The 72,089-nt window shown below is 33.2% G+C and overlaps 1 protein-coding gene, 1 long non-coding RNA gene and 1 other non-coding gene across 3 annotated transcripts; 1 reads left to right on the forward strand and 2 right to left on the reverse strand.

Annotated features, from left to right (window-relative positions):
- The first annotated feature begins 21,003 nt into the window (after nucleotides 1-21,003).
- LOC148762553 (uncharacterized) lies at nucleotides 21,004-22,591 on the forward strand. Its single transcript, XR_016026539.1, has 3 exons — nucleotides 21,004-21,272; nucleotides 21,371-21,446; nucleotides 22,363-22,591. It is a non-coding gene; the product is annotated as an uncharacterized LOC148762553 (long non-coding RNA).
- Nucleotides 22,592-33,518: 10,927 nt separating this feature from the next.
- On the reverse strand, nucleotides 33,519-33,624 carry LOC148762554 (small nucleolar RNA R71). Its single transcript, XR_016026826.1, has one exon. It is a non-coding gene; the product is annotated as a small nucleolar RNA R71 (small nucleolar RNA).
- A 24,642-nt stretch (nucleotides 33,625-58,266) lies between these two features.
- Nucleotides 58,267-60,716, reverse strand: LOC18598718 (nascent polypeptide-associated complex subunit beta-like). Its single transcript, XM_007028370.3, has 6 exons — nucleotides 60,599-60,716; nucleotides 59,450-59,517; nucleotides 59,027-59,175; nucleotides 58,884-58,940; nucleotides 58,684-58,722; nucleotides 58,267-58,576 (listed from the first exon to the last, which is right to left on the reverse strand). The coding sequence occupies exons 2-6, from the start codon at nucleotides 59,515-59,517 to the stop codon at nucleotides 58,404-58,406; spliced, it is 486 nt and encodes a 161-aa protein (XP_007028432.1). The 5' UTR covers nucleotides 60,599-60,716; the 3' UTR covers nucleotides 58,267-58,403.
- Nucleotides 60,717-72,089: the final 11,373 nt, after the last annotated feature.

A 72,089-nucleotide genomic window follows, 5' to 3' on the forward strand; every position in this document is an offset into this window, starting at 1 on the left:
TTCCTTGGTATTATTAACTCAGTTGGAATTTTATATTTTCTCCAAAAGTTTTTTACACCATATATTGCTTGTAGTGTTTTCATTTTTGCTCCTTCTTTTTTTTCTTTTTTTTTTCTTTTTGGTATGGTTTTTTGGTGGATTGTATTTTGTTTTGATCATTTTGGATTTAGCGTTTTCCATTTTTTCACTAGTTTTAAATTATCTATTGGTTTTGTATTGGGGTTTTATTGTTTCATTTTCCTATTTGTTTTGGTTTTGAGTGCGTTATATTTTCTTTTGATTTATTTTGTATTAGGATTTTTAATTTTTTATTTGGTTTTGGGTTTAAGTTGGCTGTTTTGATTTTTCTCTTAGTTTAATTTATTTGTTCTAAATGTTTTGATTATAGACTTAGATTTGATTTTTTTTTTTACACTTCACTGTAATGCAAATTCCTTGTTGCTTTTTGAGTTTATTCTTTTTGTCTTATTGTGGCTTTTTATTTGGTTTTTGTGTTTTTCCCTTATTTTTTGCAATGTAGGCGAATTGTTGGATATTACTTACCCTTTTCGTTTTCATTTTGGGTTTGAATTAGGCTTTCAAAATAAGCAATTAGTAAATTTGTATAATTGTGTTTAAAGGTTTATTTATTAGGTTCAGATGGAGGAAGGTTTTAGGGTTTGTGTTGGTTTGGGTTCCTAAAGGATCCCATGTGATTGCTAACCCACAAAGACCCATCAAAGTGTGGGTATCTTTAAAGAAAAACTGAAAGTCTGTTTTGTAGATTGAGTAAGGAGAAAAGGGTCAATGTTTTAAAGCTCAACCAAAAAAGAGCCACCCTTGATTCTTAGATAATGGTTGCTCAAGACACATGACTGAAAACAAGTAGCTATTTTCAAAGCTTGATAATGGAAGAGTGGTAGTGTTTCCATTGGATATAACTTTAAAGGTATTATCCACAGAATTGGAACCATAGGTAACATCTTTCAAACTCAAATCAAGCATGTTTTATTTGTAAAAGGTCTAAAGCATAATCTGCTAAGCGTTAGTCAACTTAGTGATAAAGGTTTTAGAGTATGCTTTGATTCCCATGGATGTCAAGTGATTGATTTTGATAGTAACAAAGTTGCATGCATTAGCAAAAGAATTAAGAATATGTATGTCATCTTTCTGGATGAAATCGAGCCTAGTGAATCATGCCTTATTGCCAATGAAGTGTGTGATAGTTGGTTGTGGCATAAAAGGCTATGACATGCTAGCATGCACACCATATCAGAACTTTTAAGAAAAGACTTAGTCATTGGACTTCCAAAGTTGTCATTCGAAAATGACAAGGTTTGTGATGCATGCCAATTTGGGAAACAAGTTAAAAGTTCATTTAAATCTAAGAAAATCATATCAACCTCTAGGCCACTTGAATTATTGCATGTTTACTTGTTTGGACCAATCACTGTTACTAGTCTAGGAGGCAAGTCATATGGCTTTGTTATTGTTGATAATTACTCTAGATTTACATGGGTATATTTTCTTGTTCATAAAGTTGATGCATTCCCAATGTCTGTTAAATATAGTAGAAAAGTTCAAAATGAAAAAAACCTTACCATTGTTAGTGTTAGAAGTGACCATACTGGTGAATTTGAAAGTGACAACTTTGAAATCTTTTGCAATGAAAATGGTTTTGACCACAATTTTTCTGCTCCTAGAACTCCACGACAAAATGGAATTGTTGAAAGAAAAAATAGGACTTTGAAAGAAATGGCAAAGACAATGCTTGTGAAAACAACTTGTTAAAATATTTTTGGGCCAAAGTTATGAACATTGCAGCTTACATTCTAAATAGAGTTTCCATTAGAGCCATGATTTCTAAAACACCTTATGAGCTTGACAAAAGAAGAAAACCAAATATTTCTCTCTTAAGGAATTTTGGATGCAAATGCTTTATTTTAAATAATGGAAAACACACCTTGTGAAAGTTTGATGCTATGAGTGATGAGGCAATTTTCTTAAGCTATGCATTGAACTCTAAAGCACATAGACTATTTAACAAAAGAACTCTAGTTATAGAAGAGTCAATGCATATTGTTTTTGATGAGACTAATGCTGCGAAAAGAAAGATAGTGTTTGATGATGATGATGCAGATGACATTGAGAAGAAAATGGGAAAAATGAGCTTAGATGACAAAAAAGATAATGGAGAGAGCTCAAAGGAGAAATATGGTGAAGAGCCACCATTAGAAGACTTGTAAAGAATTTAAGAACAACATAACGATCTTCCTAGAAGTTGGAAATTTGTAAGAAATCATCCTCAAGAACTAATCATTGGTGATCATTCTAAAGGTGTCAAAACTAGAAGAGGATTAAGAGAAGCTTGTGAGTATCTTGCATTCATATCACAAGTGGAACCAAAGAACTTTGAGAAAGCTAAAAAAGAAGAGAGTTGGATGATAGCTATGCAAGAAGAGCTAGGCCAATTTAAAAGGAATAAGGTTTGGACCTTAGTTCTAAGGCCAACTAACCATCCAATTATTGGTACAAAATAGTTATTTAAGAACAAGATGAATGAGTTGGAAAATGTGGTGAGAAACAAGGAAAGGTTAGTTGCTTAAGGCTACAATCAAGAAGAAGGTATCGATTATGATGAAACCTTTGCCCCAATCGCTAGATTAGAAACCATTAGACTTTTACTTGCCTATGCATGCTTTATGAACTTTAAATTGTGTCAAATGGATGTTAAAAGCGCATTTCTTAATGACTTTATACAAAAAGAAGTATATGTTGAACAACCTTTTGGTTTTGAAGTGTTTAATAAAGTTGATCATGCACATCAATTGCATAAAGCTCTATATGGATTAAAATAAGCTCCTAGGGCTTGGTATTAAAGACTTTCTAAGTTTTTAATCGAAAAGGGATATTTCAAGGGGAATGTAGATAATACTCTGTTTATTAAGAAAAATGAAACGAATTTGATTGTAGTCCAAATTTATATTGATGATATAGTATTTGGTGATACTAATGAAAGGTTGTGTGAGAATTTTGCTAAGGAAATGCGAGGAAAATTTGAAATGAGCATGATAGGAGAACTAAAGTTTTTCCTTTGTCTTCCAATCAAACAATGTGAGGATGGAATATTCATCAACTAAAAAATGTATACCAAAGAAATGCTAAAGAAATTTGATGTGATGAATATGAAATCAATTGGAACTCCTATGAGCCCCTCCACAAAGCATGACAAAGATTATAGCGGGAAAAATGTGGATCAAAAGTTTTATAGAGGTACGATCGGTTCACTCCTTTATCTAACTGCAAGTAGACTTGATATCTTGTTTAGTGTTTGACTATGTGCAAGATTCCAATCATGTTCTAAGGAATCACATTTGACGGTAGTGAAAAGGATTTTTAGATATCTCTTGGATACTAAAGGCTTAGGCTTATGGTATCCAACAGGTTCATCTTTTAATCTTTTTGGCTATTCTGATTGTCAAACCCGACCCTATAAATACATGTCATGACATACATGCACTGAGTAACATGTTATTACGTTAGGAAAGTCCCTAAGAATAGATGAAACCCGATATTGTACCTAACGGTACACTTGAGTTGATTTAACCTCGAACTAGTTCAAATAGGAATCGTAGGATGAAATTTAATATTTTGCAGTCCAGGAATGACTAAAAATGATTGTTCGGAGTTCGAGGGTGCATTTGGGGTAAAATGGAAAATTTTGATGTTCAGGGGTAAAATCGTCATTTTGCCACCCAAGATAATAATTTGATCATGGAGTGAAATTTTTGACCAAGATTAACTATTTGGAGTATAATTTAATGATAGGAAGTGAAAAATTTCAATTCCGGTAATTTTTGAAATATAAGGGCAAAACGGTAAATTTATCGTTTCGGGGTAAAAATCGTAATTTTCACCACCCAAAACTTGTCAAAATCATAGGATTTATTTATTTTTGGTATGAATAACTATGGTATGTGAAGTGGTGAAAAATTGAAGTTTAAAGGATGAAATTTAAAAACGGACCAACGAGAAAGTGACACATGGCATTTTTTTATGAGTTAATATTTTTTTAATGAAAAGTCAGCCCATTTAAACCCCATATTAGGTGCTGGCCGGCCATAAGGAAAGAACAAGAGAGAAAATAGAGAGGAAAGGAAGAAAAGAGAAAAACAAAGGAAAACTAGAAAATTCAAAGGGGAAATCGCGTTTTTCGCCCGTTTACGCGTCTAATAATAATATTTGTCAACTTTAGCTTGATTTCTACCTTTCCTATGCCTTTGTTTCCATTTAGCATGCTTGAGGAGAGAGATCAAAAAGTGAATCCAAGGGCTGGCCGAAATTCATGGGGGAGGAATTTGAAATTTTTAGGTTTTGATTTTTAGTTAAATTGGTAGTTTTAGTTAGTTAAATGTGTATAGAAATTAAATTGGGCAAGAAAGCATGAAATTTTCACAATACCCACCCTTGGCTGAATATGCATTGATGTACAATGATGATGAACTGATTTTTATTCTAAGAGAAATGAAGAGAAAATGATGAAAAATGGTTAAATGTGATAGAAAAACAAAGTGAAAAATTTACCGAGTTAATGTCCCATTTTTGACCGAATTTTTCAAGAAGGAAAGTGAGCTGATTTTGGTGATTTTAGAAGGTTATTGGCTGATATTTAATGGTTAGAAATGTTGGAGAGAAAATGGGACAATTTAGAGCTAAAATGGAACGCGTTAGCAATTTATCGGGTAAAGTGCCAAAAATAGGTTAATACCGCGTTTAAGCCATTCTAGGCTATTGCATTTCATACCATGCATTAGTATAGGATTTAAGTCAATTATATAGTGATTTAGCATTAATATGGTGAATTGTGTAAATTTTGTAATGTGTTTAGGAGGAGAGCCTTTCGGTAAAGGCAAGGAAGCAATACCCGACGAACAGTGATCGGGGCACCTAAAAATCAGTTAATTTGTACAAACGATGAGTAAACTTATTATTATTGTAAATTATCTAGAGTTTATTTTTAAATGCTCTTTATGTATTTTATGAAATGAAAACGAGATTAAAACGGGATTTTTTATGTTTTAGAAATAAATGTGATAAATAAAAATATATTGTGTTGATTATGAAATTGAGTAATTGGAAGCTGACAATTATTTTGAAATATATATTTTCCTATGAATGGCTTATGAAATATGAGTATAGGTGGCTATATTTGATAAATTGCATTGGGAATTTATGTAAGCTGTTTTTATTATGCAGGCTGGGTAAATAAATAAAAGCCATGTTATACTGTCGAAATTTTATTAAAATTGGTGGGTTTAGTTACTGCAGTGGCGGGTTTTCGTGGACTGCCTATTAGAGGGGCATGGCAAACCCGGTTACATAATTACTCCGATTGTAGAGGCGAGGAGGATAACTCCCGGGGTAGTATTAGAGCTCACTTTACGTCGAACCCCCACGTGAATGTGTAACTCGGCCAACGCCAAGGAACGACTTGTTTTAAAAATAAAAATGTGTTTCACATATAAATATCATAACAACCTTAGCGGACACGGTTAGATACCTCGGTCAAGGTATCCCCGAGGATTAGTTTTGGCTTGAGCCTTGTTTTTTAATAAAAGATATAAGCCTTAACAACTGTTTTGGTAAATTACAAATATTTTATGGTTTAAGGAATAAATTGAAAACCTTATGAAATGGTTTGTGATTTGTTGTTTAAACTTGCCTCCATGTTACTCGCCTTTAGATATTTATGACAATGTCGTTTACTCATTGGGATTGCAAAATCTCACCCACCTCCTTTATAAACATTTCAAGTCTGTGGTAGCTTGTAGATACCTTATTTTGTCGAGGATTCCAGTTGACATCTCTATCTCACAGACAGTAAGTTACTATCACCAATACTTGGTGTATTTTGGACCACTTGCCATTGTAATTATTATTGTACATTATAACTTTGTAAATTATTGTATGTATGAAATTATTTTACTTCCAAGTTATAAAAGATTTCTTACACGTATTTCTATAAATATTGTTTTATATAAAAATCTTATATTTTAATCAATATTTTGAATAGTAAATTTGTCTATAAATCCTTTTAAAATTTTTTTGTCTTTTGATTTACTTGAGTCGAAAACTACTGAAAATTGTTTAAAATGGAATGTTTAAAAATGATTTCTCACAGAAAAGGCAAGAAACTGATATGTAAGCCTTGCGGGGTTCTGATTGGCATTTCGGGTAATAAGTGTCAATTGGGACGTCGCGACCGTTGTCATGGGTCCAAGGGAGGTTTCGGGTCGTGACACCGATGCTAATTCTGCTGGTAGCAAAACTGCTTGAGAAAGCACTAGTGGTACTTGTCAATTCCTTGGAGACATGCTTGTGCCTTAGTCTTGCAAGAAACAAAATTATGTTGCTCTATCAACTACTATGGATTAGGTAGCAACTAAATGATTTTGGAATGGCTATGCATAAAGTTCCCATTTATTGTGATAATATGAGTGCCATAAATATCTCCAAAATCCTGTTCAACACTTTAGAACAAAGCACATAGAAATTAGACATCATTTTATTAGAGATCATGTGCTTAAGGTAGATATTGAAATAGATTTTGTAGACACCTTGCATTAATTGGCTAACATTTTCACAAAACCATTGAGTGAAGAACAATTTTGTAGAATAAGGAGAGATCTAGGAATGATTGATGCTAATGAAGTCTAAAATGTATTGAAATAATCATGTTTTTGATGATATATGGCATAATGATTGTGTTCATTCCTTGATGTAATCAATTAGGAAGTGTAATGATTGTGTTCAAATAGGGATGCTAAAAGGGAAATAAGACTCACATTAATCAATTAAGACTTCCTTTAATCAATTAGAACATCTTTGTCTTAAGTTAGCTAAGCTAAGTCAGTGAACTTTTGATTAGTTAAAGGTGTCCTTAATCAGTTAATGAAAAGTTAGACACTTTGCAGAACTTTAAGTTAGAGATATAGTAATCGGTGAAGACTTAGGCTAATCGATTAGAACACCCTTGCTAGTAAAAGAACTATCAAGCAGGAAAATTTTAAATAAAAAAAATACTAGGCAAGTGGTACGGGAAATCATCCACTCAAAATGTGGGTAACCGGTTAATGACCCTTTCTTAAAAGACCTTCGAACTATTAAAAGAACCATTTCCTAAAAAATCAAGACCCAAGAACTTCTAGATTTTCCTTTCTCCATTTTCCTCCAAAACCCGATAAACCTTAAGTAAAGAAATCCCTTTTGGTGAAAACATCTCTTACACACAAGGTGGCTGAACAAGGAAAGGGAAAAGAGAACGTGATGATCCTTCATCTCTTCCTCTGAAGAAGAAAAGGAAAACCCAAGAATCCTCAATTAAGAAGAAGAAGAAGAAGAAGAAGATTTTAGAGAAAGGGAAAGGAACAGTTGATACAAGAATCCTCACAAGAAAAGGTACCTATTTTATTTTTCGATTTAGGAATAAGTTGCATGCTGATATACTAAAGAGAATAGAAAATACAACAATTTCATGTGGGAAGTTCTTTTATTGGCTTAGTTTTAATGAAGTATAGGTAGTGAAAGAGGATTTGGATGGATATTTTGAAACCTTGAAACTGAGGAATATGAGTATCTTTGGGGATATAATGTTTAGCCCCTCATTGGTAAAAGAATTTTATTCTAGTATTGCTGTGGACAAAACTAAACTATTTAATCAAGACAAATTTATAGAAGATGGTTTGAATGTTTTTCTAAATGGTAGCGAATTTCATATAAATGTTCGAGACTTAGGAGAATTTCTAAAAACAGAGTTTGAAGTGGGGGAATTCAAAATGCCTAAAAAATATGATCCCAATCATGTTTAGGAAATTGTAACTGGAAGGAAAGAGAAATTTCCCTCAAGAAGTTATGGCAATGACATTAAAAAAGCTCAACTCAGAATCTTACATTAAGTTATTACAACTACAGTCCATGGAAGGAGTAGTAACTTTAACTATGTTAGTGCCTAGGACTTGTGGCTGAAGGAAGCTGTGTTTAATGACATTCCACTGAATGTAGATAGATACATGGTTGAAAGACTCAAGGTAACTTTGCTAGGAGATAAGGCTAACTTGCCATATGGCAACATTATTTCAGCTTTGCTGAAAAAGAAAGGGATCTGGAGTATAAGATTTCAAGCAGACTTAACTAAAAATAAAGGTCAGGGAATCTTTTTAGGGAATATGTTGAAAATGGGCTACAAACTATAGAGGAATGAATGCATCAAAACCTTAAAAAGTACACGACTATGCCCCACTGTTGGAAATCCTTCCACACCTCTCACCAGAGTCAACTAACCTCCTCCTCAAGGTGAAATGATCTTTAATCTGCTCATGAGGATTGATGAGAAGTTAACTGAACAAGCTGTGAAGATAACAAAGATTGGAGAGAAACTTTAGCAGCTTGAAGTCCTTCTATATGAAGCCAAGACAACCAAATCCCCTACTTCTGAAGCTCCAGCCATTGCTGTAAGTATGTCCAGTGAAAGAACTATTGAGCAATTTAATCCACACACATCTAAACATGGAAAAGAATTTAAGAAAGAGCAAGTAGACAATGAAAAGGAGAAATATGCTATAATACCTTTCGAAATAGAAAAAGGCCAAGAAATTGGCCAAGAAAAAAAAGATGAAGAATTTGAAAAGGAAATTGAACAAGAAGGAGAAGCAGTGAAGGAAACTTAAGGTGATGAAGAACATTTAGCTGCAGGAAAAGATGATGAAAATCCCTCTAAAGAATCTGAAGGCATTGTAATCTTTAATTTTATTAGATACATTCTCAAGGAAGCGAAAGCTGACTAGGCAAAACAAAGTGCAGAGATGGAATAAGAGGTTCAGTCAGCTTAGAAAGAAAAGAACAAGTTTCAGGGGAAGTAGATCAAGATAATGGTAACGCAGATGATAGTGCTTCTATTGCTAAGAAAATTGTAAGAAGGGGCAGAAAAAACAATGGCCACTAAAACCAAAGTTTTTAGAAGAAGAAAATTTGCCAAAATAGCTGAGTCCATTATCAAACTAGTTCCTAAATCTGCATCACCCCAAGACATCTCCTCTATATCTTCCTCATCTTTTGAGCCCAAATCCCTTCATTCCATTCATGTTGAACCTTTTAATGTTCACTTAGGGACTGGTGAATCTTCCTTAAATGAGTCCTCTTTCGACTTTGATTAGATGTATTTCAGCTTTAGGCCTCGTTTTTGTATGATGACAAAAAGAGGGAGAAAAGTAGGAAAATAGGAATAAAGTAAGCTGGTAGGAAAGACAAATGTAGTCTTTAAGCTATGCCTTTATTTTGGTGTGTTTTATGATTAAACTAAGTTTTATGTTTTATGCGGAGTTATGAACAATGGTTGAAGCTTATGTTTTTATGACGAAATTGTGTTTATGCTTATGTGGTTTATGTTTTAATGATTGAACGCTTTTATTTTCCATACTTGTATATTGGATAGTTTTAATAGGGCACATATTTAGGGGGACCACATATTCAAGGGGAGCAATCCCTAAATTTGCACATAAATCCTTTGTTATAGACATTGCACGTTTAATTTATGGGTGTTTTGTCATCATTAAAAAAAAGGGAGAATGTTGACTTGATATATTTTTTATGATAACAAAACATTCCTCATTCATTAATGTCTAACTTCATTATTTAAGTGTGCAGGATAAAGTAAATTCCCTCATTGAAATGAATGATTAAAAGTAATATCATATAATAGATAGGCTAATCAGTTAATGTGGGAAATATGGAAAGAGTTAGTGAAGATAGGGCTTTTGTAACTTATTATCAAAAGGCCTTAATCAGTTAAGGAATGGCTGAGCTACAAGTTGAAGCAAAATAGGAAAATGTAAATCAGTTAGTACTAGGCTTAACTAATTAGGAAGCTGCTGGACAAAGGAAAACAAAGGTGTGCTAATCGGTTAAGGCAAAAAGTTAATTGGTTAGAGCACAAAATTTGAAGAATCTCCAAAGTGCCAAAATTTAAATTTAAAGTGAAGGTGACCATTGAATGGAGCCAAAATAATGAAGTGTAAATTCGAAAAAGTTTCAAATAATTAGAGCTTGTGTTAATCGGTTAAGGTTAAAGGAAGTAAAGTTCTAATCAGTTAAAGGGAGAGTTAACTAGTTAGAGGAAGTTTACTGAAGTAGAGAAGCTTGAAGATAGAGATATCTTAATTAGTTAAAGTCTCTTATAATTAGTTAACGTAGAGTACTCAGCATCAAGATAGTGCAAGGCAAAAAAGTTGTAATTGGTTATAGCTTTCTATAACTAGTTAGCCGAACTTTGTTTGTTGATTTGAATTTAAGCACTAGGGGAAAAAATAATGGTTAGAATGGCATTAGAGTTGTCTTTAACGGCTAAAAACTATCTCCAATAGAAAAATTTGGCTCCTCAAGTATAAAAGGAAGCTCCAACGGTCAAAAAAGGGTGAGTGAATGAGAATAAAGCCATTTTGAGCAAAAAGCCAAAGAACCTTCACGAAAAACACTTTTCCTTTATTCCTATTCCAGAAAAAGTGTTTGGGCTTGATTGTAATCTTTCCAATATTGTAAAGATACTTAGTTGTACTACTTTTTCTTCTCTTTCTCGAGAAATTAAAGTATGGGAAGCACTTTAAAGGTTGTTGTAAAGGTTTAGAGCTTGGGTTAGAAGCTCACCTTATAAAAGCTTGGTGGAAGTTGTTAATTCCACCAGTGTAGTAAAGTTGGGTTAAAAATCCTTGATTAGGAGATTAAGATAGTTGATGTAGGTCAAGGGGACCAAACCATTATAAATACTTTTACATTGTCCACTTCTCTTTACTCTTCCTTATGTCGTCAAGTTCGACTCTACAATATGTTTATTATGCCATTCTTACATAAGAATGCATGTTTGCTTACTTGGGTACTTCAAAAATCGTTAAAGGACGACAATGTACCAAATGATACAATTAAGTTGAATTAAGCCTCGAACTAGACCAAATAGAGATTTTAAGATGAAATTGAGAATTTTAAAACCCCAGAATGACTTAAAATGATGATTCGGAGTTCGAGGACCGATTTGGAGTTAAATTAGAATTTTCATGACCTAAGGGTAAAATGGTCATTTTGCCACCCGAGGTTAAGATGTGAGTGTTGGATGAAATTCTTGACTAAGATTGATCATTTGGAGTATAATTTGAGTTTGAGAAGTGAAGAATTTTAAATTCTGCATTTTTTCGAGCATAAAGGGCAAAATAGTCATTTTGTCACCTAGGGACAAAATTGTAATTTTACACCACCTAACACTTATCCAGCACATGAATTTTACCCAATATTATAATGGATAATTGAGAAAATTTAAGTGGTGGAGAGAGATTGCTTAATGGCTAAGTATGACACATGGACCAATGGAATGGTGACATGTGTCAAAATCTCATCCATTTGTTATTTTCCTTATAAATTAGCACAAAATCAGCCCATTTCTCTTCATTATGGCCGGCCAAAGCAAGAACAAAGGAAGAAAAAGGAAGAACAAACCCTAGGTGGAAAAATTCAAGGGAAAAGTGTGAAAATTCAAGGAAACAAGTGAAAAAGGTAAGATTTTTTTAATTAAGCTTGAGATCTATCTTTCTTAAGCATTTTTTCTTATTTTTCATGGTTGAATCACATGAAAGCATGATGAATCCCTTGCTGTCCGAACACTTAAAGAGAGATTTTGATGCTTGATTTGGTTAGATTTCAATGTATTTTAGTGTTTTTAGTTAGTTAGTGATGTGTAGCATGAAAATCAAGCAAGAAAAATTCATTTTCTCCCATCACCCATCATTGGCTGAATTTTCCATGTAGAGTGTGGATGATGATTTTGATTTTATTTCAAGTGAATTGTTTAGGAAATGATGAATTACGGTGAGAAAATCAAGTAGGAAAAATCATAGTATTGATGCACCCACTATGGCTGAAATCCCCAAGAGAAAATGTGAGAGTGATTTTTGCTGTATTTCAAGTTATTTAATTTGTGTTTGATGATTTGGAGTATTGGCAGAAAAATGGAATTACTTGGAGTTAAATTGGACATATTGACCAATTAATCGAGTGATAGATCGAATTAGGCCAATACCATTTTATTTAGGTACATGATTGAATTTGTGTAGAACATCGTGTTTAAACGATAATCCGAACAATTTGCATTCCATTTCATGCATTAGAAAAGAGCTTGAAATAGATTTATAATGGTATGACACAGTATATTGAATTATGTATCGTGTTTTGTATATAGGCAGTGAGCCCTCTAACAAGGGTAAAGACATTGTATCAGAGGACTGAGAATAGGAGTATTTCAAACTCCTGATACTGTGAGTAACCTTACTATCGTCTTAATTATCTAAAGTGGTTTTTATCCGATTTTGTGATTTTATGGAAAATGAGTTTAAATGGCAAATCTTTATGTTTTATGAGCAAAATGTGATTAAATGAAATGATTTTATAAAATTTTCTTGAAATTGAATGATGGTTTTGGAAAATGGAGTAATTGGAGACTAATTGCTGTGTTATAAATCATGGTTTGAATTGAATGGCTTATGATAATATTGGCATGAATGGTTGATTTGGTAAATGTGTTGAAAATGTATGAACTGTTAATTTACCTTGAGAGGCTGTAAAATAAAATAATTGCCATGTCATGCTATCGCAAATTTTATTAAATTGGTGGGTTATAAATTTGTCGCTGCAGTGAACGGGTTCCATGGACCAGCCTATTAGAGGGGCATGGTAACCATATTATATTCATACCTTAGTATGAGAGGTGCAGATGGGTAACTCTTGAGGTTAACACTTTAGAGTTCACTTCACGCCAAACCACCACGTGAGGGTGAACTCAGCCAACGCCAAGGAATGGTTATGTTTTCAAAATAAAAACATGATTTATGCGTACATAACTTTTTAACAGCCTTGGTGGACTCGGTTGGGATAGCCCTCAATCAAGGTATCCCTAATAACTGAGTATGAGAATGATTTTGGCACGAGCCAAAGTTTTAAGAAATTCATAAGCCATGTTGATTACTCAATTTATATGAATTGATTTTATTTGGTTGAAATGAGTTGAAAGGTGATGAATTACAATATGTTAAACTATTTTATTTGTTTCCATTTACTCAGCTTTAAATATTTTAGATGGTATTTGTTTACTTACTGAGATTATATAATCTCACCACCCTCATTTCCACCCATTTCAAGCTCAGGATAGTCGGTAGATAGCTCATTTCGTTGAGAGCTATAGTTGGATTTGCATCCTCCAAACTGTAGGTTCACAGTCTTCCTTACTTTTAGTTATTCGGGGGCCTACTAGTTATTGTAAATTAAATTAAATACTCTAGCTTACTGTGTTACAATATGTATGAATTTATTTTGCTTTTACGCTGCAAAAATTATTTACGTATAACTCTAAAAATATTGTTTTATAGGAAAATAGAATATTTTATTGAATATTTCTTTTATTTTTTTTATTTTTTTATTATATCCAAATAAACATAATTTCATTTTAAATGAAGGTTTTAGATGTTTAAACTTATCTTTGATTATGAATTATGTGTTTTGTACTCGCATACTACGTTTTTAGCAGATTTAGAGATTTTTGAGAAAAAATGACCAAAATGCCCCTGTGAGAAAAAAATTGTTTTTCTATTGTTTTGATTTGAAAATAGTTTATAATCTATCAAAACATAATTTTAGTGACTAATACTCACAGGGGAAGCGAGAAAAACTGATGTTAAGCCTTACGAGGTTTCGATTGACATTCTGTGAATGAATGTCTATAGGGACGTCGTGACGGTTGTCACGAGCTCGATGGGAGTTCTGGGTCATGACACCTTACTTGATTTCTTGTAATTCTAAGAAGTTCTAGTCTTTCCCTTCATTTAGTTGATTATGAGCTCTACAAGCTCTAAAAGGTTGAACAAAAAATTGTTTTAGTACTATTCACCCCTTTCTAGCACTCCAACGAGACCAATATATCATACATAATGTTATCCGTGTAAAATGCCAAACATAGGCTACATTAATATAACATTTTTGTTATCCATAAACATAATCAAATCCATAAATATAAACATATAACCGATTTGTTAGTGGAACGTGACTGGCCCTCTAGGCATCTAATGGCTGCTGAACACCTATGAAGGAATGAAGATTGGACACCGGTATCCGTGACATTAGCTTTTATCAATATGCTATCACTGATATGCAACAAAATAAATGGGAAAAATAATGTGTGAGTCACAAATTCTTCGTAAGTGGATACGGGAAAGGGACAAGCTAGGGGATAAGAGTGTTTTGTAAACATGCAGTTATAATCTCATGCCAATTATAATCAATTTAAACTTTAATCTCATGAAACATGGTGTTTAAACATGTTTGGAAATAGCATAATTGATGTAACCAACTGTGAATGACCACAAGAAAACCTTTTTACCTATGAAAAGCTTTCAAACAAGTCAATGCATTCGATTCTGGAACTCATTTATTGATATAATGAACATCTATTGATAGATTGGAAACACAATGCTTCTTGTGGCATTTTGTATGCTATCTATCGATAAATGTTCTACATTTATCATAGATAGCCTCTGAACCTCTATTTTCTGGGCAAAGTTGTGTATTTTTTCCATTCTTTAGGTCCTTTTACCTCTTAGAACTATCTTTACGACTCATTTCATTTCTCCAATCACATACTCATGCCAATATCGAGTATAGATCATAACCATTATTCAAGATGAACTTAACATGCATTATATCATAAAGATAACAATCATAATGATCCCATTAGCATTTACCTCACACATTGTGATGGTATAACCCCCATCAACCTTACGTTCGCAATATACAACCCCATTACACCTTCGGCGTTTATGATGGATCATAGGAGTGAAGTTGTCATTACACCCCGTGTGAGTGGAATCAATCGCACTGGTTAAGCTTTTATACTCATAGCATTTAGTATGAGGAATGTCCATCACATACTTGCTTACTCATCTCATAAGGTATATGGAATTTCCATATCATATACACATCTCATGGCATTTCCTCATGCCTACTCTTTTAACACATTGTATGTAACACACGCATTACATACATAGTCTCATAGCATTCGTCATGCTTCCTCAAACATCTCATGTAGTATATGGAAAACACAAACATAATATCTTAGATGAAAATCATCATACAAGCCATCACACATTTCATGCCTTAACATATCTAGCATACACCTCATACATTCATACATTAATCTTAAATCATATCTCGTACCCACACTAGTCCGAAAACTGGAGTAATCAAGTGGACTCAAACATAAGGTGCTTGTCCCCTTTTGTTGAAAACTAATACATAATATCATATTTACGTACATAGTAGGTTGAAAATGAATTTTAAAATATTTTTCTTATCCATAAATAAAATTTCAGTTCATAAGTATTTGCACAAAATCATATTCACCAATAATCCTCAAATCATGCTTCAACTTTACATATCAAAATAATTTTGAAAATGCTGTATCCACTTATCTTATAGGGAAGCTTGATTACAACTCCAATTCCGTGTAATTTGGTGTATTGTCAAGAGTTCCTATCACACAATATTCATAACAATCAATTTCTAAACTAATAATCTTGGAATAATTAATATAGCAACTTAAAAATCTATTTGCTTTCGACTATAGCCACTTTCTCTCTCTAGATTAAGCTAGAAATGCATAAATTTTCTAAACTTACCTTATATGAGCATAGATGTTGAAGGAAATCTCAAAACCTTAGCTTTAATCCTTAACAAAAATTTCTAGGCAAAAATAATAAATTTGTAGCGTTAAAAGTGTGAGCTTTAAAGGTTTTATAGGATAAAAATGTCATTTTTAGCTTTAAACTTCAAAACTAAGATCAAAATCATCAAAAGCAGCAATTTTCATTAAAAATGGGTTGAAAAGGTTTTAGAGTGGTTTTACCTTTCCAAAAACAGCTAAGGGTTGAGAAACCCTTGGGTATTGGGTCATATTTATAGTTTGGGAAGTGAAAATATGCTTTTACCCCTTTTATTTTTTTTAAAACGACGTCATCTATTGATAGATCGAGGCTATCTATGATAGATGAGCTTTAGAACCCTTTCTGGAAGCTTTTTGCTTGCTAACTTGCAAAGATAATTAAGAAATATCCATAATCATCTTACCTTGCTTGACTTTTAACTCATTCAAAAATATAACTTTAAACTTTTCATTAATCCAAGATAACAAATCTACCATATGAAATTCAAATGCCATTAATTCTTTGAACTTAAATTTTTAAGCATAAATAGAGAAAACCTTACCTAAGCTTTGGATTTCCAGCTACCATTAACTACAAGTCTAAGTTAACAAATAACATCCATTTACTTTCATAAACCTCTATAGATACCTTATACAAGCTTTACATAATGCATAAGGATTATAACACGTCAAACTTATTTATTTCTTATGTATACCACTCCACCAATTGCTATTTGAAGCATTCTTTTTACAATTCTGCTCAACTAAGCTTAATACCCCTTTTTAACAATTTTTCTCATGCTCATGGTAATTTAGTTCAGCTTAACCTATCTAGGTAAGCTCATCTAAATAAATCCCATTTCCATTATAGAACAGGACTAATAATTCTCCAACTCCATACACAATCTCATTAACTCACTTTAGTAATTTATTTTCTAACCTTAATTCACCATTTCAAAAATATAATTCAATTGTCCCTTACCTTAGAGAATCAAGGTAGCTTAGTATCAAATCATAATTTCTATCTTGCCAAATGGAAGTGAGCTGCAAACACAAAAAAAAAAATTTTAAACTAATTAATTTGTTTCCAAACAACCTAACAAAATGCTTTCTCTTGACTCACTTACGATCATTCCAACAAAGCTTCAATTACTATTTCTGTTTGTTAAACTCCAATCGAGCTCTCCTTTTCTTATTTTGCATTTTTCAAACTCCAACTAAGCTCTCCATTTAAACAAATCGAACCTCTATCTTTGTTTTTCATCAAACCAAGCTCCCATATTTGTTTTCTTCATTTCTTTATCCTTTTGTTTGTCTTTTGATTTCCATGGTTTAGTATTCTCTTTTCTAAGCTTTCAAAGGCAAGAACGACAACAACTTTTCTAGGGAATTGGAGCTACAAATCAATTAAGAATTCAAGAGCAACTAAGAGAGATTAGCAATCAACCAGACTACGACATTAATTTATTTCTCTCCTTTGGTGTTATTCTTATTTTCTTGTATTGAATTCATGACCAAATTTCTTTGGATAGTGTTTTATTTAGATATTATTAACTAATTTGTTTATCTAGGATTATGGTGGATTTCAACATGTAATCTGAATATTGGTTTTTCTGTTATTTATCATGAATGGGTATCGTTTTACTTATTCAAATATGTTCTTCATGCCTTTAATTGCCAGATCAACAATTAATTGATTTGTGAATCTAATTGAGACTCAACAGAGAGATTTTAGGTTGGATTAAGATTTGAATAGTGTATGCTCATGTCATTTAAGTGATCTGATTCGCGATTTGGGTAAACATACATCAATTGTCATGCATAGCCAAATTAGGATACTTGCTTAATGAACTTAATTTAATTGATCCCTATAGACATATAATGAGCTGATTAAGTTAAGTATTTGTACAAGCATCTTGATGAAGCCTTGTCCATAGCTTGGGATTCTAGGATTCTAGGTTAGTAAAATCACCCAGGAAACATAAATAACTACAAAAGCTGGTATCAGATGAAATGTTGAATAAACCTATGATCTTAGGTTTTTAATCTACTATTTTTCTTAACAAACTTAATTTTTTCTAATTAATTTTGTATTTCTTTTAAATTTTGTTTTTATTAGCTTTTCAATTTTTTGATTTCTTAAATAAGGTTAATGTCATGACCCAAATCTAGGGGTTCGTAATAGGTACACGACTAAAGCAAGCAAGCTCAATAGACCTGAGTAAGCTTCAGAATCCGAAATCATATAACTGTGAGACCTCGACCTCTATAGGCCCATAACTAGGTGTAGACGCGATAATATAAGTCAGGGGTAATTTCATCATTTCCTTAGTGAGCCCCTAGAAGTAGGCTTTCAAACAATATTAAGGCCTAAGTAGGCCTAAGGCATAAATGAATGATGAAAATAAGGGTAAAATGACGAAGGAAATAAAAATAATGATGATTTCCAAGGTAGGGGCAAAATAGTCATTTTTCATCTTGAGTAGAAATTTTAAGTTTTCGTGAATCCAAGTATTTCTAGACTATTATGAACTTTGTCCTAGTGTCAAAAGAGTAAAAAGATTACACCAAGGATTGAAGGAGAACAAGCCAACTTGTTAAGAACATTTTCGTAATTTGAGTAAAGATTGGATAAGATTTAGCTATAAATATAATTTTTCCAGCAGCTTCTTCTTTTTCTTGCTCCCATTTCACGTTTCGTTCATCCTCCATGGAAGCTTGTTTTGAAACCTCTATAACTTATCTTAAGCTAGCTCAAATTTTCATGCTTTTGTGAACCCTTTCATAGAACCTTTTGTGCTCTTTCACTCTCTCACTTTAAAACCCTTGAAAAGTCTTACTTCCATACTTCCTCTCACTAGCTAGGTGTTTTACAAAGAGAAAGAGGGAGCTTTTATAATAGCTTGGAAGAATTTTGAAAAGAAATTCAATTGCAAACCCACCAAGGTGAATGAACTTGCATTAAAATGTTTTGGGATTAGGGCATATGTGTTTGATTAAATCCATTGAAATATTTTATCTGTCTTTCTCTAAAATATGCATGGGAACAAGCTTTTAATGAAACGTTTTGCGTTGTGGAATGCGACTGTGATGAATGCATGTGCTCTGTGTTATGTTGATATAAATATATCTAAATATATATGATATGTATTGATAGTAATAATGTTTGTAATTAAAACCAAGTATGTGCATGATGTGGGGGATGCACACGGCGATATTAGTTGTGCATGATGTGGGGGATGCACATGATGACTCCAGCTATGTGCGTGATGTGGGGGTTGCACATGAGCTGGGTGAAGCGGTGGTGGTATTGGTGGTTATGTATGTATATATATATATATATATATATATATTTATGCAATAGAAAGTTCATGAATATGGTATATGGTTGTAATGTATGTGAAATCTTGCATGTTGAACCTTGAAAATTGTTGAGTATTTTCAAGTTGATTTTGTCATTGCAACAGAATGGCCTTTGCTTAACATAATGAGGATTTTTCTTGGTGTTCTGTTTCTTGCTGCAACGAGAAACTCTCGAGTTGGGAGGCTCGCTGCAGCCTTGTAACTCACTGCAGCGAGATGTCTACAGGAAATTTTGTTGTAACGAGAATTCATTCTCGCTGCAACGAGAAACCTTCTGTTGTGCTTACTACCTTGTTTGGTTGCTGCCCTATTTTTCACTTCTTTAGCACCATTGTTGATCATGGACTTCCAACATTAAAGAATTAATTGATTAAGTTTGCATGAGGGGTTTTAGTGAGAAACCCTTGGCCAGTTGAGAAACTCTCAGCCGATAAAATAATTTGAGCCCAAATTTTGCTGCAGAATGCCTTTCCATTACAGCGAGAACCTGTCATTTCACTTGACTTGCTTGAATGCTACTAAAGTTTTCACTTTTCAAATTCTTTGTTATGTATGATCCTTCATCATCAAGTGATTAGCCAATTAAGGGTTTCATGAGGGGTTTAAATAAGAATTAAACTAAATTGCATTGTTTTTGAAAATAAGTGCATCATGATTTCTTAAACTTTTCTTATCTTTTGCTTGTTCCCTTCCTTTGTTCACTCACTAGGTTTATACTCATTGTTTTCAACTTCATGTTTTCAGATCAAGAGATAGTCGGTAACTAGGTTGAGGTGTCCTCATAGATTCGTTTCCTTGGTAGGTATCTCGGCATTCAATAGTTGTACTTTCGCCCAAGTCTCTCCGCTGGAAGTAGAGTATACCTTTTGTTGTGTATAGACAAACCCGATGTAAATTATTAAGATGTATGTTTTAGATGATATATGTATATTTTGATTGGTAATGCCACTATGAATTGGCAATGGTTAGCATTATTTTGAATTGGATTTATAAAATGTGACTTTAGCAACTTTTGATGGAATGATGAACAGGTCATATAAATAAGCTTTCTTGAGCTTAGTGGGCTACGTCCATTGGGCTTATGCGCCAGTCATAGCTCAAAAATTGGGTCGTGACAATAACATAAGCCAAGGGATTTGATAATCAAATATTCACAATAAAACCAAATATAATACATTATCCCTGGCACATAATTCATACTAATATTCTTAAGGCCATGCATTGGCCATCAAATCGGGTTCGTACAAAACAACCCTTATACAATTCAAATGGCACATCATGCCTAACTGTGAAACCTCAACCTCCATAGATGTGTAATTAGAGGTAGACTGATAAGTGCATCAAATTCACATATTTAATGAGAGATTAAATACCTAATTAGTCTAAGTTGGACTAGATTTAGGATCGAATTTAGGTATTTTTATTTATTTTATTAGTTTAGTTTAATTTATGTTTAAATGTTTATTTTAAGTTAATGATGTTAGTTTTACGTTATTTATAATTATTTTGTGTTTTTATAGGAGTAGGATCAAAAATAATTTCAATTGGTCAAGAAAGGTGCATAATGGACTGTTACTCTATTTGCATATGTTTTGACTTTTCAAGTATATCTCCCACTACAGAACTTCAAATGACATGATTTTTAAACCATTAAAAAGATAAGAGGTGGGGCTACAACTTTGATGTTTACGACTTTGTCCAGTTCTGATAGGAAAGTGGTCAAAATCTTTGTCAAAGTTAAAGCACTGCACTAGAAGAATAAAAAGGGGCATTTTTGTAAATTACGTGAAACTTTGATTGACTTTAGAGATAAATATCTAAAGTTCCAGCACCTTCTTTATCTTCCTCTCATTTCTTCTCTTCTTTTTGCAGAACTTTGCATCCTCCATGGAAAGAAACCTTAAAACCTCCATAATCTTCTCATACTAGCTCTAAAATTCATGTTTTTGCACACTTTTTCATAGGGTTTTTCGTTTTCTTTCACTTTTTCACCTCAAAAACCCTCAAAAAAAGTTTTTCCTTTGCACTTTCTCTCACTATCTGAACATTTTTAGAGAGCGAAGCTCTTCAAATTAGCTTGAAAACTCTTGAAGGAGTTTTCCTCTTTTAATCCTCACTAAGAAAATTCAACTACAAGTCCACCAAGGTAAGAAATGAGTTAGGGTTGATTTTAAGTTGTTAAAGATGGCTAATAATTAGATTTGTGGGCTGTTATATTTTTTATGGTTATATTGTATGTGATAGGTTCCAACGAGGCCCCACATGTCCATTTGGAGCATTAGTTGAAGTTAAAGTTGATCAAAAGAATCAACAAGAACAAGTGAGTGAACTTGCATTAAATTATTTTTGGGAAATACATGTGTTGAGATGAAGCACTTAAATGAATATATTTGACTTTTTTTCTCTAAATCATGCCTGAGAACAAGCCCTTGATGAAACATTTTATGTTGTAAAATGTGTAATGTGATGAACCCATGTGTTCATATATTCTGATGATATATATGCTATGCTTTGAATGATAATATTATGTGATAATTGTAACCGCGCGTGTGTGGTGTGGGAGTGCACATGCCGATGATGATGGGTGATTCCAGCTATGTGCGGTGTGGGAGTGCACATGAGCTGATGACCGGTGGATGATGATTCCAACTATGTGCGGTGTGGGAATGCACATGAGCTGATGACTGGTGGATGATGATTCCAGCTATGTGCGGTGTGGGAGTGCACATGAGCTGATGACCAGTGGATGATGATTCCAACTATGTGCGGTGTGGGAGTGCACATGAGCTGATGACTAGTGGATGATGATTCCAGCTATTTTCGGTGTGGGAGTGCACATGAGCTGATGAGCTGGTGGTTGTATACATGTTTACACATTCCATAGAAATGTTAGAGAAAATATTATGTGATTGCAATGAATGTTGAATGTTGAAATTGTTAATTGCTTCCAAATTGATTTTCATTACAACAAGAAACTCTCTGTCTTACCTGTCTTGCTAGAATATTTGCTGTAGTTTTCACTCTTTTCAACTTTGTTGTTGATCATAGATCCTTCACTCTAAGGGATTAAATAATAAAAGGTTGAATTAAATGGCTTTACAAAAAATTAAGCTAAATTGCATTGTTTTTAACATAAGTGCATCATGTTTTCTACAACTCTCTGTATCGTTTGCTTGTTCCCTTCCTATGTTCACTCACTGGGTTTATACTCACTCTTTTCAACTTCATGTTTTCAGATTCAGAGGCAGTTGGGATCTAGATTGAGGTGTCCACTTGTATTCACCTTTTTGGTAAGTACTATGGTATTTAATAATTGTACCCATATCTAAAGTCACTCCACTGGTAGTCAATGGTTTTTGCATGTGTACATGTGCACTTGATGTAAATTACTAGAACTTATGTTATAACCAATGTATGTATATTTTGATTGGTGATGCCACCATGAGTTGGCAATGGATGATATTATTTTTGGGATGATACAAATATAAGTATTTGATTGCAATAATATATTACTGCAATACTCATAGTTAAGAATTAAGAATTATGGCTTTAGGAATGATGAACATGATCACATAAAAAGGCTTGCTTTGCTTAGTGGGCTATGCCCATTGGGCCCTTGCGCCGGTCATGGTCCGAAAATTGGGCTATGACACTAACATATTTCACAGACTAATCAAATTGAAAAGTGAAAGGCCCATTCAGACTTAGCAAAGTGACACGTTGGGAGGGAGACCTACCAGATGCCAATTACTTGATAGTCAAATCGATGACACTTGCCATGTAACCCCATAACTTTTCTTATCTGCACATGGTACAACAGAGGGATAAGTCATCTAATACTCAATGAGGGGATATTGTCATAACATAATATTTCATATATATATATATATATATGTATATCTACGCTTATCTAGCCATAATATATTCATATTCAAACATCTCCAATTCGAAAAGTGCGAGGATCATCCTAATATCCTACATGCACAACTCATCATATTAAATTCTTTCAGATCACATCTCGATGGTGTATAATATCCACAATTCACAAGTTCTATGTCCTCACATCAAATCATATCAATTCAAGGCTTACCCTTAGAGCCATTATCATCAAACTAGGCTTTATAGGCACACCTTAGTTATCAAGCACAACCTTAAATCTCATATACATATAATTTGCTTACCTCAAAGCTTTTCATCAAATCTCATTCACAGTGGTCACCACATATTCATATTTCAAATCAAATCATGCCATCCCTAATGCATGTTATCATAGTCAAACGAAATTAAATGAGTGCACCCGAGCATTTGGCTTATTGGTTGGTGCATGAACCGCTTGCCTGAAGAGCAGGATTCGAATATCCCTTCCCTCAATTATAAAAAAAAAAACCAAAATCAAATGAGTGGTCCTGCCCTGGACGTAGTCAAATCATGCTCAGTGGCCAACTTGCGGAGTAACAAATCACGCGTATGGCAAAACCGTTGGGCAAAGAAACAGATCATGCGCTTGCCGAAGCAACCGAAGAAGAACAAATCACGTATAGTGTCATGAACTACGCTCATTCGCCTAAGTATGCAATAGTCCATGCGGCACTTAAGTGGATGCTTCCACGCAAGTCAGCCGATACTCAGTTAGATCTGATCAAACATCAATAATAGCAACAAATCAGACTAAGAGAATGCGCATCAAAATTATAGGGCATACCAAATGCCATATATGCAACCACTAAGTCATAAAAGAGAAAATGTTATTAATATGAAAATAATTACAAAGAGACCAAGACACACCATTGTCAAGCCATAGGGGTAGCCTTTGATGATTTGCTACAAACATACATTTACTAGTGAGGCAGCACAACAATCTGCCAACTACTCACCCCTTATAAAGAGTTTACGAGATTTTACATGTATTCTACCAATAACCATTACAATGCTTGAAATGAGGACATTACTTTCCTAAAAGGTCTTCCCCCTTGAAGACTTAACAAATATTTTTAGAGATGTCACCACGAGCCATTACAATGTTTTAAAGAGGGACATTTCCTTTGCAAGTACTAAAGACTCAATCTCTTAGATAACTTTATCTTATCATAGTTCAATATAAGGTTGGCTCATGACACATAGCACCAAAGGCGAAAGACAGAACACACATAGTGTCAAAGCAGCTAGCAAAGAATCAAATCATTGACTAGAGTAATATCCTGACGTCGGCATCATCTAGAGTAATCTCAATGGATGGCATCAAAGCACTATAGGTGTAAATCATAAGCAGGATTAGTGCCACCGTCCTTGTTTACCACCATCCCTGGAGGCACACACATAGTCACAGGGGATGGGACTTTACTCCACTTCAAGTTAAATCAACGTCCGGAATTCATCCCTTGAACGGAACACATATTCACAAATCAGGATATCGTGCCTGTGACATCCCATATGTTCACATCAAATCATATTCAAATTTAACAAGCTTCAGTCATCTTTAAGTTCGATACAATTCTAAGTGCCTTTAATCTTTAAGGCATTATCAAACAAAGCATAATAAAACTATAGGCCCTTATGCCTTTAACCCCCACATGTTAATCATATTCAATCATATCAATCATGGCTCAACAACCATATGCATATCCTCAAATCAACCATAAATACCTAAGCATTCATGCATAGATCATATCCATAAGCATTCATGGCTCTTTGGCCTCACATACTTAACATCACCTTGATTGTTGTGCCATTAACCCAAACACATATCATACCCATATACTTAATTGGGCAATCCATTCATCATAATTTGGCATAGTCCTTAATACACAATTCATATTGCATCATGTGTAGGCCTCTTGCTCTAGGTCCTACATACCATGGGTTCCAACCAATGCCACTTTGTGGCTCACTACAAACCACACAAGCACAAATTTCCTATCTTAGATAACTAATTAGCCTAGGCATCCTTATCTAGGCACACAATCATGTTTGTTCTCTAGCCTAGGCACATACCTTTAAGCAAACATACATATTCACATGCACAGGCACACACACACACACACACACACACACGCACACACACACATATAGATACACACATCAATTTCATTAGCCTTGGTATTCTCATCTAGGCATACACACAACATTTAAGTACCATGGCAATGCATACATTATGCGAAATGCATCACATTCATTTAATTAAATCCCACTCACCTTGACAATCAAAGGCACACTACAATCAAGGTCAACCATTAGCCTCTAACGATCCTCCAGCTCATAAACTCATCAATAGCCTCCATTCTCCCCTTAGACACATCGAAACATCAAAATCATAATTATTTCCTAACTTTCAAAAATATCCCAACTTTTCAAAATACCCAAAATTTAATATACATGCTCATTCTTCCAACAAATGAGCTAAATCCTTACCTTAGAAGCTCGGTTGCCCAAATCTAGGCTCTAAATCTCTAATAAACTCAAGGGGAAAGAGTTTGACCAAATCTGAAAATATTTGGATACAAAGTTATTAATTGATTAAATCAAAAATCAATCAATAAAAATGTGTAACCTTACCTTTGGATTGTTTCCCAAGCTTGGATCTAGCTCAAATAGGCTCTAAATGCCATTTGGGGGGCTTAGGGTTTCACATGGGGTAGAGAGATAGAGAGAAAGAGCTGAGAGAGAAAAATGGGGCGGAATGGCTTGAAACCCTTTTTTATTTTTACCTTTCCTCTCTGACTTATCGATACATTTGGCAATGTATCGATACATCTGCCCTAATTTTGAATGAATGTATCAATACATTGAGGCAATGTATCAATACATTTCGGGTAGAATGGTCTTGGGTGCTCCCTGCTTCAAAATACAATTCCTTCTGTAGACCTTGTATTGTTCATCCTGAATGTATCGGTACATTTTGCCCATAATGTACATTCCCTACACTCCAACTTTCCAAAAATCCAAATTTAACCTCCCAAATCACTTTCCGTAAGTTTTCTAATTCATTTCCACTCATAACACCCTTCAAATCATTCATTTAGCATGAAATCTTGCACATAAACATTCAAATTTATCATCAAAGGTCAGAGTCTCACTTAGACTTCAAACCATATAGTTCACCATTTTCAAGCTCTAAGATTAGTGGTCTAAGTACCACAATTATCATTCCCATCTCAACTCATCAAGAATGCTTAATATCCGAGCATGTACTCATCACACAAATTCAAATCCTCATTGTGCTCTATGTCACATAGTATACAAATCAAAACTTAACATAATTTACATTAAGCATCACATTTATCAAAGTGCCAAACAATGCATTATACCATTCATGTGCCAAACATATGCACAACATTGTTTTGAGCCTTCACATGCTCATATGTCATATTCATTGCTCTATGAACATAGGCATACTCTTAAACTCTTAAACATATTCACCAAAATTCAATTTAGCTAATTAATTGGCTTGGCTATTTCATCATATTATTAGAATCCTTAATGCACACTAAAATTCAAAGTCTTTCTCTATAGACCACAATAGCTCATATGCATACTCTACAAGCATATACATCGAGTGTTCAAGTTTACTCATCAAATCATTTGGCCAACACCATATTTAGACCATATCAAAAAATTAAGGGTGCTATAGTTAATTTGTTATATGATTTTAGTACTTATTGAAACTTTAGAAACAAATTTTTGTGGGAATGATAATATGAACTTACTGTCTATATTACTTGTTTGATATGTATACTTGCGCATGCAAAATCGACAATAAGTTTTTAGCGCCGTTGACGGAGAATTTTGTTTTCTTTGTTATTTGCTAATATTAAAATTTTACAAATTAGTCTTAATTTAAGTTTTATTTCTTTGTTTGGCAGGTGTGTTCAGGCACTAGAAAAGGAACATTGTTGCACTATTGAAGCTTGCCACGTAGTCGCAACCCCGAGAAGACATGGTAGCGGCACCATCTCGATTTCCAAAATTAAACTTTTGACTAAAATTGGAAAGTAAGGCATCTTACACATATTTAAGAGCTTTTTTGAAAGCATTTAGAGGGAGGGACGATAACAGCTTTTCTAGGGAATTGGAGCTATGAATCAATCAATAATTCAAGAGCAATTGAGAGAGATTAGAAATCAACTAAGCTTCGACATCAGTTTATTTCTTTCCTTTTATGTTATTCTTATTTTCTTGTTTTGAATTCATGGCTAAAGTTCTTTGGATAGTGTTTTATTTAGATATTATGAACTAATTTGTTTATCTAGGATTATGGTGGATTTTAACGTGTAATCTGAATATTGGTTTTTTTTGTGCTTTATCATGAATCGTTTTACTTATTCAAATATGTTCTTCATGCCTTTAATTGCCTGATCAACAATTAATTGATTTGTGAATCTAATTGAGACTCGACAGAGAGATTTTAGATTGGACTAAGATTTAAATAGTATATGTTCACATCACTTAGGTGATCTGATTCATGATTCGGGTAGACATACGCCAATTGCCATATATAGCCAAATTAGGACACTTGCTTAATGAACTTAATTTAATTAATTCCTATAGACATATAGTGAACTGATTAAGTTAAGTATTTGCACAAGCATCTCAATGGAGACATGTCCATAGCCTTGGATTCTAGGTTAGTAAAATCACCCAGGAAAGATAAATAACAAGAAAAGCTAGTATCAGATGAAATGTTGAATGAATCTATGATCCTAGGTTTTTAATATACTATTTTTCTCAATAGATTTAATTTTTTCTTGTTAATTTAGTATTTCTTTTAAATTTTTTTTGATTAGCTGTTCAATTTTCAAATTGCTTAAATAAGGTTAATTTGTTATATAATTTTAATACTTAGTGAAACTTTAGAAACAAATCCTTGTGGGAATGATAATCTGGACTTACTGTCTATATTACTTGTTCGATATATATACTTGCATATGCAAAATTGATAATAGCAGTGATGCTCTCTTGGACGTTGTGGCCTTGAAGCACTCAAGGCCGCGGTGTTGCTCCTAGTAGACCCTTGGTGCAGAAACTAATTTCGTAACTCATCTTGCAACGCGATTTTTTCCTACCTCAAGGCTAATCTGGAAAGAATGGTAAACATAAAAGTTGTAGGTCTGCCTCTAAGTTTTCCTACGGTCTAGGAATCACGTTGATTGAATCTCTGTAGCTCGAGTTATGTCCAAATTACCACAACATGTTTAGTGAAAATCTGTACTTAGTCTCCATTGCATTGCATAATCCAACACCATTTAGCTTTATGCACTTCAACACCTACCAAAACAAGGATTAAATCATTATTGGCTTAAATTGAGAATTTCAACATTATATTGAACTAAAATTATGTAAATTTAACTACATCAACATATGTTAAACTAAATAACAAAATGCATAAAAACTAAAACTAATTGAAATTCATAAGGACTTGGCTAATTTAGCATCCAAAATGTAATTAAATAACTCTATATATAGAGTTATCACATACTTTTCATCATTAATCCCCTTCTTTTTAATCTTAATGAATGTCAATAAACCTTTATCCTTTCCAAAAACATCTTCAAAAATCTATCAGTTTAAAAATCAACATCTATAATCGAGTATAATAGTGGGTTCAAAAAGTTAACTAACTAAAGTACTTGGTAACTTTGTCTTGGTGAGCTATGATGCTAAGAAAAGTAACAATACCCTTGAGCTTAAAGCTTAATGAAAATATGAAAACACAAATAATATATTTTAGAACTAGAAATCAAAGATTTAAAATTCTAAATAGTTGAAAAATGTCACCTTGTTGTTTAAAACTGAAAATCAAGCTTCAAATCATCAAAAATGATTTTGGATTGTAAGATTGTGTTCGACAACTGTTGAAGAGAAAATGATGGAGAGCCAGCTAGGAATGAAAAACCCTTAGGAAATGTGCTATATTTTTAGTGAAGATTAAGAAAAATACCATTTTACCCTTCTTCTTTTGAAATCTAACGTTGAAGTATTCATACTTTTGGACAAAGTATCGATACTTTTAAATGGGAAAGGTTTTCTTCAAGCATCTCGTGCAAAAGTCTTGATACTTTTAATGAAAGTCTCGATACTTCTTTGGGAAATTCATATGTCTCGATCCTACATGAACAAGTATCGAGACTTGTTCGTTAGAAATCATTTTTAGGTTTTAAGTATTAATACTTTTGGTCCATAATGCTATTTTTTAAGTTCAAAACAAAGCTTTTGACCTCTTAATGATCCCAACTTTCAAGTAAGCTCATTTTCATTCGTTCTCTAAGCTATAATTGTTCATAAATCATGTTCAAAAACATCAAATAAACAACTCACCAAGCTAAGTTACAAATCTAACCTTAATGGAAAAATGAGGCTTCACATTCTCTCCTTCTTAAGAAAATTCATCCTCAAATTTAAGCCAATAGTTACTAACCTCAATTTTGGAACAAATACGATTATTTTGTTCATATCTCATCCTCAGTTTCTCAAGTCACCTTTTCATTATAGTGATTGTGCTAAAGAACTTTCACCAAAGCTACGTATTTGGTACAAAGTTTCATGACTTGTCTATCCAAAATCTCTATCGGTAACTCCTCATATGACAAGTCATCTCCTAGCTGGATCTCTTCATGCTGAATTATCGGATGGATTGTACTTGTGAAGTACAGACACGTGAAACATTGGGTGAATGTTAGAAAGGTCCAAGGGTAACACTAATCTATAAGCTATTGCACCAACTATCTCTCGAATCTCAAAAGGTCTAATAAATCTCGAGCTCAACTTGCCCTTCTTGCCAAATCTCAAAATTCCCTTAGTAGGCAAGACTCTTAAGAATACATGATCACTTACCCTAAACTCCAAGTCTTGACATGTATGGTTGGCATGTGACTTTTGTCGACTATGAGTTGTTAACATCTTATCTTGAATCAACTGAATCTTGTTAGTTGCCTCTTAGACCATTTTCGATCCAAGAAGCTTTTGTTCACTGACTTCAAACCAAGCCATGGGCGATCTACACTTTCACCTGTACAAATTCTCGTAAGGCACCATTTTAATGCCAACATAATAACTGTTATTGTAAGCAAACTCAATCAAAGGCAAGTGTCTATCCCCAATAACTCCAAAGTCAACTACACAAGCTGGTAGCATGTCCTCTAAAGTCTGTATAATCTTTTCAAACTGTCCATCAATCCGAGAATGAAATACAGTGCTACATTTGAGCTTTGTTTTTAACATTTTTTGAAATTTACCCTAAGGTACCTCTATAAGAGACTATGGTAATTGGAACTCTGTGCTATCACACAACCTCCTCAATGTATAGTCTAGCATATGGTGCCACTCCATAAGTTGTCTTCACTAGTAAGAAATATGCGGAGTTAGTCAATCTATCAATTATAACGAAATAGAATCACACATTTTACTAGTGTAAGGTAATCCCATTACAAAATCCATCGATATGTTCATCCACTTCCACCCAAGTACAAGGGTTGTAATAATCTTGTGAGCCTCTAATGTTTTATCCTAACCTATTGGCACACTAGGCACTTGGCCATAAATTCAGCTACATCTCTTTTCAAGCCTTCCCACCAATATATCTCTCTCAAATCAGGGCACATCTTGGTGGTTCCTAGATGTATAACATAAGCAAATAAATGTGCCTCCTTAAGAATCTTTCTCCTAAGACCATCCATATTCAAAACATACATTTTCACCCCATAACGAAGTAAACCATCAAAATCTGTAACAAAGTGCTATCAATTTCTCCCTTTGGTATTCTCTAAGGCATTGATCACCCATTCATCCTTATCTTGGGCTTCCTTAATGTGATCAAGTAGCATTAGCCTAACCCAACAATGTGCTAACTAAGCGTTAGTCTCATTGACCTTTAAATGCAATCCCATGTTTCCTAAATCATGAATATCTCTCACCAAAGGTCTCATACCAATGTAGATCACCCATATGCTGGTTTGAGGTAAGTGAGCGAAGGTTACTTAAATCGAAGATGGTTCAAGAGACCACCAACAAGATACAATTGATTAAAGAGAGAATGTTGGTGACACAAAGTTATCAAAAGTCATACACCAACCATAAACATTGAGACTTGGAGTTCAAAGTCAGAGATCATGTATTCATTAAAGTCTTGCCAGCTAAGGGGATTAAGAGATTTGGAAAAAAAGGTAACTTGAGCCTAAGATATATTACTCCATTTGAGATTCTTGAGAGAATTGGTGTCATAGCTTATAAGATAGCACTTCCTTAGAATCTTGTTAGTGTTCATACAATATTCCATGTTTCGGTACTATGGAAATACCATCTGGATCCATCTCATCTGATTAGATATGAAACCATTCCACTAAAAGGTTACTTGAGTTATGTGCATGAGCCTAGATATTATTAGATAGGCAAGTTAAGAGAAGTAAAGAGATAGCTTCAATCAAGGTGCAATGGCACAATCACTCTAGTGAGGAGGTGACGTGGGAACCCGAGGATGAGATGAGGGCGAAGTGTTGTCTCCATGAGTTTTTGATGATAACAAAACATTCTCATTCATTAATGTCTAACTATACTACTTGAATGTGTGATAACTCTCTAATATCGAGTTTTTTGAACTTAATTTTGATAGTAATTTAGCTTAGTTCTTGTAGTAATGCATAAAAATTAGTATATTTTATTTAATTATTTTAAATTAGTTAATTTAGGTGAGTCAATCTAATCTTAGTTAATTTTATGCTTAATTTGGTGTTAGTATGATTAAGATAGGTTGTTATTGATTTATTTGTGCTTTTGAAGGTGTTTGATGAAAAAAGAATTTTAATGAAAAAAAGAGCAATTTCAAGGTGTCAACTTTCACTACACATGTTTCGATATTTCAACCATAACTCTCTCTACTGAGCTCCAAATGAGATGATTCTTAAACCATTGGAAAGATAAGAGAACAACATACAACTCTCATGTTTACTAATTCACCTAGTTCATCTTGGAAAGTGGTCAAAAATCTTTTTGAATTTGAAGCATTGTAACAGTCCTAGAGCAATTACGATTTCTATTAATTAATTGGTCAAGGCTGCAGCCCACATAATTTGATGAGGAAATCCCAACTAAAGTTTATGTCTTTTTTCACCCAACTTGGCCTCACTTCAAAGCCCTATAAAAACAACTTTTTAGAGAACTTTTAGGAGCTAACGAAACACTAGATTGAAAGCTAAGATTTAAGTCGCAAAATCATTGTAGCTAAGAAGAATTTGAAGGATTCAAGGAGATTTGGAGATCAAGGATACAATCCTTGGTTTTTTCTATCTTTTTGTTATTCTTTTATTTTCTTGGTTTTGTTTTTACCATTTAAACTTTATTAAATGATGATGTGTGACTTGATAGGGAGCTAATTCATTTATCTAATATTATGATTGAACTCAATATGTAGTTTGATTTTTTTATCCCTCTTTTGCTTATATTTGATGGTTTTAAGTTGTTTATTTTGTTCTGTTCTTAATGCTCCTAGTTGACTAGCCACCAATTATATTGAATTGGAAAGCTAAGTTAAACCTTGACAAAGGAGATTTAGATAGACTTTGAATAGAGTAGCGTATGATCGAATGCACTTAGTTGATTAGGTGGTTTGATTTGCATATAGGGTAGACATACACCTATAAGCCATACATAGCCTAAATTAGAGCATGAACTTAATGAATCTTTCTTCAATTTAATTTGCATATAGACATATAGAAAATTAATTGGGAGAGGTATTTTTGTGAGAAACTTGACAGAGACTTGTAAATAATTTTGGACTCTAAGTTAACAACTTAATCCACTGAATTGATTTTTAATTCTTTCTTGTTGATATTAACACCAAGCATTCTTAATTTTAATCTAGACTTTTCTTTTCTTTAATTTTTCAAGTACTTTTGGTCGTTGTATGCGAAGAGCCCAAAATTTGAAAATTGTTCCTTTTGATCCTGAAATCAAAAAGACTTTTCAAAGACTTTGGAGGAAAAATAAAAAAGTTTTTACTCCAAGTAAAACAATGGTTGACAACAAGAGGAAGAGACCAAGCTTTTGAGGAATTATGCTATCCCATGAGTACAAAATCTCTACTCTAGTATCCAAAGACCTTTTATTCAAGCCAACAACTTTGAAATTAAGCCATCAATCATTCAAATGATTTAGACTGTTGTTCAGTTTGGGGGTTTGCCTAATGATGATCGGAATGCTCATATTGTAAATTTTTTGAAAATCTGTGATACATTCAAGGCTAATGGTGTTACTGATGATGCCATAAGATTGAGGCTTTTCCTTTTTTCACTAAGAGATAAAGCAAAAAGCTAGTTAGATTCACTTCTTACTAGTTTTATTAATACTTGGGGTGACTTGGCTGAAAAATTCTTAGCAAAATTCTTCCCATTTTCTAAGTCAGTAAAGATGCAGAATGATATTACTTTTTTCATGCAATTTGATTTTGAATCACTGTACGAGGCTTGGGAAAGGTATAAGGACTTGATAAGATAGTGCCTTCACCATGGATTACCTAAGTGGTTGCAAGTTCAAACTTTTTATAATGGTTTGCTAAGACCTTTTAGAACTACCATTGATGCTATCACTGAAGGTGCACTCATGAGTAAATCCATTGATGAGGCTTATGATTTGCTTGAAGAGATAGCTTCCAATAGTTATCAGTAGCCTTTTGAAAGATTGGGTACAAGAAAATTTGCTTGAATTCATGAATTAGATGTGATAAACACTGTTTCTACACAATTGGCCTCTCTTGCAAAAAAAAAAAAAAGATAAACTGAGTGTTAATGATATTCATAACTCCTTATGACGTGTTAATTTTGTGGGGAAGGACATTCTAATGACAATTGTCTTATCTATTATGAGTCTTGTCAATTTATTGAAAATAGGCAACAGAACAATCCATATTCCAACACTTATAATCCTAATTGGAGGAATCATCCTAATTTTTCATGGAATAACTACCAAGGATCTTCATTAGCAGCTAAGTCAAACTTTCCTCCTAGATTTCCATCTAAAGCCCCCATGCCAGAGAAAAAGCCTTAAATGTAGGATATGTTCATACAGTTCATGACAAAGATTGACACATTCATCACAAAGACCGATGCATTTATGACAAAGGCTGATGCCTCCATTCAAAATTAAGCAGCTTCAATTAGAAATCTTGAGACACAAATGACCTAACTTGCAAGTGCTTTAAATACTAGAACTCATGGTACCTTACCAAGTGACACTGAACCTAACTTAAGAAAAGAAGGTAAGGAACATTGTAAGGCAATCCATCTTCGCAATGGAGAAGAGGTAAGTAGTAAGGATTTAAATTCTGAAATTTCAATTCAACTAATGAGAAAGAAATTGAAAAAGATGTTAAAAAAGAAATTATGGTTGAAAAATCTGTTGGAAATTCAAAAGAAAAATCACAATTAAAAACTACTCCTACACCCTTACCACTTTTTCTTCAAAGATTTTAGAAAGAAAAACTTAACAAACAATTTTAAAGATTTATTAATGTGTTTAAAAAATTACATATCAATATTCCTTTTGCTAAAGCTCTAGAACAAATGTCAAGATATGTTAAATTCTTGAAAGACATCCTGTCTAAAAGAAGGAAATTGGGTGAGTTTGAAATTGTTGCACTTACTGAAGAGTGTAGTGCCATCATTCTGAATAAACTTTCACCAAAGCTCAATGAACCAAGTAGTTTTACTATTCCTTGCACTATTGGTGCTTTTTGTTTTGCTAAAGCTTTATGTAATTTGGGTGTAAGTATAAATTTGATGCCATTGTCCATTTATAAAAACTTGGGTTTGGAAGAGATTAAGCCAACTTCTGTGACTTTACAACTTGTTGATCGACCCATCACTTATCCTTATGGTATTGTAAAAGATGTTTTGGTAAAAGTTGCTAAGTTTATTTTTTTCGGTAGATTTTATTATTCTTGATATGGAAGAAGATCGTGAAATACCGATCATTCTTAGGAGACCATTCTTGGGATCTGTTCGAGCTTTAATTGATGCGAAAAAATGTGAGCTTACTTTAGGGGTTGAAGATCAACAGGTAACATTTAGTATTTTTCGAGCTTTAAAATTTTTTAATGAACATGATGAATGTTTCTCAATTAATGTGGTAGATGACATAACGAATAATGTGTTTATTGAAAATCATCAAAATCCACTTGAAACTTCTTTGAATTCTTCATGTGATATTATTGATGAAAAAGTTATTGAATATACTAACCATCTTGATGCCCATTCATGTCTCCCAAGATCCCAGTCTGAGTCTTTGGATTTAACAATGACAACTTCACCAATCAAACCTTCCATTGAAAAACCTTCTTCAATGGAGCTCAAACCACTGCCTAATCATTAAAGGTAGGCTTTTTTGGGAAATTTTTTTACACTACCAGTAATTATTTCTTCTTCTCTTTCTGATGAATAAGAAAATAAACTTCTTTGAGTTTTAAGAGACTACAAAAAAGGCAATTGGGTGGACCATTGCAGCATCAAAGGAATTAGTCCATCATTTTGCATGCACAAAATTCTTTTGGAGGAAAATCACAAAGCAACCATTGAGCATCAATGAAGGTTGAATCCAATCATGAAAGAGGTAATAAAGAAAGAAATTATCAAGTGGCTTGATGCAGGTACTATCTATCCTACTTTTGATAGTTCATGGGTAAGTTTAGTCCAACGTGTCCCTAAAAAAGGAGGTATGACTGTAGTTTTTAATGAAAATAATGAGCTCATTCCCAATAGAACTATAACTATATGGAGAATATGTATGGACTATAGAAAATTGAACAAAGCCACTAGAAAATATCACTTTCCCCTACCTTTTATTGATCAAATGCTTGATAGACTAGCAAGTAAGGATTTTTATTATTTTTTGGGTTGTTATTCTGGTTATAATCAAATTGCCATTGCTCCTTATGGAATTTTTGCTTTTCGGAGAATGCCCTTTGGACTTTGTAATGCTCCACTACTTTTCAGAGATGTATGATGGCAATTTTTTCTAATAGGGTTGAAATGTTTTTGCAAGTGTTTGTGGATGATTTTTTAGTTTTTTGGGATAATTTTGATGATTGTCTATTTAATCTTGCTAGAGTACTTAAGAGATGTGAAGAAACTAATTTAGTTTTAAATTGGAAAAAATGTCACGTTATGGTGCAAGGTATAGTCTTAGGCCATCAAGTCTGTAGTAAAGGTTTAGAAATAGATAAAGAAAAAATTGAATCAATTGAAAAACTTCCACCTCCAACCTTTATTAAGGGCATTCGTAGTATTTTAAGACATGCTGGATTTTATAGGAGATTCACTAGATATTTTTCTTAAATTTCTAAACCACTATGTAATTTGTTAGAAAAGGATACTTCTTGTAATTTTGATGATGCTTACCATGATGCTTTTGTTGAATTGAAAAAGAGATTAATTTTTGCTTTTATTATCACTGTTTCTGATTGGAATATTCCTTTTGAACTAATGTGTGATGCTAGTGATTATGTAGTTGGCGCAGTTTTGGGCCAACGAAAAGTGAAGATTTTGCATCCTATTTATTATGCTAGTAAAACACTGAATAAGGCTCAAGCAAATTACTCCACAATTGTAAAGGAGTTGCTTGCTATTATTTTTACTTTTGATAAATTTCACTCCTATCTTGTTGGTATTAAAGTTATTGTTACACTGACCATGTAGCTATTAAATATCTGATCAAGAAAAAAGATGTAAAACCACACTTGATAAGATGGGTACTTTTGCTTGAAGAATTCAACTTAGAAAATCGAGATAGAAGATGTATAGAAAATCAAGTGGCAGATCATTTATATTGATTGGAGAATAAAGAACAAATTAGGAATACAATAGTGATCAATGAAACCTTTCTTGATGAGCAATTGGTAGTATAGTATACATGTGATTAGCGTTTTTTGTACAAGCATTGTGGAGATCAAATCAATATAAAGTGTGTTCCTGAAGAAGAATTTGAAAATATTCTTCATCATTACCATTCATCTGATTATGGAGGAAAACGAACTGCTGCAAAGGTTCTACAATTAGGTTTTAACTAGCCTTTTCTTTTCGAGGATGCTCATAATTTTATTGAAAGATGTGATAGATGTCAAGAATGGGCAATATATCTAGGAGACATGAGATGCCTCTAAACAACATCTTGGAAGTTGAAACTTTTGATGTGTGGGGAATTAATTTTATGGGTCCATTCATTCCATCATTCAATAATGAATACATCTTGGTTACTGTTGATTTTGTCTCTAAATGGGTCGAAGCTGTTGCATTACCAAGGAATGACTCTACGGTAGTGATAAACTTCTTGCAAAAGAACATCTTTACACGTTTTGGAACACCTACAACCATAATTAGTGATGAAGGATCTCACTTCTACAACAAAAATTTTGAAGCAATCTTGGCCAAATATGGAGTCAAGCACAAAATAGCCACTACTTATCATCCTCAAATGAGAGACCAAGCTGAAGTTTCAAATTGAGAAATTAAAAGAATTTTAGAGAAGATTGTTTGTCCTTCTAAAAAAGATTGGTCGAAAAAGCTAGATGATGCTTTGTGGGCATATAGAACTGCATGTAAAACTCCAATTAGGATGTCTCCTTATAGATTGGTGTTTGGAAAAGCTTGTCATCTTCCAGTCGAGCTTGAACACAAGTCATATTATGCAATTAAAAAGCTTAATTTTGATCTTCAAGTAGCCGGAGAAAAGCGTTTTTTGCAACTTAATGAGATGGATGAATTTCGTCAAGAAGTTTATGAGAATGCAAGAATCTACAAAGAGAAGACGAAACAATGGCATGACTAGAAAATCATAAAAAGAAGTTTTGAGCCTAGCCAACATGTTGTTTTTTATAATTCTCGTTTGCGATTATTTCTTGGAAAGCTGAAATCTCATTAGTTTGGACCTTTCACTATGATGAAAGTATATCCTCATAGAGTAGTGGAGGGAGCTGATGATAAATCAACCTTCAAAGTGAATGGACAATGACTAAAGCATTATTGGGGAGGCGATTTCAATCGTCAAAGGTCCTTAATCATATTTATCAACACAATTTAAACTAGAGAGAGTCAACCCAAAAACTATAAATTAAGTGTTACTTGGCAGGCAACCCAAGCATTCTAACTTACTTTCTTTTATTCTCTTGTAATTATTTTTATTTATTCCATTATTAGTTATTAATATTTTTTTTGGAGGAACATGTACAGCCCCCTATAAAAGAATTATCAAAAAATTTTGAAAAAAAAAATTTGAGGGAAGAGGGCTAGCCGCAGCATCCCCAAGGGGAGGTCGCGGCCCATCAAAGCCACACAACGCATGTCGTGTCACGACCCAAATTTCGAGCCATGACCGGCGCATGGGCCCAATAGACGTAGTCCACTAAGCCCAAGTAAGCCTATTAATATGACGTGTTCATCATCCCATCATAATTGCTAAGTCATATTTCATAACTTAGAATCAAAATAAAATTAAACATTTGCCAACTCATACCGGCATACCAATTAAGTGTACATTACCTACAACATGTATCTTAATAATTTCCATCAAGTTTGCTTATACATCTTAAAAAGAAGACTTGACTTCCAACGGAGGGACTCGGACGAATGTATAGCTACTGAATGCCGAGACACTTACCAAAAGATGGATATAAGTCTACAAGGACACCCCGTCCTAGTTACCGGCTGCCTCGTGATCTAAAAACATGAAGTTAAAAACGGTGAGTATAAACCCAGTGAGTGAACAAGGAAGGGAACAAGCATACCATAAGGAATCTTTAATGAAATCATGATGCATTCTTTTTCAAAACAATGCAAATTGTTTCTATTCTTACTAAAAACCCCTTGTCAAGCCCTTAAATGATTAATCATTTGAAAATCATGAACCATTCATAACGAACCATTCGAAGAATGAAAGCTTCAATATTACGCAAGTAAGTTAAATACGACAACGAATCTTCGCTGCAGCGGAAAGGCATTCTCGTTGCAGCGTAGCTGCAGCGATAATGAATTTTTGTTGCAGCGACTTTGGGATTTAGTTATTAGTCGAACAAGAGTTTCTCAACTGGCCGAGGGTTTCTCACTAAACCTCCCCATTTTAAACTTAACTCATTTAATCCTTAATGTTGGAAGTCCATGCTCCGATATGGTAGTAAATAAGTGAAAGATAGGGCAGTAAATGGACAAGATAGGAGACCAAAACAGAAGGTTTTTCGCTGCAGCGAAGTTGAAACCCAAAAACAGAAGGTTTCTCGCTGCAGCGAAATTCTTTCTCGTTGCAGTGAAATTCAATTAATGAAACAAAGAGTTTTTTGCTGCAGCGAAAAGCTACAGTGACTATCTTGCTGCAACGAAATTCATTCTCGCTGCAGCGAGAACCAGTTCTGGTGAAGGTTCTCAAACCCAAGAGTTTCTCGCTACAACGAGAATGATTCTCGCTGCAGCGAAATACAGGGCACCAAACGAAAATTTCTCTTTCTCCCAAAGAAAACCACCCTGCTTAAAATGTTCAAAACCAATAAGAAATATATAACAACTTCCCAAAGTTTAACATACCGAATTTCACATACATTACATCCATATACATAACTCATAAATTTCTTATAACACACATGTTTACGTATGTATACATATACATATACCCATCACCATCATGCACACAATCCATCATCATCATGCACACCATCCCATCATCATCATCACCAGCTCATACGCACTTCCTACTCGCACATGGCTGGGTCATCACCGGGTTATGCGCACTCCCTACTTGCACATAACCGGATCATCCTCGGCTTATGCGCACTCCCTACTCGCACATAGCCGAGTCAATAGAACTACACAACATTATATTCTAGCATATATGTATATCAACATAATGCAGCCACATATAAATCCATAATAACCACATATCATAACATAAACCATTCCACAAGAGCTTGTTCCCAAGGCATTCATTTTTGAGAAAAGTTGTATAAAATCATTCAAACACTTTGCTCAAAACTGTCATATTCCCAAAACAATTTTGATAGGCAGTCCATTCACCAATTGATTGTAGAGCCTTTAGATGACTCCAATTCCTTTAATTATCCAAATGAGATGATGGGGCTTCCTTAGAACCTAGGATCACATTAGCATGAGCAATAGGTCAATTTTACACACTATGAATCCTAAAAGCTATCTCTTAGCTAGTTTTCAATTGCCACATTAAATGGCCATCTATGTTCACTATCTTAATCACTAAAAGTAATGAACATACTCAACAATAAAACAGCTCATAAATCCCAATTACTAGCCAATTTCTGCAGCTAAAAACCAAGCTTAATTCATCGCTTACCCTAAGGCTCCTTTGTAGTCAAATTCTCTCCCAATAGCTTTCAAATAAATGGTGTAATTCTCTTTTTCTCTCTCTAAAATGTCCAACTAGTGAGAGAAAGTATGAAAACCAGATTTTTGAAGGGTTTTAAATTGAGAGGATGAAAGAGCGTAAGGGTTTATGGAATAGTACACCAAAAGCATGAAAATTGGAGCTAGAGAGAGAAAGTTATGGAAGCTTGAAGAAAACTCCCATGGAGAAATTGAAGAAACGTGAGAGCAGAGAAGGGAAGAAGAAGACCAGCTACTGGAAATTCAAGAAGGTGCTGGAAATTTCAAGATATTTATAGCCAATCTTATCCTTTCCCTTAAAATTACGAAAATGCCCCTCCACCAATTTACTTATTCTCCTCTAATCTTTTATGCAATCTTTTTGCTCTTTTAACACCGAGACAAGGTCCATAATGGTCTAGACATGTTCAGGTTCATAAAAACTTAAAATTTTAACTCGAGGTGAAAAATGACTATTTTGCCCCTATTATGAAAATTGTTGAAACTTCTAGTTTTCTTCGTGTTTTCTCTAGCACACATCATTTATGCAGTCTGATACCCATTTTGACCTTAAAATATCATAAAACTTTCGTCTGAAAGCTTATTGAAAAAATGATGAAATTACCCCTGGCTCGTATTATTACGTCTATGCTTAGTTACAAGCCTATAGAGGTTGGGGTCTCACATGTCACACCTCCCAAAATGCAAGGGTTGCAGTGCCCACTAAAGGTTGGCCACGGCCCCATGTTTTGGGTTATTAACTTTGGGCAGCACACAGAAAAAAAAAGAAGTAGGGGGGTAGGCAGCATCTCCCTCAAAGGGAAGCCACGGCCCAGCCAAAAAGATCAACGTGGGTGACGACACTTGTTAAGCATGGCTGGGGCTTGGTGACTCTAGGAAATAAGGGCCACAGTGCCCACTAGGGGTAGGCCGCGACCTTGTGCTTTATGGGCTACCAAACTTTGGGCAACATAAAAAAAAAAAAAAGATGTCTGAACTGAGGTCGTGGCTCCCTCTTTAGTGGGCTGCCAACAATGGGCAGCCCACTGCCCTAAGACCTCCCATTTATAACCCCCCTTGCTATGGGCTGCCAACAATGGGTAGCCCATTATCCAAATGCTTTCCCCCCACCTTTTTTTTTAACACCAGCACACTTACCCCTCTCTTTTTAGTGCAACTTTATACAATTTTCTCTCTTTTATCCTACGCATCCCTCTCCTTCTTTACCATCACCATTGTTCCTCTTTCACAATTCTTTCTCCATACCAATTACCCACACCCATCTTTTCCTTTCCACACCTATTTTCAACACTTTTGCTCTAAATATCAAGTAAGTTTCAATATTTCTTTTATTTATTTATTTAGTTTTTTTCTCTTCTTTTCTCTTTTTTTTTCTTTTCTTCTTCTATTTTTACTATAGTTGACTTACTTCATATTTTTATTTTGTTGGAAATTTGTGATGGGTATTAATGATTCTTGAGACATTATGCTTAGTTATTTTATGGGTATGGTAGATTGGGTAGATTTATGCTTTAAATTTTAAAGGTAAGTTGATATAGGAATATAGGTAAGTTTCTTGAAGTTTCAATTATTTTTTATACCTAGTAGTTTAGAAATATTGTAATTGTTGGATTTTTCTTCAGAACTATGGGCATTATTTTATTTTAATGAGAAGACATATGGGCTCATATTGTTGATGGTCTATTGTGTTCTGTTGGTACTTTTCTTTTCTTTTGGTTAAGAATTAATTGTAGGAATTTGAGAATGGCACCCAAATGATCAAGACAAAATTCCAGTGGTTCGTTTGTTCATACTAGATTTATGTCAACTGATGCTGTGGCTAGACACACAAGTTCTCTTGCAAACAAAATTGTAATACCTGAACAAGGATTGGATCAAGGGTTGATTACACACCTTGACCTCCAACCAATGATTGATGGCCACCATTGGCAAAAATTTTGTGCCTTGCCAACAACTATAAGTATCCCTTTGGTAAGAGAATTGTATGCTAACACTATTGAAACTACTAATGATTTTGTTTTTGTGCGAGGTAAATTAATTCCATTCTCGAGCCATGCCATTAATGAATTTTATGAAACTCCTGATATTGAAAACGATGGATATGGTCATTATTTGATTGAGCATAAGAATTGGGATGATATCATTAATATACTCTATGATGAGGGTGCTCAATGGTAATTCTTCAATAATGCACCAGTTTCATTCAAGAGGACTGTGATGAAACCAACTTCTAAGATATGGTTATATTTTGTGGCTTTCAAATTACTTCCTACCACAGACCAATGATGTTACAAAAGATCGAGCCGTCCTCATTCATTCAATCATGTCTAGACGCACAATTGATATTGGCCACATAATTTACAAAGCAATGACTCGCACTGCAAATCAAAGAGTTAAGGCTTGTGGTTCCCTTCTCTGATTACAGCTATGTGCAAACAAGTTGGTGTACATTGGGATGCTAGTGAGGAGTTGTTGTACCTTAAACTTCCAATTGATCTTAATCTCATCCTCAAACAATCTCAAACTTCTACTGAGGGTAGCTCTTCTTTTACACATCATCCTCCACCCCCTCGACCAATACATCAACAATTGTTAATGAACCAGAGAATTGAGAACCTTGAGTACCTAGTTGATAACCTTAGGCAACAATTTGAGCAACACATGACTTATCAAACCCAATGTAATCAACATATGGACCACATGTTTCGAGCTTATAGTACTTTTATGGGAATGGACATGTCTACTCTTCCACTAGCACCTAATCCTTCTAAGGGTGCCAATAAGGCAAAGGACAATGAGGACAATGATGCAGAGGATGATGGAAATGAGGAGGAGGATTAGAGCTTCTCCATATTCATCCAACCATCAGGGGAGTACTCTTTACCTTTCCTTTATTTTTTCTAACATTAAGGACAGCGTTTACTTTAAGTTTATGGGGGTGAATTTGTTTTTCTGAGGGTGAATATTTTGTGGAAGTTTTAGATTTGATTTTATTTGCATGTGTATCTAGATTTATAAATAATTTAGGATTAGTTGGTAAATGAATTTATTATTTGTTCGAATCTTAGAAATCTAGAGTAAAGTTGTGCTAATTTTTTTGATGATTTTTCTATCCAATGATGAAAACTAGTTGTCTTGAATTTTGAGCTTTTGGTGAATAAGGTTTTTGTTTGGATTCATGCTAAATGCTTTTGTTAAGTATCATTCTTAGGATGTGATTTCGACAATTTTGAGTACTATATCTTTTACTTTAAATTATTTTGAATATCTAGAGAAGATATATATTGATATGAATTTTAGATTATGTCATGAATTCTAGAATTTGGTTAATTTTCTCTCGAGACAAAATCCTAAGCAATACTTAGTTAAGGAGATTATTGAGGCCATCTTTGGACCGTTTGAGCCTAAAAAGCCTACCTTGTTAAATTTTTATCCCTAGTATACCCCTTTTGAACCTAATTTCCCTTTTCTTTGTTTAACTATATAATAATTGAGCCTAGCCTTAAAAATTAATTTTTCAATTTTGCAACCCCTACTCCTAAGCATGTATATTGTTTTAAGAAATATAGATTAAGCTAAATGTTGAAAAAGGTGGAAATGTGATGTTGATGAGAAAAAAAAAAAGGTTCAAAATATTAAAAGTCACCCCACTACCTACAATACAAAGAAAATAAGTTTGGGGGTGTGAAATTATGAAATTGTGAGTTAAAAAAACAAAGAGAAAGAAAAATGTGTTGAATGAAAGAAAAGTTCAAATATAGACGAAAAGATATACTAGAAGAAGGAAAATAGAGCTACAAATATAGGTTCTAGAATAATTATGTGCTTAGGGTGATTTGAGCCAAATTATTTTCTTGTATGCTACCTTGACCCTAGCCATACATTACAAGCTTATTAAAATCCTATTGATCCCTAGCTTGGTGCTAGCCTACATTAGTGCAAAGAAAGATGAAAAGTAAACATATGGAGTTCTAATACTAATTTGAAATTTGTGTTGGCAAAAACTCATCCGGATGTCATGATATTCTTGGTAAAAGACTTCACACACACACACACGAAAATCCATTTGAGAATGTGGTTGCATTGGAATTGAAACATGAATTTGAATGAGGCCTATATTTTTCCTTAGGTTAATGATTGATAGACAGACTTTTGAGGAAATTATGGAGAATTATTGAGTTGGTGCACTTTAACTCTAGTAGTAGTAGTAGTAACTATATTTATTTTAGTTTTCATTAACTGAATTTGATTTTCATAAGTTAGTTTCTTTTCTATGCTTTGCTCAAGGACTAGCAAAATATTAAGTTTGTGGGTGTGATAACTCTCTAATATAGAGTTATTTGCACTTAATTTTGAAAGTAATTTAGCTTAGGTCTTGTAGTAATGCATAGAAATTAGTAGATTTTATTTAATTATTTTAAATATTTTAATTTAGGTGAGTCAATCTAATCTTAGTTAATTTTATGCTTAATTTGGTGTTAGTGTGGTTAAGATAGGTTGTTATTTATTTATTTGTGCTTTTGTAGGTGTTTGATGTAAGAAGAATTTTAGTGAAAGGGGAGAGCAATTTCAAAGTGCAGACTTTCACTGAACATGTTTTGGTATTTCAGTCATAACTATCTTTATAGAGCTACAACTTTCATATTTACTACTTTACCCAATTCAGCCTGGAAGGTGGTCAAAAATCTTGTCAAAGTTGAAGCATTGCAACAGTGCTAGAGCAATTACTATTTTTGTTAATTAATTGGTCAAGGCTGCGACTCACATAGTCTGATGAGGAAATCTCAGCTGAAATTGACTTTTTTCTTCACCCAACTTGCCCTAACTTCAAGGCCTTATAAAACCAACCTTTTAGAGGACTTTTAGGAGATATCAAAACACCGAATTGAAAGCTAAGATTCAAGTCGCAAAATCATTAAAACTGAGAATAATTTGAAGGATTCAAGGAGATTTGGAGATCAAGAATACAATCCTTGGTTTTTTCTATCTTTTTGTTCTCTTATTTTCTTGGTTTTGTTTTTACTGTTTAAACTTTATTAAATGATGATATGTGACTTGATGGGGAACTAATTCATTTGTCTAATATTATGATTGAACTCAGCACGTAGTCTGATTCATTTATCTCTCTTTTGCTTATGTTTGATGGATTTAAGTTGTTTATTTTATTATGTTCTTAATACTTCTAGGTGACTAGCCACTAATTAGATTGAATTAAAAACTTAGGTTAAACCTTGATGAAGGAGATTTAGGTAGACCTTGAATAGAATAGCGTATGATCACATGCACTTAGTTGATTGGGTGGTTTGATTTGCGTATAAGGTAAACATACACCTATAAGCCATATGTAGCCTAAAATAGAGCACGAACTTAATGACTTTTTCTTCAATTTAATTTACATAGATATATAGTAAATTAATGGGGAGATGTATTTTTGTGAGAAACTCGATAAAGACTTGTAAATAATTTGAGACTCTAGGTTAACAACTTAATCCACTGAACTAAGTTAAGAAAATGAGACAATAATCAGATGAAGTATTGAGGGATATCATAATCTTAGCTTTGGTAATCACTAGAAGTTAATAATTTTACTGATATATTTTAGATTAGTTTTAGTTATTAGTACATTATTTTTAATTTTAACTTTAATTATTTAGATAAAATTAGGGTGTGTTAATTTTAGTAGTTAACAGTAAGAATTAATTCAATTCTCTGTGGGATCGACACTCTACTCATCACTGTATTATTTTTGTGATATGTATACTTGCGTGGGTAGAAAATTAAACAACAGTGTGCAGGATAAAAATTTAAGTCACTTAATAAATGATCATTCAAAAGTAGCCATCAAAACTCACCAGGATAAGGGGTCACACAATGAGTTAGAAGTAAAAGCCTCTTAATTAGTTAACCAAGGGAGTTAATTTACTAAAATTCAAAAATGAAGTTATAAAGGAAAGTGTTACAAGTTAAATTTCTGAACAACAGTTGAAGAAGTCATGGTTGGCGAAACAGATTTTATGACTACTTAAGACTAAAGGAAGACCAACCTAAATTAATTGAAAGAAGGATTAATCAAACAATGAAAGTTGGTGAAGTATGTTGCTTGAAAATAGTATGCTCTTAATCGATTAAAGCCATTCTTAACCGGTTAACACAATGAAGCTGACTACAAGACAGAGAAGACTTAATTAACTAAAGCCTATAGTTAACCAAGTAAAGGCTCATTGCCAGGAAATTTAAATTTGAATACTTGAAGACAAAATAACAACTATACTGGTTCCTAAACTGTTTCTAATGGTTAGAAGCTATCCAAATCCATCAGAGCTATTTTTCTAAATATAAAAGTCAACCCTAATGGCTAAAACGATGAAGAGATGCTTCCAAGAGCTTGAAAGAACCAAGAGTAGCAAAAATCCTCTCACTTTCACTTGTATTTCACTCTAATCTTTGTAATATAGTGTTGCACCTCATTTTGTACCATTTTAATCAGCTCAGTGATCATAGATGCATCCTTATATCTGTATTCCTTACGTACTTAAAGTGTGCAAGGTACTCTCAATGGTTGATCAAGCTTAAGTTAGCATGGTTTGTGTTGTAGGTTCTAACTTAACCTTAGAAAATATAGTTTTGGGTTTTGGTTGGTCCCTGTAAAAACCATTGTTAATGGTTGTGCTTGAGTCTACAAAAAGCCATTGTAAAAGCTTGGTGGAAGCTTGGGAATTCCATTGATTTTAATGAATTAGTTTAAAAATCCTTGATCGGAAGATTAAGGTAGTAGATATAGGTCAAGGGGACCTAAGCACTATAAATTATCGAGCATTGTCTAATTTCCTTTATTTCTTTGTTTAACCTATTCCTAAGTTACTCCTCCGACAAGTTTCAAACTTTTCTCATCAACTTCTTTTAACAAGCTCTTAACTAGGAACCAACCTTAGCGACATTGAAAAGTGTTATTCACCCCCCCTCTAGCACACTCTTTGGGACCAACACGAAGTACTTGCATTTAGTTTCAGTAGCATACTTTATTATGTTGATGTAAATTCGAGGGTGAATTTTCTTAAGGGGGAGAGAATGTGAAACCCTAGTTTTTCTTATGATGAAAACTAATAAAAATTTGAACTTTTATGGAATATACATGGGTGATGATTATCAACAAAAGTTTCTTGTCATTTGGTGTTCAATCTCTCCTTATTGTTGAGTTACAATTATGGAAAAATAATGGTTACAAGGATGGGTGAAAAAGGAAACCAAAGATACTGATTAGGCTTTAATATGATAGCCCATGGATTATGTGACTGAATTATAATTCCTTACAATGTCGGATGTTGGATAAGTTTTCCCAATTATATTGGTGTGAAATTCTTGCTATGATAATGTTATAGTTGCTGTAATATGATTGGATGAGAGTGTGATATGAAATGATGGCCAAAGAAAGGTAATTTTTTTACAAATCTAAGCTTGGAGGATCAATTCTAAGCCAAGAAAGGTCGATTCCCAAGTGTATATAAACCTTGGATAGCCATTGGAAGTGTCAAGACTCAACCTCAAGCAAGGAAAGATCGATTCTTGCAAGTTATTATAGCTTTTAGATTAAAAGAATCGATTCCTAGAAATCAAGAAGTTGGTTTTTGCAAGTCAAAAAAGTTTCTAGACAAGAAGAATCAATTCTAGAAAATTAAGAAGTTGGTTCTTGCAAGTTTGGAATTGCAAGAATCGGTTCTTGGGAATCAAAAAGGTGGTTCTTGGGCTTTCGAGTGGAAAAAATATAAAACCCAACTCGAGCCCTAAAATTCAGTTTACACTTTTCTAGCCTCCAACTTGTCCCCAACACCATCCAAACCCTTTCCCAACCTCCCAAGACCCCATTGAACAAAGATTCAACCTTCCAACTCAAATCTAAGGTAAGATTTGGCATTTTTTAGTTTAAAGCTCAAGGGTATGACCTAACACTAGGATTTTCTAATTTTAGCTCACTTAAATCCGATTTTGAGCTATAGATTTTTTGGGGTTTTGTTCTTTAAGGAAGTTGTAAAGGTAAGTAAGTTAAGGTTGTTCATTTATAGATTGGGCTTGAAGTATGAAAGTTTATTGGAACTTAAAGGAAGGATTTTACAATAAATCTATTGGTTTCAAAAATGGATTTTTGTTGGAAACTAGGAACTTATGTTAGGATTTATGTTGTTAGGTGACTATTGGAGCTCGAGACCGTTGACGAACAAGATTTTGGTGACTTAAAGCTTAGGAAAAGAATACACTTCTTGTCAAAGTAAGTGGATACACCATTTTAAGTACTATATACGGTAAAGTTGAGCATGGTTTATTGATGAAATTACCTTGCATGATTTGGATGCTAAATTGTTTTTGGATAAATTGAATTTTTTGTGGATAAATGTTTTTAATGAAGTTTTCAATCTACTATGTATTAAATATCTCTATTATGTATTAGTTTTAAACAAGGGGAGATAAGCCCTTTAAAATGTTTTCATTCAAATATTCCTTGACTAGATGATGTTGCACAATTGGTGCATGGCTAAAATAAGGCCTAGGTGGATTGATACATAACCATCCAAATGAATGTGATTGTGGAATTTAAAGGAAACCACCAAAGCATATGTGCTAGTGTGGACTATTAGAGACACGTAAAGGTGAATATGGTGACTATAGTGTCACAGAAATGGATTATGATATTGGATGAGTAAATCTCCACCGTTTAAAGATTATGTGAATATTATGATACCCATTATGAATCAAACGAATGAATATCATGAAATAATGTATAATGCTTGCCTTTGAGTTGATTATTGTGTGGGTGCTCATTGAGATGTAACTTGAATAAAGCTTGGTGTGAGGGTAAGAATCCCACAATACCAAGATGGACGAATGTACCCATTCTTATCCTTTTTAAAGCCCGATGTAAGGGTAAGAATACCACAAGGTCTAGTTGGGCGAATGTACCCATCTTTTCCCTTTTAGAGCCCGATGTGGGGGTAAGAATACCACAAGGTCTAGCTGGGCGAATATACCCACTTTTTCCCCTCTTCAAGCTTAGTGTGCGGGTAAGAATGTCACAGTGTTGGATTGTGTGAAAGTATCCATCCTCCCCTTATCTTATGACAATGGTACGAATTAACTCTTCTCTTATATATATTGTTTATTATGGCACTTATGTGTGGTGATTTGACAATTATTGTGCTCATGTGGAATAATGAAATGATTGACTATCCATTAATGCTTTCATGTGATGAATGAGAAATAATGAACTTGAGGATTCAAAAGCTCTTTCACTCTTTCATATTCTCCTTGTAAATGTTTTGTAAGTGGAGCATTTAAATGTTTATTAACTCTTGAATGCATGTTGGGTTTCAAATGCATTTATGAAAAGTCTTGAAATGTGACTATTGACAATTGAAAGCATTATGTGAATATTTACGAAATTCATGTTGTTTTTGCAAAGTATGGTCTATTGCTAAAACTCTTTTCCCTGGCTTGTCCCCTTTCCCGTATCCACTCACAAAGTTTTTATGACTCACAAGTTATTTTCCTTTATTTCTTTTACAGATTAGTAGCTTGCTTGGCTAAGTGACTTGTGGAGTAGTAGCCTGCTCATAAAGCCTTTCTTCCAACGTTTCAATGTTCTCACACTTCGTAGTGTATCGAGTTGAGTCTTTGAACTGTTATGTTGGTAAAGAACTTGGTTGTATAAATAAATGTTGAATTACTCATACTTGTTTATACTTCTGCATCTTATGTTGAGCCCTAGATGTGGGTGTAAGTGGATGACAAGACTATGATGGATGAATCATAACAATATAGGCACAAGATGCGTGTCGAACCACAGTTGTTATAATATTGTGAATATTTATATGAAATGTGATAAAAACCACACTTTACATTGAAAAGCTCTGCATTATGGTGGCCTTGATGAATTGGTTGCATATTTTTAATTGTAAATGAAAATGTATATGAATGCGATGGTTGACTAGCCCATGCATTCTTGGTTTAAGCTTACTTGGGCCTAGTAGGCTTTACCCACGTAGGTTCATTTATCGGATCGTAGGACTTTACCCACGTAGGTTCATGCATCGATCATGATCCCTCTAGAAAATGAGATGTGACAGAACCACTCCTCAACTAGAAACTATGTGATTGAGATGCTCTATGTTGGCCCTAATGGCCTATGGATGATCCATGTCTAGTGTTAACATCTTGTTGGCCCTTAGTCTCAACCCTTTTGGCTTTGTCTCAGGTCACTCAACTCTCGATGGCCCTCATCTTAATTCTTTGAGCACAATCAACTGTTGAGGCATAAGTATCGAATGTTTGTGATGCAACAACCTTAAACAATGGCTCAATCAATTCATCTATAAAACATCTAATCCTCATGTTTTCAGTCAAGACAATGTACATTGCATACTAGAATAGTTGCGTAAATCGGATGCCGTACTTCGACACAGTCATACTAAATGTTTGTACCAATGCATCAAACTCTTTTGCCCTAGCAGCTTGTGTGCTAACAGGCAGTAATTGACTCAAAAAAGCTATACTAAAGTCCTCCCATGTGTTGTCAAATTTACCACGCAAGTGCTCGTATTGTTAACAAGTAATATAATGGAAAATAAAGTTCGTTCCCAAGAAAGATTGCCCAAATCTTTTTGCTAAGTACTAAAATTAAACAACTTAATCTTCTCCAAACAACCGAATTTAAACTATTGAAAATTAAAGAAACTAAAATTAAGACTAAAACTAGAAGCAAAAGTAACAAATTAACTAAAATCAATCAATCAAAAGTATAGAACCACAATATCCCCTCAATGTTTCATCTAAATCTTCTCTTCCCTTAATACTTACTAGATAGGCTCGAGTTGTTAACCTAGAGTTCTAACTTATTTATAAGTCTCTTCTGATGTTCTTAGAAAAATATCTTCCTTAACCAATTTACTATATTCCTTTGCAAATTGAAATTAAGAAAGACTCATTAAGCTTAAACGCTAATTATGGCTACATATGACATGTAAGCGTATTCCTACTCTACACGCAAATCAAATCAATCATCTCATGCAATTGATATCGAAAATATGCTATTTCATCCCTGGTTTACTTTAAACTCTCTTTTCCAGTTTCGTTTAAGTTTTCAAATCAATCTAATTGGTGGCCAATCAATCATATGTATTAAGAATAGGATTGAAATAAACAACTCAAACACTATCAATTATAAGCAAGAAATAATATTAAAAATTCAGATTATGCATTAGGTTCAAATATGATTCTGGATTAGAAACTTAGTTCAACATAGCTACTTAAAACATCATCCAAAAAAGAAATTTAACCATCAAAACTAAACAAAGAAAGTATAAAGATAACAAAAGAATAAAAAACTCCCAAATTTGTCAAGTCTTTGATCTGCAATCTTCCTTGCTTTCTTGCTATCTTGCTAACTTCAATGCCTCTTTTTCTTTAAAAAAACCTTGCTTAATTGTTGCTTAAATGAGCTTCTAAAGGGGAATTAAATAAAGCTTGAACTTTTGTCCAATTAGAACTCCAAATGTACATAAATTCCTTTTTCTCATTGGGGGCCAAGGACATGGTGATAAGGGCTTTGGCCACGAGCCTTATTTTATTTTTTTTTTCAATTTTCTTATCGATGGCGATGGCCACAACCAGATGATGGTTGTAGCCATAAGCCTTCTAGATGTCTAAAGCATATTAGTGTATTTGGGGTGCTGCGGCCACGAAGTTGTGACAGTCACAGCCATAAAGTGGTGACAGTGTAGCCACTCACTACTTCAAATTTTGATGCAATTTTCTCTAATTTAGAGGTTAAACTGGGTGAAGTAATAAACATAAAAGTTGTAGCTCTGCCTCTCATCTTTCCAATGGTTCAAGAATCATGTTATTTGGAGTTTTGTAGTGAGAGATATGCTCCAAAAATACAACAATTACAATGGAAGTCTACACCTAGATTGTGCTCTCCTACTTCAATGAAAAGTCCTTCGACATAAAACACCTACTAAAAGCACAATTTACTCAGTAGCAGTCATACTTAAGGCAAATCAACAACTAACTTAACCTCTAATAGTCTAAATTCAGCTAACCCAACTTAATTTACTTAAATTAAAATAAATAGCTAAAAACACCTAAAATTGAAGATAAAACTCAAGAACATAACAAATTATTAACCAAAATTAACACCAAATAACTCTACATCATAGAGTTATCACCATGTTAGTGGGTCAGTGCCAACTAGTCTACTTCTACCTAGAGACTGGTACCATAAATGTGCCACATTCTTCAACTTAAAACCTGTTAATCCCATTGATCAAACATTAAAGCATCCCAAAATAGTACAAATCTTTTCCATGCCATCTAAGAAATCTTGGGGATTCTTTGTCACATTAGACCTAGAAAATAAGGGTGGTTTCAACTGAAGAAAATCTGATGGTGAAACCTTAATAGTCCCTCTAGCATACTCATACCACTGACGATCATCCATACGAGTAGTCATTGCCTTCATGGCTCTATTAACCCCTTTCAAATTAGCAACCACCTCTGCCAATGTCAACGCTTTAGTGAGTATCTCATCTCTCACATCTTCAAACTGAACATCAGTGGTTTAGCTATGGGCGTCTCTACCCTAGTAAATCTAATAGTCCTACCTTGCCTACCACGCCCCTAAGCAATGGAAGTTTGTGGCCTCATAGTTGTATCAACGAGAGCATCTTGCTTTATTGTACTCTTGGCTACCACTCAGGTTCTAGTTGGCATCCTAACCTAAATAAGAGCAAACACTAAACTTAACAGAGATGAACAAAGCGTAGGTTTTAAACAAAGAAGGGAATCCATATAGCCTCCCATTTGTAGGTTGTGTTGTAGTTTACAAATCGAAAACAAGACACGACATAGAAACCTGTCACTCTGTTAACTCAAAACCAAAACATCTAAAACTTAGACAAACTTAGCTTTGATAACAACTTTGTCATGACCCAATCTTAGGGCCCATGACTAACGTGAGGGTTTAATGGAAAATACCCACTCGACCCAAGCAAGCCTAAAAAACAAACCAATCTAATTAGTCAAATTAAATCATAGGATGAGCATAAGAGATGAGCATAAGAACATATATAATACATATACATACATACATACATGTAAGTTTGCATGATCCTATGCTCAAGTACAGTAGTAAAATATTTTCAAACAAGCAAAGTATAAGCCACCTCATGGAAAATCAAAAGTTTAAGCCACCTTGTGGCAAATCCAAAATATAACATTTATATACAAATGTAAAACAAAGTTCAATATCATAATAACAAACAAGACCAGACCAACAGAGTACAACTCGAAGAAAAGGTTAACGCCTGCTAAATGCCTTATCGAACACCTACCACAACTAACAATAATAGTAGCTTTTCCTAAAGGACAGCGAGCCAAGCAATCTATTAATATGAAATAACAAATGCATCTTACACGCTTGAGTTATAAATAATTCCTTGAGTAGATACAAAGAGGGGGAACAAGCTTTAACAGAAGAGTGTTTATCAAATATACTTACAAATTCAATGAAGATAGACAAAGATTCCAAACATTTCCAAGCTTCGTTTCTCAAGAGAAATCTAATCATATCTGAGCATTTCAAATAAAAATGAGTGTGTATAATCAAATCAGTGTTTCAAATAAAAATGAATGCTTATAATCAAATCTAAGTATTTCTAATGAAAACAAATGTTTATAAAGCTTAGTAGTTAAAAACAATCCATTTATATTTATGAAACCTTTATATTTCCAAATTACGCTTGCCAAACATAATCAAATAGTACCAAGTATTTCAAGTGAAAACAATTTTTTGTAAAACTCAGTAGATAAAACAAAGCCATTTATATTTTAAAATCCTTTTAAAACTATGAAAATTTGAATACAAGCCTTAAGTATCGATACTTTTCTATGAGAATGCAATTCTAGGAATTTCTAAAGAACAAATGTCAATACATTTTTCATATGGATTGATAGTTTCTTCACAAAACCAAATTGTTTAGCCTAGAACACGATTCAATGTCCTTCAACAAGTTTATAGTCCATCATATACGAGTATCCAAAGTTCTAACATCAAAATCAATAATAACTCTAATCCAAGAGGGTTTTCTTGAAACCTAACATTGAAATCCATATTAATCAAAGAATCAAATTTCCAAAATGACACAAATCTCTAAGGTTCAATCAAAACATCAAATAATCATTTTGTAATTTGTGGAGCTCTAAATTAAAAAGAACTATCAAACAAAGAAAGTCCAAGCATTATGCCTTCAACTATATAATAAAGGGTAGAATCATATCCACCATCAAGCAAACAAAGTTGTGTTGTAGCACCAAGATGGTATAGTACATATAGTCACTAACCTCAAAGGATACGAAGCATTGTGCACAATGGTTAACGTTTGCTATTGCTAGCTACAGGTCCTTAACTTAATAAGCTCCACTAAAACATTTTACAAGTTCAAAGTTAACCAAAATTCATTTCGAAGCAAAAGGGTGAATCTATTCACCAACAAAATCAAGAGTTGAGATAAGGCTATTTCATTATCATCAATCTACACCATCATTTGAGAGTCAAAGTGACCCAATGCTATGGTCTATTTAAAGGAAGTCATTTTCCATTTCAAATTTCAAAGTTATCAAATCAACCAAACAATCGTAGACAAATATTCGAGTTTTGAGGAATCAAAACTTTCAAAGTGCTTGCTCCCCATGCACAAAACAAAATACATAATAGTATATTTACATAGCATATATAACTTTCATCAAAATATATTTTAAAACCATAGTTCATAACACAACCCTTATAGAACTCATGTTTCATCGAAAATACATTTTAATGCAAGATTGTAGAATGGGCATGCTTAATTATATCAAAATAAAAAAAACTATTGTATCTACCCACCTTATTAAAGCATGCCTTTCCTTTTAGCACCTTTCATTGAAAGCTCGACCTCCTCAAGTACAAATTCTTTAACAACACATATCCATAGACTTTTCACCATTAATACCTTTCATTTTAATCTTAACTAACATCAATAAACCTTTATCCTTTCCAAAAACGTCTTTAATCATCTATCAATCTAAAAATCAACATTTATAATCTGTGGAGCTAACTAACTAAAGTGCTTTGTAACTTTACCTTGGTGAGCTTTGATGCTAAGAAAAACCACAAAACCCTTGAGCTTAGAGTTTAATGAAAACTTGAAGAAACAAGTAATATGTTTCAGATTTGGAAATCAAAGATTTAAAAGTCTAAAGAGTTGAAAATGTCACCTTGTTGTTTAAAACTCAAACCAAGCTTCAAATCTTTAAAAATGATTTTGGATTGTAAAAGAGTGTTTAGTAATTGCAAAAGATGGAGAGGCGGCTGGGAATGAGAACCCTCGGGGAATGTGCTATATTTATAGTGGAGATTGAGAAAATACCGTTTTACACCTTTTATTTTGAAATCTGATGCTGAAGTACTAATACTTTTGAACAAAATATTGATACTTTTGAAACAAAAAGGTTTTCTTGAGACATCTCGAGCCAAAGTCTCAATACTTTCAATAAAAGCCTCGATACTTGTCTGGGAAATTCATATGCCTCAATACTACATGAACAAGTATCAGGACTTGTTCATCAGAAACCATTTCTAGATTTCAAGTATCTATACTTGATTTCAAAATGTTATTTTTAAGTTTAGAACAAAACTTTTGACCTCCTAATGATCACAACTTTCAAGTAAACTCATTTGACTATCAAATTACGCATTTTCTAAGTTATAATTGTTCATAAATCATGTTAAAAAAACGTCAAATAAACAACTCACCAAGCTAAGTTACAAATCTAACTTTAATGGAAAAGTGGGGTTTCACATTAATTTAGCATGTATCCAAGGGCCATAATTGATTTAGTCTATAAGAGCATGTCTAGGCAAACAATCAAGTTTAAGTGGATAGACACGAGTGACTAAGGAAAAACTTAATGATTTTGCATTTATATTTTGTCATTCGTTACCTACACAATTATATTGAACTAAGTGTTTGATATAGCCTTGAGCACAAATACATTGGATGGAATGTCAAACATAGCTATATTATTCTTTGAATATAAGGATCAAAGATGTTTGATTTAAATGTCGACAATTAGTTTAGGGGTGCAAGATCAGAAATGGAGTTGCAATGTTATGTTATTTTGGTGGTAGCATAATATAACACTCCCAACTGATTCTTTTTAATCTGTTAGCATGCTCCATGTTTGTTTGTGCGCTTAATTTCTTGTATGAAAGGTAGGGGCAATTATACGGTTTTCAAAGAGCGCGTACATTGACGCCTAACACGTCTTATTGGAAGATATTGGAGTATGAATCATGTACAATGGATTCAAATTTATTAATATAATTACATGAAAATATATTTAACTCTTAACTATTTTTAATATGATTGTAATATATGCTTTATAAATAGACATATAAATCATTAGTTTTAATTTTTACTTAATGGTACGTCTTATAATACACGTAAATCTTGAGAGAGAGAAGGTAGAAGGTAATGCATTAGAATAAAACATTTTATGAGGAAAACCTTGTGAATGTGCCTTTATTGAGCATGAACTAATTGCTTTCCATAGACAAAGTAGTGCCTTTTGTGTATAAGCTTTGCATGTAGAGGAAGAGATGAAAATAGGGAAAGATTTCATTGGAAGGACAAAAACCAAAGTAGACTGGAAGCAGTTTTGGGGAGTTTTTTTCGTTTTTTTTTTTTTTACTTTTTGAAAAATCCTTATGACCAGTAATGCTTATAAGTTGGAATGGCTGAATTGAAATAAATATCGCTCGTTTTATTAATTTATTATTTATGATTTTATTTGTTAATTTTATTGTATGAAATGAGTGTGACTTGATTCGTGATAGCAAACTTAATAATTAACTTAACACGTATTGAAATTTTATTATATTTTGACACAAAATAATTAAAATAAAGACCTTTTGTAGTGAACAAGATAACTAGTTTTCAAATGTACTTCTTTAAAAGAATATTAATGTCTTAATTCCAAAATAAATATCCATTTTTCTTTTCTGAACCGTACCTAAAACATTGTCTTACCATCCATCTTTAACATACACAACTCTTACTTATTTTATTTTTCATATTAAGTTTAATAATTTTTACTCCCTCTTTTTTAAATTAAATATCTAACTTTTATTTTTAGCTGTTCCAGAACTATTTTCACTTGTTTTTTGGAACATCTATGACACTTATTTTCTGCATAATCTACATTTATTTTTAATAACAGTTTGTTTTGACCTTAAAAATTATACTTTAAGAATATTATAAATGATTAAAAATATCAGAAACACTTTTAAAGTCAAAAATATTTTTCTTAATATTCTTACAAAATTAAGCATGAACATTTACGTTGTAACAAAAAAAGTACAATCATTTTCTAATTAAAAACTAAGGTTTGCCGATTAAAGAAAAAAAATCGAGTAAATTATTTTTGAGTTACCATGGCTCCGGAAATATTTACATTGATCATCTAATTTTAAAGGATAATATTTTGATGAATTAATATTTATAAATATAAATAACCGAAGCCTTATTTTCAAAATTAAATAAACCAAAATTCATCCGATTGACAATATAGACGGAAACGTTTTAAGATCATTTGTCTTGGCGTGAAATATCTTTTGTCAAAACATCGCCATTGATTTGGTACCAGTCAGCAATACCGCGAAATCAGAAAATAGAAGACTTGCTGTGAACCAAAACATTAGGGTAAGGTAACACTATCCAGTGAGTCACAGGGAGGGTATCAACTAGGACAAGAATAAATTGGAAGACAAAAATGCAATTCCATGCAAAACAACACAACAAAAATCTCTAAAAGCACTATTTAGCAGCCTGGCCTTCTTCTGCTGCAGCTTCAAACGTCTCACCACCCACAAGTTGTGGAACATCATCATCATCCTCTTCTTGAGTGGCGGTTGCTTCAGCACCAGCAGTAGGTACCTGCTTCTGGAATTGCTCTGCCAACTTCCTCAAGTTGTCCAAGTTATCTGGCCCTAAAAATTTTAGAACAAGGGTCAAAAGCCAATATTCATTTGCAATCTGGAAACAACCACAATAAAAGAGAAATGAAGAAAAAACTAAACAAAGCCAGAGTGCATACCCAATTGGTTGATGATTCCGGGGAGAATATCTTGCAACTCTGGAATAAGGGAAAAACACACATGTCAAAATATCAGCCATAGCAAAGCTAAAAAACAAAGGAAAAATGTACAGTGGCCAAGGAAAAAACCCTAGTCTTTGATGCCTTTAGGGTTAATTATACCAAAATTTCAAAGAGTAAATAGCAATAAAAAAACGTACTCTTTGTCTGAGGTGAACCACTAACAACCCAGGTGTTGGCAGCAATAGAAGCTTGAACTGAAATAAAGAAAATCATGCATTAGTTCGTCATGCAAAACATTTGAATAGATTTACATGGTCCACATCTATTAAGCAATATCTACCTTTTGGGTTAATAAACTGGATAACAACATCATCCTTGAATATGTTGACTTCCTCAATTGCAGGAATAGCATTCACTCCTATTCTCTTGAGGGTGCTCTGCAGCCTTTTGTCATCAGTGGTAGTAGTCTTGTGGACAGCCTTCTTCTTTCTGTTAACACAGGTTAAATTAACAAGATAATGATTAATCAAATTCCAAACACCATCCAGATGACCAAATTATGAACAAGGAAGAGACAGATAAAATTTTGACTTGACATGCTAGCTAATCAAAAAACATTACACAGCAGGCAAAAATTTGATTCAAGCATTTCTCCTAAATATCTGAACAACAATTATCTCCACATACTTGAAGACAATCAGCCATAAAATTTCATTTAGCTAGCCTATCTAAGGAATTTCCAAAATCCAAACCATGAAGATACCTTCTCATGCTACCCTTTCCACCAGTGCGGACAGCACCAGCCATCTTCATGAGCTTCTCGACATTCATCTGCACAAAGGAGTAAAACAATCAGGTCATGAAACAAGAAAATTACATCAACCGAGGCCAAAGATACTCACAATCAAACACAGAAAGACTTAAAAGTTATGAGCTCATCAAAAGTAACAAGACAAAAAACCAATAAATAAAACACACTACAAATGAAGCATAAGAAACAGCTCATCCAGCAAGAAAACCTCTAACAACAGCAAAATTATAAAATCCCAATACAGCAAACTATCAATCACGCACAAAAAGGATACATAGGCACGGAAGGCTCAGAAACCATCACATAACTATAAATAACAAAATCACAAAGAGAGAAACCCAACATTAAAAAAAAAAAAAAAAGGGAAGAGGCTCTCCAGTCAGTACTTATTCCTTTCTGAAGCCTTTCATTGTAATATAAGAGAAAGGGAAAACCAAGGAAAAAAAAAGGAAAGAACAGACAAAGGGGAAAAATAAAAACTGAGAGTGCAAAAATTATAATGATAATCATATGATCCTGATGTTGCATGAGAGGGGGACGGAGGCTGACGTTCAAGGTGATCAAAACTTCAACACAATATATAAGCTAAATAAAATACTAAGCAGAATTTAAGTGAGGTGAGCTTATTTACTTATTGTATCTGGTGAACATAAGCATAAGCGAAGCTCAAAAGCTAAAGAAAGGTAAATTCAGGGTTTTCAAGAAACGCATGTAAACATGAAAAGCATCATCAAGTAGTGGGCTAAGCTTCAAAGCTTGTGAAATGCATGTTCCATACCACAAAGATAACAAAATGAGCCAAAGTGAATCAGAATCAGACTCAGAAAATACATTTCCCCAAAATATCTAACAGATACATTTCACATAAAATTCCAAAAAATACTAAACCAAAAGAACATGAATAAACACCCCAAAACCAAAATAATCCACGCTACCAGATCTAAAGACAAAGGGGCTAAGTAGGACACAATATCCCCAGAAAAAGAAGCAGCAGGGTTATGCGAACCTAAGTAATTGAAGGAAATAAAACTGACAGAAATGGAAGAAAGTAAATGAAAATACCAAATAGTCGAAAAAGAAACAGCGAATTAAGTATTGAACCTTTATAAGTATTGAGAATGGATGCCGCAACTGCAAGGATGAAAATGAGGAAAGAATGAGGTTTCTTGGAACCCAGAGAGCCAGCTCCAGTGTTTACGCCTTAGGGTTTTTATGCCCACCCCTGAATTTTAAGGATTTTGATCCGACGGTTTAAGTGCAAAATGAAGAAATTGAATCCAAAGGCTATAACACTTCCACGTCCACGTTTGTCTTAATAAGTTTATTTGTATTAATGAAAAGTTTAGTATGGTTGAGTTTACGTGGATTTGCGCTCAGACCATTTTTAGTTGTGTCAAAATTTATTAATATTAGGGTACGTTTGGTCATCAAAAAATATTTACTAGAGAAAAATTTTTATGTAAAATATTTTATAAAAAAATTTAATATTTTTTGTTATTTAAATAAACTGTCGAAAGCATTTTCAGTTGTTTAGATCATTTTACGAAAAATATTTTTCATTATGGTGGAGTTATTTAGATATTAAAATAATAAATAGGAATTGATTACAAAACAATATTGATTTTCACTAATTTGTGATCAAAATTAAGAATAGAAATGAAAATAGACAAAATCAATAATGATATTTCTCAAAGCATTTAACCACATATCTGTAATGAAAATAAATTTTAATTTTAAAAACTTTTTCATCTTATCACTTTTTTATCATAACTATAAAAATATAAATATACATCAATTGTGTAAGATATCCAAAACTCATATTTATAAATATGTATTTAAATGACGATCATTGAAATATTTTTTATTATAATTATAAGTAAGATTTATTCCATTTATAAATAAATAATTTAATTGTATTGAATGGTTTTATTAAAATAATATTTTTTTTAATTTTAATAGTGTTGTATAATTTAAATATTAATATTTTAAATTAATTATTTTAAAGTTAATTATTAATATTTTATTTTTTTAATATTTTAAGTTAAATATTAATATTCATCAAACTTATACTCACAAACTTAGTATAAAATTATTTTTGTTGTTCACTGGAAAATATCTTACGCCCTTCTTCAAGGACATAAGACATTTTTTGTGGTTAATTCTGTCGACTAGTAAAATATTTTACATTTAGAATTAATTTTTTATCTGTCAAATAAGCATAAGTCCTGAAAACGTTTTTCAAAAAATATTTTACTACAAGACAAACGGACCCTTAATTAAGTTATTCCAATTTTAATTTTTGATATAAATTATTAGATCATATAAAAAGATTTTTTTAAAAAAATTATTACATGAGATATATCATGAATTACGATACAACTTATAAAATTGATTATAATTCTAAAAATTAGAAGTCATGTTAATTAGTTTCTTCAATACTAAACTTTTATTAAGGGCAAAGAATCTAATAATAAATTTAAACATAAATGTAGATTATATCTGTCATGAATTAAAGTAAAAAATTTTAATTTTTATGAATAATAAAATACACAATTTTATGTTTGTATTAACCTAAAATACTCTCGCTTGAAGTTTCATTTATTGGTTTATTCTCTTTTATTGAAAACTAATATTGAATGATTTGGTAATTTAATTATCTTTTCTATTTTGATTATGTATTCTATAATTCCTACATTATATTTTGCTTCACTTTAAGTGGACCTTTTTTTTCTATTACTTTTGAAATTTATAAAAAATTCAGGTCTATGTAATATATATATATATATATACTAATACATTTGACAATAATTTCTTATATTAAATTATATAAAAATATCATATAATTTAAAGAAAAATAGATTTACCTCTTTGAGGCTTAAAATTTGAAACTTAACTATTTTTTGTATATTTCCGTTCTACCTAACACCATTAACTTTATTTGCTAAGTATGTTCAAGTTTCTTAAGTTTATATTTTATTATTAATAGCATTTAATGAAATAAGGGATCATTATATCTCTTAATGGAACCAGTCATTTTATGTTTCACTTTTAAGACCCATTGCCCAATAGGCTTAAGTCTTGGTGGAAAGTTGTCACACCCCATTTTTGGAGGGATCGTGATCGATGCATGGACCTACGTGAGTATGGCCCATTAGGCCTAAGCAAGCATAAATCTATAAATGCATGAGCTAGTCATCCATCACATTCACAAACATAAATTCATTCATAATCAACATATACATTAATTCATCAAAGCCACCTCTTTGCAGAACGTCTCAACGTAAAGTGCGGTTTTTATCATATATCATGTAAGTATTCACAACATTAAACATTTGTGGTTTGGCATACATCTCATACCTATATTTTTATGGTCCATCCACCATAGTTTCAACATCATTGCACCCATATTTAGGGCTTAACACTATATGTGGAAACGTAAATAAGTTTATCATGAATGAGTTGCCCCACTACTCCACAAGTCGCCTAATCAAGCAACCTACTAATCTGAAGCAAAATAAGGGAAAATAATATGTGAGTCATAAAGACTCCGTGGGTGGATACGAGGAAAAGGATAAGCCAAGAGAAAAGAGTTTTGCAATAAACCATAATTTGCGAAACAATATGTTAATCATATAAATTTTTTCAACAGTCATAAACGCATTTGATAACTTTAAATGCATAAATATAATGTCTTACAAGGTCAACTTACAAAACATTTGGGAGGAAATAACGGAAAGTAACCCTCGACTCTTCAAGCTCAACAATAAACCTTCAAATCAATAATGTGTAATTCATTTAACAACTCATCTCATCATTTCATATAAACACAATAATTATCAATCGCCAACCACAAGCATCACAATATCTAATAGACAAATAACACTTTAGTACATGACATAACAAATTATGGGGAGAATGGGAACTTTCGCCCAACTCATCCCTATGGTATTCTTACCCCTACACCAAAATTTATAAAGAGGGAAAAAGTGGTACAATGCACAACTTAACCTAGTGATATTTTTACCCCTACACTGAGACTACAGCCAATATACAAAAGGGGAAAAGATGGCACATCGAGACTAGAGCTAATCACAACACAATCGTGGGAAGTGGAGACCTTCTCAATCCACTTCACAACACAATCATGGGAATGTAAAGACCTTCTCAATCCACATCACAACACCAATCATGGGAATGTAGAGACCTTCTTAATCCACATTCACAATACTCATATGCAAAAGCAATTCAATCAACCACAATCATCATCTTAACTAATATATTGTAGCCACACTAGCCTAGAGGTTGGAGTAATTGAGGTAATTGTTCAAACATTGAAAGGGCTTGTCCCCTTGTTGAAAACTATTACAAAGTAGAATATTTATTTATACATAATAGTTTTGAAAGCCATTTCAAAACGTTTTCTCATCCACAAATATATTTTTCCTTAGTCAAATATTTATGGCAACAATGCTCATAACAAATCCATCAAATCACGCAATCATGCTTTTAACTTTACATACTCAAATAGTTTTGAAAGTAGTGTACCCATTCACCTCGAAAGTTGATTGCCACCAAGTATGTGAAATCCTACTTTAACGAAATTTTCAGAATTTCAATGGTTCCTAAATGCCCAAATAAATATTTCAATTAATACTTAGTCTAGGAATCTCATAATAATCGTTTATGCTACTTCAAAACTATTCAGGTTCGCCTAGACGAATTTTTCTAAACTAAATCTATTACTCATGAAAATATCCATTCATACAAATATAATACCCCGTACTTTGATATGGTGTCTAATAAAGCTTATTGGATGCCAATTAAGGTTAATTATAATGTTTAGAAATGATGAAAGATGAAAGGAATAGTTTGGGATAAAATATTTCGCATACGAGGAAATAATAATAAAATAATGATATTTTTATCAGAGAAGAATTTGTGAGATAAAAAGTGATTCGGAAGTCAATTGAGGTATAATAAGGTATTTTGGGTACCAAGGGGACAAGAAGAGATTTTTGGAATAAAATAAAATTTTATTAATAAAATAATATTAAAATATTAATATTTTATTCAGTGTCAAAATTTTCCATAAAGAATGAGTATATGGTCAATCTAAGTGGGGAAGAAGAAGAATGAGAGAATTTTGGAGAAAAATGACGTTAATGGGGCCGCTCGTCTTTATTAAGTAAAGATAGCGCAGACAAATAAATATTTTAAATATTATGGGGATACCGCGTTGGAGTACAAACTTCATTCTTTGTTTGTATATGTGTAGAAGAAGGTAATAGAAGGAAATTAGAGTTAAATAAGTGTTGGAAGGACTAAATTAAAATGGAAGGAAACAAAAAGAGCAAAACGATAATTTTAGGTAAAGTTTGGTCAAAGCTTCCAAAGGAAGCTTTGACTTTGATTTTTTTAGGCCAAGACCGACCTTATCCTATCCCCCACCAGATTTTTCTTCTTCTTCATCCATGCTCCACACCATTCTTGAAGCTTCCATGCCATTTTCTCTTTATCCACCATGAAATCAAGTTTTCTTCACTTTCCTTTCCATGTTTTCTTTTCCTTTCTTCTCCAAACTTCTTGAGCACTAAATTTATAGCCTTTAACCCAAATTTCCAGCACATCTAAACCCTAGGAGGAGAAGAAAGAAAAAGAGAGAAAGGAAGAAAAAAGCTTGGTTTTGGTGATTCAAGCAAGGAATAGTAAGAATTCTTGTTTTTGGTTTGAGTAGTATTTGAAAATGAGTTAGTGACTTAGAGAAATGTCTTGTGGTAGCAAAGATTGGCTTGATTGGAGAAAAATTGGTAACATGTAAGCCAATAAACCCATGGGTACATGAAGGACTCAAAGTGGAAAAGGAAAACGGTAAGCTTAACACTATGTTTTAAAGCCTACGGTTAATTGAATATTGTGAGGAATTATAGTTGTTGAAAGGATCTATTTGCATAAGCTAGTTGATAATTGTTAAGATTGTATGGCATGTTGTTTGAAAGAAATGAAAAAGGAATATTGTGGATAGAGGATTGAGAAACAAAGTATTGAAAGTTGATAGATAACGATGCGTGTAAACGAGGAAATAATCGAGTGAAAGTGAGAATGATTGTTGCTGCCATATATGTGGATTATGTGTGGAAATGTAAGATGGATTTGGGTGGAAATTATTTAGAAAGGTTGAAGTAGACACGTGACATCATAATTAAGTTACCGGTGATATAATTTAACGAATTACGTAAGCAATGGATATAAGTAATTTTAGTAAAAATGTATTAAGATGTGAGTTAATTGAAGATGGTTTCATGATAGGATGAAAAATATAAATTTGAGTAAGGATTAATTTATTAAAGTGTTGCCCCGTATACATATATAATTAAATATATTGAGTTCGTATTATTGTTAGGAAGTGCAAAGATAAGGTTAGAGTACTGTGGTGGCGTGCCGGAATAAACATCGAGCGATCGGTCAGTGAAAATAATCAGAGACACCTCCGATCAAATAGCAATGTAATATTCCGCTATCGTAAGGTGAGTGAACTTGCATTTCAAAATGTTTTGGAAAAATGTTATATGTTTTAATGGATCATTAGGGAATTTTATCGGTTTTTTTTTTAAAATTTCCTAGGAACAAGCCCTTGATAAAATGTTTTGATGTTGTGAAATGTGAAATGTGAAAAAGGATGAATCCATATGTTTTTTTGTATAATGTTGATATACATGTATCTATATATTATGTCATAAATGGTACCATTGTGTGACAAATGTAACCATGCATGAGCTGGGTGAGATGTGGTGTCCAGTTATGTGCATGATGTGGTGGGATGCACATGAGCTGGGTGAGATATGGTGTCCGGCTATGTGCACGATGTGGTGGGATGCACATGACCTGGGTGAGATAAAATATTTTCTGGAAATTTCTTCTCTTTCCGATTTCATGCTAAATATGGTTCTTTCATTATGAAATGATTTAATAACCAGGGGTTTGATGGAGGGATTTTAATAAGAAAGTGAACTAAGTTGCATTGTTTTCAAAGATGTGCATCATGATTTTTAAACCTTCCTTAACGTTGCTTATTCCCTTCCTATGTTCACTCACTGAGTTTGTACTCACGTTTTTAAAATTCATGTTTTAGGTTTTTCTAAGTCAAAGGTGATTAGATCCTAGGACGAGGTGCTCTTCCCTATCCATTGCTCGGTAGGTTTACCATGACATTAAATGTTAGCAACCATGCCCAGAGTCACTCTGCTGACGGTCAAGTTCTAATTACATGTATATGACTACTTGTTGTGAAATGCTGAGATTCACTTGTCAAATTATTTGTATGTATATAATGGTTGATGATGCCATTATGAATACATGACTGGGTTTTATGAGTTGTTTTAAAAGGAATTGTAATTGAGCATTATAAATTTCAGATTCTAAAGGAATATGGATTAACGTATAAGATCATGTAAGTAGGCTTGCTTGGGCTTGGTGGGCTTAGCCCATTGGTCCCTTGAGCTGGTCGTGGCTCAAAAATTGAGCTGTGACAACAAACCCATAAAATCAACATTCTTATCTTAGGTAAGCTTTAGCAAGTGAGAAAATCCACCCAAATCCTTTAGTTTGCAGACATCAATAATTTTGGAACAATAAACTTTATGCGCAGAATAAAAAATCCAAGATTTAAAGATTCAAGAGTGCGAAAAATCTCATATTTTCATTTAAAACCCAAAACCAAGCTCAAATCTTTCAGAAATGGTGATTTTGAGTAAAAATGGGTTAGAGAGGGCTTAGGGTTTAGAAATTACCTTTCAAAATCAGATGAAGGTTGATAACCTTTGTTAAAAATGGGGTATTTATAAGTTAGAGAGTGAAAATACCCTTTTGCCCTCATTTTTTTTAGAAATCGACGTCATTTATCGATAAATGGGAGTTGCCTATTGATAGATATGCTCCAAGAATGTTTTAAAAAGCTCTCTATGGATAGATAAATTCTAGTAAGCAAAAATAGACTTAAAAACTTGTTGAGCTTAAGTAAATGTCCTCATTTTTACGTCATTCCTTTCTACTCACCATATACTTAAAATATTTAATGTAAATAAGAAAATAACCCCCACATTTAGATTTAATAAAAAAATATAAAAAATCAAAATCCAAAAGAATCAAAATCTAGATTTTGGTTTCAAGAACAAAATTGAAAAAATTCAAATGAAATTAAATTTGTGACTCCCAATTTCCATACCAAACGTACTTCAAAATTATAGAAAAATTTTTTGGTCATCTATGTCAAACCCTGTTCTATAAAATAATTACGACGTCATTTACATGCTCAATAGAATGTTTGCATGTTTAGGAAGTTCGAAGAATCGTTAAAAGACGATATTGCCCCTAATGGTACCATTAAGTCGATTAAGCCTCGAACTAGTTCAAATAGGAATTTTGAGGTGAAATTAAGAGTTTCACAGTTCAGGGATGGCTCAAAATGGTAATTTGGAGTTCGACGATCAATTTGGAGTCAAACCGAAATTTTCACTATTCAGGGGCAAAATGGTCATTTGCCACTTGGGGACAAAATGGAAATTTTGAGAAAAGTTTTTTTTGGCCCCATTTAACTTATTGGAGTATGATTTGAGTATTGGAGTATAGTTTGAGGGTTTGGCAGTGAAAAAGTTTAATTCCGATGATTTCTGGAGTGTAGGGGCAAAATCGTAATTTTTCCACCCATGGACAAAATTTGAGATTTTGAGAGAATTTAGATCAAATTTGATAAATTAGAGAATGGTATGAGTATAAGGGATGAAAAATATGTCCATGGGTAATTTTTCAGTTTTTTGGGCAACAATGTAATTTTTGACCTTTACGGGGATAAAAGTGTAAATTTCAAAAATTACTCCACCAAGACTTTGGATAAGTCTGAGAATTTTATCTAAGCTATGGATATGTGGGAAAAGTGTATGGTGAAAATTTTGAAATAAATGGATGGCTAGAATTTAAGGAATTAAAAAAACAAAAAAAATAATATTATATTATTTTAGCCTTTAAAAATGTCAAAATTCCAGAATTCTCATCTTCTTCAGCTGTCCAAACCAGGAGAGAAAAAGAGGGAAAAGAAATAAGAACCCTAGCTGAAAATTTTGGGGAAAATCAAGCATTAAAAAGGTAAATTTCATTGATTTTCCTTGTGCTTTTCACTACCCATGCATTTTTTTCTCATTTCCATGCAAAATTAGAAAGTGGGTATGGACACCCATGCTGGCCAAACCTCCATGGATGAGTTTTGAGCTTGAGTTTTGGTTGATTTTAATTGAATTAAGTGATTTTAGTTAGGTTATATTGAAATATAGCAAAAAATAAGCTAGAGAAATAATTTTCTCCCATTGAAACCCATTATGCTGAATTTTTTAGGGGAATATTGACTGCTGGTCTTGATGTTTATTTGAGGAATTATGAGGAATAATGATGAATTATGAGCCTAGAAAAATAATGAGAATTTTCGAAGCAAAAATATGAATTTTTACCCACAAGGGGTATTTTCGTAATTTGCTATCGGGATTGATAATTTGCACCACACTGAGGAACATTAAGTCAATTTAGGTGCAATTGAGGTATAGAAACTGAAAAAAATTAATTTGGAATTTAAACAGACGCGTATATTGATTTATCGGGTAAAAGATCGAAATAGGCTAACATCTCGTTTAGGCAAAATTTAGACATTTTGCACTTCATATCATGCATTAGTAGTATAAATTAGTTTATTTTGGTTTAGTACTAAAGTAGTAAACCTCTTAATTGTACAATTTGTCAAGGTGGCGAATCCTCTGGCAAGGGCAAAGAAATCGCACTCGAGGAGTAATAGTTGGAGTACCCGAATTTAGTTTTCAGAAAGTGTGAGTAAACTTATTATCATCTTAATTATCTAGAGTAGTTTTATACAATTGTGTGATTTTATGGAAATTGGGTTTAAATGGTAAATTGATATGTTTTAAGAGAAATTATGATTTTATAAAATGATTTTATAAATTTTCTGGAAAATCGAATACTGATTTTGAAAATAGAGTAATTGGAGACTGCCTGCTTGTGTTGTAAATTTATGGTTTTAAATTGAATGGCTTATGACAATAAATGAGCATGAATGGCTAAACTGATTTTGGTGTTAGAATTATTTGTACTGTGTATTTAGCCTTGAGAGGCTAGGTTGCGATAAATTGTCATGTCATGCAGAAAAAGATTTTATAAATCAGGTGGTAGATAAAAGATTAGCTACTACAGTTGTGGGGGGTTCCATGGGCCAGCCTATTAGAGGGGCACGGTAAACTCTTTTATATTCTCACCTCGGTCGTAGAGGCGCGTAGGGTATCTCCTTAGGTGGGCTTTTTGAGTGCATTTCACGTGGACCACCGCGTGAGAGTGAGACTCAGCCAACGCCAAGGAACGGCTATGTTTCAAAATAAAAATATGATTTATGCGAAATATGAATTTTTAATAGCCTTGGCGGACTCGGTTGGATACCCTGGTCCAGGTGTCACCGAGTACAAGATTTGGCATGAGCCAAGTTTTGAGTAATTCACAAGCCATATTGATTATTTGGTTGAAATGAATATTCGTGATGTGAAAAATTTGCTGAAGTTAATTATTTTTTAATTGTCTCCATTTACTCGCCTTTAGATAGTTTAGATGGTGTTTGTTTACTCACTGGGATTTTATAATCTCACCACCCTCAATTCCACACATTTCAGGTTCGGGATAGCCGGTAGATAGCCGATTGTATCAAGGACTTCAGTTAGCCTTGTGTTGTCAAAATTATAGGTTCACAGACTCGCATCTTATTGGTTAGTTGGAGGCCCACGTGTCATTGTAAAAGTAATTTTATATTTTTGTTATCTGATTTAAAATATGTATGAACATATTTAGCTTTTACACCATGTTTTTTGGGAGTTTCAATATTATCGAAGAAAAATGACAAAAATGCCCATGTGAGCTAAAAAATAATATTTTATTATTTTGATTTGGAAACGACTGATGATTTCTTGAAATGTAAGATTTAATAACTGTCGCTCACTGGGAAGATGCGGAAGCTAATGCTAAGCCTTGCGGGGTTTCGATCGGCATTCGGGGTAATGAGTGCCTATCGAGACGTCGCGACAGTTGTCACGGGCCCGATGAGAGTTTCAGATTGTGACAATCAAAGTGGTATCAGAGCATGGTTTAAAGATAAGAGATTTTGATTTTAAAGCTTTGGATTTTAAAGTTTTTGGTTTTAAAGTGTTTTTAAGAAATCCACACTGACACTGCGTGGCCCAAGTTAAGTTAGTAAAGTTAAGTCAAGTTAGGTAGATTAGAATACATGCATCTGCATATAGAATTTGGAGTTGTTTAGACTTGTTTTGGTTTTTCTTATAGATCTTATGGGAGCTATAGGAACTCATGTTCCCAATAATTCACTTCCTTGTTAATGTCATGCAAAGGTCATAAGTAGGGCCGTTGTTTGGGTTCAAGATGCCACCCGTGACACGAGCCAGTTTTGGAGAGATCTTAAAACGAATACTCCTAATGAAAGATTAATGAAATGATATATCCCTTCGATTATGGATGGAGAAATTTGGAATTGGACAAATAGGCCCTGATAATTTATTCATTTGGTGGAGTGTACAAATTAAGCATTGAGGTAAGAGTAAATTCATACATATGTGCATGAAGATAAGAACACTATGTTAATTGAGCGTGTTATGCCCATATAAAAGTGGTGTTGATTTCAATTAAGTGATTGTGAGATTTTAAAAATTGATTGGATCTATTATAGTTCATGGATATAAGCATGTGAACTAACTCGAGAGTGAGTACTAATGATTACTATAATTGATGTGTGGTCATGAAGTAAGAAGTTAGTAAACAAATCTACTCTAAGGATGAGCTTGAACTTTGTTATGCATAGTAAGAAGGAGCCAAGGGATTAAAAGACTAGATGTGGAATTGGCAGCTTGAGGTTAAATGACTTGGAAATGTCGAATCTAGTCTAAGTGCCATATGAAGTTCTATAATTGAGATTGATATACGAATTACTTGAAAGATCAATTTAAAAGTTTATTCAATTCAAAGTGTGGTCTACGATACAAATGATCAGTCTTAAAGGTGATCTCCCCAGAGCAAGGAATTTAGAAAATGTTGATGTTTGGATATACTCTAAGAGAGAGAACTTCTGCATCCTAAGTTTAGGACAACTTTGATCTTATGATTGCAAAGGCAAGGTGTAATAACTAAGTAAATTATTCACTTAATAAATGTGATTGATTATTGATGAATAAAGTCAAGATCTTGATGTTTAGTGGTATACAATCTGATAATTATGTATTTGAGGGTTATTTGGAGACAATTTCTTTATCAAATTTGCACTAAATGCTATGGTAAAGGCATATCAATGTTAATATGAAAATGTATCCAGGAATGATCTTAACATATCACCAAAGGAGAATTAAACATGTTGAAATTAATGTTCTAATAGTGTGCATATGATCGAAAGCTAGTTTGTAAGTTGTAGTTTTCATGATCATGAAATATATAAAGATTATCAATATATGGACATACACTTGGAGTTGTAATTTACAAGTTTGGAGTA

Source organism: Theobroma cacao, chromosome 5 (assembly GCF_053813885.1).
Source record: "Theobroma cacao isolate CCN51 chromosome 5, ASM5381388v1, whole genome shotgun sequence".
NCBI lineage: Eukaryota > Viridiplantae > Streptophyta > Magnoliopsida > Malvales > Malvaceae > Theobroma > Theobroma cacao.

Excerpts from the sequence above, each read along its gene's own strand:
- LOC18598718 (XM_007028370.3), bottom strand. The coding sequence starts at position 59,517 with ATGAATGTCGAGAAGCTCATGAAGATGGCTGGTGCTGTCCGCACTGGT. Across the intron at positions 58,723-58,883 it reads TGGTTCACCTCAGACAAAGA|AGTTGCAAGATATTCTCCCC; the intron begins GTACGTTTTTTT and ends CCCTTATTCCAG. Across the intron at positions 58,577-58,683 it reads CGGAATCATCAACCAATTGG|GGCCAGATAACTTGGACAAC; the intron begins GTATGCACTCTG and ends TAAAATTTTTAG.